At 38.8% G+C, this 72,089-nt stretch overlaps 2 protein-coding genes and 1 long non-coding RNA gene across 3 annotated transcripts; all 3 read left to right on the top strand.

Annotated features, from left to right (window-relative positions):
- The first annotated feature begins 11,925 nt into the window (after positions 1–11,925).
- LOC121322165 (frizzled-7-A-like) lies at positions 11,926–15,700 on the top strand. The gene has a single exon (XM_041261738.1). It carries the CDS (start codon positions 12,804–12,806, stop codon positions 14,484–14,486), a length of 1,683 nt encoding a protein of 560 aa, XP_041117672.1. The 5' UTR covers positions 11,926–12,803; the 3' UTR covers positions 14,487–15,700.
- Positions 15,701–16,468: 768 nt separating this feature from the next.
- Positions 16,469–21,793, top strand: LOC121321570. The gene is made up of 3 exons (XR_005950953.1): positions 16,469–16,643; positions 18,817–18,898; positions 21,724–21,793. It is a non-coding gene; the product is annotated as an uncharacterized LOC121321570 (long non-coding RNA).
- A 6,030-nt stretch (positions 21,794–27,823) lies between these two features.
- Positions 27,824–70,502, top strand: LOC121321936 (uncharacterized protein KIAA2012-like). The gene is made up of 24 exons (XM_041261326.1): positions 27,824–28,068; positions 28,915–29,235; positions 31,999–32,301; positions 37,260–37,410; positions 39,205–39,378; positions 40,444–40,640; positions 40,925–41,108; positions 41,628–41,764; positions 42,124–42,301; positions 42,955–43,167; positions 46,528–46,704; positions 46,823–46,954; positions 47,775–47,843; positions 55,910–56,001; positions 58,419–58,493; positions 58,794–58,863; positions 59,773–59,998; positions 61,316–61,496; positions 63,276–63,411; positions 63,823–64,247; positions 66,258–66,460; positions 68,203–68,489; positions 69,310–69,529; positions 69,914–70,502. The coding sequence occupies exons 2-24, from the start codon at positions 29,131–29,133 to the stop codon at positions 70,083–70,085; spliced, it is 4,107 nt and encodes a 1,368-aa protein (XP_041117260.1). The 5' UTR covers positions 27,824–28,068; positions 28,915–29,130; the 3' UTR covers positions 70,086–70,502.
- Positions 70,503–72,089: the final 1,587 nt, after the last annotated feature.

The raw sequence follows: 72,089 nt of genomic DNA, 5'->3' as shown, positions 1-72,089 counted from the left end.
GAAATTGCACAGTATTGCTGGAATGGGATTAAATTAGTGCGTGTTGTAGGAGGTATTCTGGTTTAGTTTACAGGCCTTTTATCTTACATTTCAGTGTATTATTAACTTACCCCAGACTGATATCCAGTTTATAGAAGAAGTGTAAGACGCTTAAGCCCAAGGAGAACTTCAAAGCCTATTGATCTAGCAGATGAAATTGCCTGACAATGATGAATACCATTAGGGACACTATGTTAGATCTGACCTCATTCGCTTCCCCATGTACTACGTAAACACTTTAGACCAACACCAAAACAGTATTTGCCTGAGTTACCAAGAGGGGTAATGCAGCAGGATAGCAAAGGCATTATCGGTTGATTTTGTGTCAGGAGAGCTACAAGCCTCCCAAACTTACAAACCCCCCCTTGCTAGAAGGGTCTGGACTGCGTAAGACCACAGGCTATTCCTTATCACAGCCTATCTATTGTGCTCTGATGTGAAGCAGGCATTTTCATGAGAACCAGCTGACTAGGGAACACTTGGAGGCTTTTTTTTTTTTTCTTTGTTAGAAAGAAACATACCTTGAAGATAACTTTAAATCATCATTTGGGTACCTCAGAAAGCAACAGCCTTTATATAACGCATTGTTTTTAAACTGAGTGATTTCATCTTTAAAACAAGATGAATCTTGCAATGACCATTAATGCCCTTTCTGAGTAAGCTTTTGTTCTGATTTAGTTTGATTTTATCTGATTTTTCTTTTTTTTTTTTTTTTTTTTTTACCCAAGCCCTGTTTTTTTAAGATTAAAGCAAATAAAACTGGCTTCTGATTGTATCAGTCAGTTTCAACTACTTAGCAAAAAACTTTGTGGTACTAATATAATTATCTATAGAGTGGATTATGATGAATACCATCATTCATTAAGAATAACAACATGTTGGTTTGTGAGATAAGGCAATCCCACTCATGAGCTAATTAATCTTCGTGAACCAACAATATTTCACAGCACATTAGAAGGGGCTCTGTATTTAAAAAAAAAAATCAGCTGAAAAAATCTTCCAAATGTCATGATTTAACTTGAACAAACTTAGCGGTGATTTTTTTTTTTTCAATTATTTTTTTTTTCAATTTGATTTTGGGATTCAATTTACACATTTGGGTGCCAGTATCAAATTCGTTCCCATATTTACATAGCACAAATTTACTCAAGTATGTTTAAATACCCTGTCATTTTCAGAAACAGGGAAAAAAACAAAACAACAAAAAAAGCACACGCAATTCCACATGCTGTCAGCATTAAGATACTGTCGCCATACATACTGTATATTTGTGTACTATAAATCATTCTTTCTTCACTTTTTCCTATACTTCAGTTTTTGGAATTGAATTTGGGATGCTGGTCTGGAGCTCAAGAGCGTACTGTTAGTTATTTTACCGATGACAGAAACTCAACAGCTGTATTCCTTCACCCTTTCACAGCAATCCCCCTTTTGATGGTTCAGTACTTTCCTTCAGCACACCCAACACTGACTCTTTTTATTTGACTGCATACATACCAAGCACTAGTTATCATATGTGCGTCTATATATACTGAGTGAAGGTAGGACTCCTGGGTTTTAACTTGTATCTGCATATTCAATACCAACCACTGAGTGTATTTCACTTAAGCTGTTGGACTCTTATCCTCAGGCAACAACTGTGCAGTATTTCCACAGATGAATGGAGGACCATAGACTTAAAGAGTAGGTAGAGCAGTTCCAAAAAATATAGCGTTATACATCCCCACGTGTTGCTACAACTGTTTAAATGATGTACCTGTCATTTTCCTTTTCATTGTTTCTTTTTCAACTCTTTTACAGTGGAACCCCACTACTTACTCTTTAAGGATGGTGCCAGGCCAAATGTTTAATTTATTATACATAGTTTATATAGTTTTTCATATTTCAAACAGTGGTGTACTTTAATACCACCACCCTAAAATGTATAACCCTGCTGTTTCATGGACCTAATAAACACCAGGAGGATTGGTATAAGTTATAGCAGCTGTAGTTAGAGAATTGACATGGTTACGATGTGGTGTTGGTAGTAATCATGCAACTCAAACTATTTTAGTATATCCATCTATCTATCGATCTATTTATCTATCTATCTATCTATCTATCTATCTATCTATCTATCTATCTATCTATCTATCTATCTAGAGATATATATATATATATATATATATATATATATATATATATATATAATATATATATATATATATATATATGTACTGACTTAACTGCAGTGCACCACGAAAGACATTTTTAAATTTCCTCTCTAGCTACTTGGATCCATAAAGTAGAACATATTCTATATTGCCCTAAAGGGAAAACTAAATGATGACAGTAAAGGTTTCTCAAGGTTATCAGAACACTGAAAAGTAGTTAGCACAACAACTGCCATTTACACTCACCAAGGTTTCAGCTATTGCAGAAATCAAACACTATAAAGAAAGTCAAATTCATAGCTATATAACAACAGAACTTTTATTTATTTATTTTTTTTTTGTCAAGACTTTACTTAAAAAAGCATTTGCTACTGTATGTCAGTCAGAAAACCAAAAGATTTCCAGCTAAAGTATGGTACAAATGCAGTGAAAGGAAAAACATTTTGTTATGTAGCTGCCTTGTTTAGTTATGTAGCTGCCTTGGATATAATGCTGGTATATACAGCAGTACAGTTACAGTAACAATATAGTAAAATTGCTGTAATTTTTACATTTTACTGCAGTTCCAATGGACTTTATCAACATTTCAAACAGTTACCAACATTTGAATATGTCTAATAAAAGACAGTATTCTTTCGGCTGACATACCAACTCATTTATAGTAAATAAGTTACTGACAGCTGAGCAACTTATAATAGCTGTAATCCAATTTCTAATTCTACCATTCCCTCAGACAGTGGTTCCATTATTTCCAAAGGCCACAAACCTTGTGTGCAGTATCCCTACTCTTCTGTACCATCCATTTGTACAAATGCTCTGATCCCATGGTTTGCTCAACTGTTCTCCTAAAATGTTTTTTGGCTCTGTTTCTGTTTAGGTTGGTGGCAGTCGATACATGTTTACATTGTAGCGCAGCAGAGAAAACAAAGTTAATTACAGGGTGATCAGAAGTACTTTAGTTTGATGTATAGCTATAGGATACTGGAATGAGGCATCTTACGTATACAGAGAAATGCACTGAATATAGATAGGAGATAAATAGAAATAAATGGAAAAGGCAGATTTTTAAAAGCACTAGCAGCGGAGATGGCAACATTTTACAAACCAAAAGAGATCTGTTGAAAAATACAAAACAATGTAAGAAGAATATCCCCTACAATTACTTCAGAATTAAATTTTAACCCGCAAATGTTGTGAAGGAAACCAGTGAAAGCATTTCCCAGCACTGAAGTCTTTCTTTAGACAGAGACTACTGAAATGGTTAAACAGAGAACCAGTTTGTAAAAAAATCAATTTCCTATTTATGCATTCTTTTCCCCAGTTTGGAACATGGGTCTGAAAAGCTGGTATAAATGAGTACCCTGCTGTGAAAGCTCACTGCTGCTCGGCTCCTCGGGTTCTTTCACTGAGGGTTCCCTGCAGGCATGAGAAATGGCTTAGTCCCGAGATACCACAAGTTTAATTTGAATACTCCAATTCATATCTGGGAAGTCTCAGCCTGCTGGGATGTGGGGGAATTCCCGGGTGTGCAGTGATCGGCTTTACACATGCCTAAAACATACCAGCTGCACCAGATACAACAACAGCAGACCCTTTTCCGTGCACATCATGCACCTGTGGACATGTGCAAGACGCCAAAGATCTGCTCTGCCATTAGTGCTTGTTTTGGTAGCTCCTGTGCAGAAAGGCGGCACACTTTTTAAAATCTAGATTGGAACGGATCCTCTTTCCCTTGACAGTTATCCTTTATGCAATATTTCCGTTTATCATTTGTAACTGCCCCAGGTCACGTATTCTGTGCTGTTCCCCATTATTACCTACAGTACAATAATTTACTTGTGGGAAGACTGGGACTAGCTTCCCACTAGTCAGGCTTGTAAATACTTCCTTTAGGACCATGATAGTGCACTGGCTTGATCTATGTATCTGTTCTTTTAACCAGCTATGCAAACTGCAACCTAGGGGCCACCATAAAACATTTCATTTTTACTTTTTGTTTTTCACCTTTAAGCATCATTTTTGAAAATTTCAGCAGTATCATTAAGTACTGTATGACTGGTGCAAGGTTAGACAGGTTGGAAAACTAAAAGCAGGAATAATGGTTATAAAACATCTGTTTTAAATGAAGAAAAATATATCTATTTTAATTACCGAAGCATAAGAACAGATTGACCAGTGCTTCACTTTCCTTTCTTCAGTGAAAAAATATACTACTGAAGTCATGATCACTTCCAGCCAAAGTTCACACTAATTATTTTTGATACAATCAACAGCCAGCATTCTTTCAACAGACATATTGCCTGTCTAATACCCGGCATGAACTGCAGGGAATATGCTTCATACAACCACTAGACCACTGAGAGGCATTTGCTGGGTCCTTAACACTGGATTACTGCACTGTGGCTGTGGGTTAATTAAGAAATGTTTCTCTTTGCCTGGTTCTGTCTGACCAGCAGATCAATGCTTAGCAGTGACGGTAGAGGAGAACTCATTATCCCCTCCCCCAGGGGAAATCAGCTTAAAGGAACCAGGAGCCAAATGAATACGGCTTATTAAGTAAATCCTCATCGACGCTATCAGACAATCGATAAAGACCATATAAAGATATCGGCACTGTCGTCTATTAAAAAGAAGACTGATTAAACAGATGGTCGCCGTGGTGTTTTGCTTTTTTAAATGTCTGCTTTCTTTCCGATGACAGGAAAATTACATTTGCAGGCCACGGCGCACTGGGATCGTGTTTGATTACACTATGGGTTGTATGCATTTTAGCAATATGCTCATTATATGTTTCTTAGTAAGACACTATAAATATAGGAAGTTGCTTAAATGTAATAAGACGCAGTTACAAATGAAATGCTAAATAAAAATTATGCTATTCGATTGATTGAAATGGAGGTGGATCAAAGTACTGACACTGTTAAGATAGCTGAAGTAGAGCCTTTTGTGTATCAAGGTACAGATTTTTGGTGGTAAACTGATTATATATAATGGTTGTATGCCTTATTTCACTTCTGAAGACAACAGTTGATGTGGTAAGGTATTTTCACATGTGTAGTTTTGGATATAAGGAGGGAGAACCTGCAGACCAGCTGAGTAAACCTCACACCTTATGCCTTTGCAAGAACTGTACTCAGCTAGCTGAATCTTACAGGGATAAAGTGTATAGAGTGAGGCTCTCTCTATTGAAGTTCTCTGTGTTCACAGTTTGTGTTTTTAAAGATGTGCAATGGTTATGTACAGTTATTATGCAGAAGAGAGATAAGACCAAAGGGACCACATTCTTTGTTTCAGTTTGGAAGGAACTTATGTTGCTTTTTTTGTTTGTTTTCAAGTCAGCTTCCTCTCGTCAGTTTTTATTTATTTATTTATTTTTTTATATAGCCTATGGAAAAGTATGTACTGTAAAAATGAGATATAATGGGTTCCTATGGGATCCCATATTCATGTATTAATCTCACCACATGTGAGGGAAAACCTTATACATTTTGAATGGTCTCCCTTGTAAACTGTATTCCGTGGTATCTTGACTGGCACAGATTAGCTATTCTGTTTAAATCACTTTGGATAAAAAGGAGCACAGGTGGTGGTTGTGCATTAACATAAACCCCACAAGAGACACAGACACATTTGGGCAACACACTGCATCTCCTATACTTGATACAGAGTGCACTACAAGTGATGGGGCAGGAAATAAGAAAAGACTGCCATTTTGTAGAACTAACTTATGCAACCCTTGCAGTCACATTGTCATAATGAATCAGTGCGTCATCTTTGGTTGTATATATGAACCTTGTTTACCCCCTAGACCCAGAGGAGGGGGCAAATAATTACTACATTCCTTTGAGAAGAAACCAATCGAGTCGGAACATAAACAAAACCAGTAACTTGATGTTTGATGTTCTTGTTTTAACATAACTCACTTTGGACAGTACGTATCTGGTGATTTGGGAGTCAAACACTTTGTAGTTACATAGTATTTATTCGTTTCCTCTTTTTACCTCAAAACCAATCCACATGTTGTTCTCCACAGTTAAGTTAAATGCACAGCTGTTTCAAATAAAACAGTCATAGACATCAATGCACCCCTAGTCGATTCGCTAGCTATTTCACACATTGACACTATATTTCTTTGGGTGCATGACATACTAGTATGTAAAACAATATTGACGAGTGCATTATTACATGAAAGGCAATGAAGACCAAATTTGCCAAGCTCTGAAATATTAGGCTTTAGTCAAAAAATAAAATCACTGTTTTAAAAAAAAAAAAAAAAAAAGGTATTTTGGTAAAATAATATACATTTTCCTTATTTCTAAAGTCTTTCTTGACTGTTTATTGTAATGTTTAAAAAAATTATATTACCTTAGAGCAGTGAATCTCAAATTTGGGGGGGAGATGGGGGGGGGGGGGGGGGGGTCGGCAATGTTTAACCAGGGCAAAAAAAATAATCTGGGAATTACTCTTTTGTACAAAAAAAACTAAACAAAATCAAGAACACATATATTTAATGCACAGAAACAAGTTTTTTCATTGCTGTGTCATGTGACAAGTCTGGTGATACACATGAATTAAACATTTACTGTCACTGCAGTGCGGCTTTTCTTTCTTGTGTGCGATTTGCCTTTTTCATATTTTTTTTTTTAAGTTTGAGAACATCCGCCCCTTATACAAGTTTCCCCATAGTAAAAGCATAGCAAAGTGTATTAAATCATAGTGGAAGCCTGGTAAAACATAGGTAAGAAAACAAAGAGAGGTATGGGAAAGCATATAAAAAAACATGGCACACCATGATAGACTGTGGTTAAAGCACAGTAAAACCATGAGAAAAGCATGGGAAAATTTCACAATTACTGTGCAAATATACTATGGTAACATTATATGGGGCCATAAAAACATTCACAAACAGCTTTTAAAAAAAAAAAAAAAAAAAAGCTTGAGTTTCACTTTTGTGAGTAAGGAGTTTATATTGTTTTTGCGGTGTTTTTGGGGGCCATTATGGCAAGTAACCACCCCTTCTTTTGCTTCCTATCCCTGTTAGACTGGGTTAGAAACTGGAGAGGACTAAATAAAATAGAAGCCAGACATGAGCATTGGTTAATAGGGATGTATCTCAGCCCTGTTAATTATACTCTGCCATGAGGAATCAAAGCACAAGCAACTGCAAAATCCCTGTAATTGTCAATTGAAAAAAAAACCCATCACTTTACAAATCTTTTGCTTAACATATTGATCACACTGCATTGCAGATCACATGCAGTTTTTATATATATATATATATATATATATATATATATATATATATATATATATATATATATACATACAGTACACACACACACACACACACAAAAAACGTTATTTTTGGAATTGAAACATAATTACTTGATCAAGGGCATTAAAGAGCTCTCTGCAAGCCTTTCCAATGAATTCCATCAAGAAAGGGTTTATTCGGTACGCTGAAACTGCATAGGTCAGGTTTGCGTTATCTGGCAGAATAAATATATAAAAAAATGTACAACCCTTGTGGAGTGTTCAGAATTACGTACAGCATTAGGGGTGCTGACATTTAGGCTTCAAAATCACATAGTAAAGCTGCAAAGTCTCTCACAGAAAATCATGTTTAATTGTAAAACCTTTTATACTAAAACCCTCTGCTTTATCAGAAAGTGCACCTTGTTGATACCCTAGTTTGTTTACATCCTTGTGGGTAGTTTAAATGTAAGGACACAAAAATCATGCCTTGGAACCTGCTTGTCACAATCTTTGAGCCACAGGAATTCTCCTGCTACTTATACAAGTGGCAGGCTACAAAGGACATCTTCTAACAGAATCTGCAGGTGGGCTGTTGTGTGTAATAAAACAGCAGCATTATTTTGGCAGAGGTCACTAGTTGTGCCTATAAATGTAACGTAAATGTTAACAATAGTTTCAGAAACAATGAGGTCTATTTAAATGGTTAAATCGTGCCTGATTTTAATACTGCAATAACATTGAATGCTGCCTTCTTCATAGAGACTACACATTTCTTCCTCACTCACCACTCTGAACGGGTGATTCCAGAAGCCTGCCTCAATCACTTACTGACCATTTGAACGTAGCTATGATGACTTCCCAGTGCTTGGGATGTCCATTAACGCATGGCTAAATTATGAGCTGGCCACGGTAAAGGGAAATTCCTGTTTTTACAATTATTTGGGATGGAAGTTCGGTCTAGTGGTTACAACAGCTAAATAGTAAGATCTGAGAGCATCAGTCCATCCCATCTTGCTGGAAAATAAGTGTAAACAAGATGCAGCTGAGAATCCTGCGTAAATGATTACTAAAGACACAGTTTCCCACAGTCAAGTTCAGCTTTAAAATATAATTCCTGGGTGTCTACCACATTCTTTCATGGTTTAGTGTTATGTGCACTCTAATATAACAGAAAGTATACCTGGTATAGTTTATTTAAATTCGCCCAAATGCAGTTTTAGATATAGTGTCACCCTCTGTTACTTGCCACAATCTGTGAACCAAAAAAGACAAGCATCTGTTGCTACTTACAGCAGGGGTTACATATTTATATTGATTCTACATTGATTATATCAAAAACTTATAAAGATTACAATTTTCCAAAACATAGAGAAAGAATTTTACACCAAATGTACACCAAAGTTTTGTCAAAAGACATGCAAGTATGATGCAGCTTTGACTGGCGGGGGTGGGGGTTCAAATTCACAACCACTGACTTGTTACACGATAAAAAATATATTTCCTACACCATTACATTACAATCTTTATTCAAGGGAAGTCTAAATGTGAACAAAATGGATGCTTCAGGAAACGTAAACAATTTAGGGTTGTTTTTTTGTTTTTTTTCTCAACTACCTTTTTTCTGGCTGATTTTAAAGATAACTTTTAGATTTTAGACAGGCAACACCGTGCAATCTGAAATGCATGAGAGGTCTAGCGCTGAAAAAGAAAACTTATTTCTATCATAAAAGGCAGCAGGGAAAGTCTCACTCAGGCGGATGAGCGCATACAGTACAATTATTGTTAAAAGCAGTTGAACCGATGACCCTGAGCTGATTCAAAACAACATCCTCTGATTACTATGCAAGGGGAACTCACCAGTGCTGTTTCTCCTCTAACCCACTATCGCCATCAAAACTAATCCAGTCTGGAGTCTGGAAATAAAACACAAAACCTACAGTTATTATTGTAACAGTTTATTAAAAAAAATCAACAACAACTTTAAATTCCCAGTGTAAAACATTTGCTTGTGTTAAATGGTTTAATGTTACTTAGCATTGCTACTACAAATGGAACTGTTGCTCTGTTAATACAGAAATGCCGCCATGTTAGGTGCCTGGCAATGCATCATGTGGAACTGTGATCAGATTTCAAGGCAAAATTAAAGGACCCTCAATCTTACTGTAGAGACACAGGGCCATGTTCTCCAAGCGTTTAACACTATGTTAATTGTGCACCATTTTTGTAAAATGAAAAACAAACTGTGAATGTTACTGAACTAGCAAGAAACAAGGAACTTTTAATGACCCTTCTCAGGTATTTTTTAAGATACTCACATATGCTTTATGAGTATGGCAACCTATATTTGGGTATAATTTAATATTCCAAGCTATGGCAATGGGCAATGTTTGCACTATTTCAGGGGGGGGGGGGGGGGGGGGGGCAGTTAGTAACCATTAAAAGTGAGTGACACTAGTCTTTTGGTATGACTCTATGAGTTTCCCTAACACTTCTCAGTCATAATCGAGACCTAATATAATCCTGCTTTTCAATCCTGCGCCTTGAACACATAAAAGAACAACAGTGCCAAATTTGTGCCCAGTTCTTCTCTGTGACATGGAGTACACTGTCCAAAATAGGGCTAAATTAAGACCAGTCAGCTCATTCCACTTGTATGTAAGGTAAGCCTGAATCAAAGTGGTGAAATGCTAATGTTTTAACTCACTGCGCCACCTAGTCCCCTGACTCATGTTACAAAAAGTACAGCTGTTCGTTTTCAAAACTTTAAATTAATACCTTCAGTTTTTTTCTAGTTTTGAACTATTTAGGAGGGAAAGCGTACAAACTTATTACTGTAACAAAACTTGGTACCCACAGAATTGTAAAAGCTGCATACTTTCCAGTTTTTATTAAACTAAGAATTACTCTAAGACCTGCATGGTATAAAAAAATACCAAAGTGTAGTAATGGTACAGCATAGGCAAGAATGCTGAGATACTACAAGTATATTTTAAAAACGCATGATAAATGCAGTTTAACATATAGCAAAATAGTACAAACTTGCCATAAAGATTTGCTATAAAAGCCTTTTTCGTATTTGCGGGCAAACTTAGTGAAACCATTTATTTGAAATCTAATTTATTAATTTATTATAACTAATAATAATAATAATAATAATAATAATAATAATAATGTGTACCCAACACGTTATCGGAGATTGTGAGACTTCAAACAGGAAACAGCTGATTGATTGTACCTCGTTAATCAAGTTAGTTAAACTTCCGATTCATTTGAAGTATCACGGGCCATACGACTAATTCGTAATAAACATTCATCTATTTTTTTCACACCAGTCAGACGCAAACATTTAATTAACCTGCCCTTCAATGCATTTTAGGGATGTGTTGCAGACTGCTAGATTCAAATTGTGTTTGGTGATGCTGGTATCAGTTTCCTCACGCGATAAATCTCTTCAGTTTTGTAACTTCTCTTAAGGTCTTTGTGAGGCTGCTTCTGGTACAAGGGACGTGTGCACACGCTTACACCCCCCCAAAAAAAAAAGTTCCTTGTGGTGCTCGCCTAATTGCCCCCCCCCCCCCCCATTAAATTTAAGCGCGAGAGACAAGCAAAAATTAATTTTGTGGCAATAAAAATTTAGCAATAAAAGGCCGTAACACTTTATCGTAATGATACAACGCACTTTAGTAATTGGAGGACAAGGTTGGATTCATGTTTGATTTCGTTTGAAAAAAGTTTGGAATTTGTAGATATTCGTTTATGGCGTACAGTGTAAAAAAATGAATACATGTTTATTATAACACCCTAAGTCTTCTGTAAACCCATGCAAATGTATTGTGTTTATACTTTACGCCCAGAAGTAAATATAACTCAAGAAAAGCTAAAAAAAAAACCCTATTCGCATTCGATGATATGCGTGGCTCGTCCTAAATGTTACTCAATTAGCTAATGATTATATAATGCAAATTCCACCATTTTATGTTCCTTTAAACAATCTGTCCCACGATCCTATCATATTTTGATAATACTGAACCGTGGAAACACGTGTCATTAACACAATTTTTTTTTTTTTTTTGTGCATGTCTTTCTCACTAATATAAATGTGACTAGTAATGCCCTTCTATTTGATGAAGATGCATAAGTGGCTTTGTCTTCAAAAGAGAAATATATAACGCAAATCACCAAAAATTGTAAAATAGGTAAACTGAGATATAAAAAGGTATACATTTTACAGAGGCGAGTGAATCGCCTTTACATTACCATGAATGCGCATTTCAATCGCTTTCTCTTGTGATCTGTCCAAGCAGTCAGTTTATCATATTGCGTTTTGTGAAAGTCAAAAAAAAGTCAGGAATACAAAAAAAAAAAAGTTTCAAAAAACATCAATTGACCCCACCCTCTTCGTCTTACTCCGGTATCCAATCATCAGTGACTTGTTAAGGAAAACAAACTTAGTGATTGGTCAGGGTGTTGGTTTCCAGGCTCCCCGCGGGGAGGTTTCTAGCTTGTGAATGAGGGGTACCTGGAAACCGATGTAACATTTATTGTGTGTTTGTTACTCAGCGTTCCAGATTTTAAAGCCGGTTGTGTTGAGAGTTGTTTGTGCCGAACAAAAAGAAGGGTTTACATTTAACTACAGGATTGCAACTCCGGAGAAATGAAATTCCAGTACGAGAACATGCAGTGCAACCTGAAGCATTAATCAAAGAACCGCAAACGAGCAGGTCGCATTTGCCTGCCTGCTGCTGGAAAATTATTTTTAAAGGGCTTGAGTTGAACCGAAGAGCCAGAACGAACAGAGCGGGGGGATAAAACACATGCTTTTGCTTAACTTGCAGAAAAAAAAACAAATTCTCGGCTCAGAAACCTGGAAGAAGCGCGGCACCATTTCTTCAGAAAAAAGTGGGATTCTGAGAGAACACGGACGGAACAGTGCCAGCTAAGTGACTTTTTAACAACAGAACTTACTAAAGGATAGAAAGTTTGAACAAAAAAAGTTTACTTTTAGCTAATGTTTCGATGAAGATTTAAACTTAAATCTGGAGGAACTTGCTTTTTTAAAGAAGAATATTTAAAATAAAAACGGCAAGTCAAGAGCTGCTGAACCCAGATAATGAATATTCTGCAGAGATGAGCCTTAGTGAGGGAATGCAATAAAGGTTGTTGTTTTTGTTTTGTTTGGTTTTTTTTTTAACGCACTTGCGTCCAAGGACATTAAAACAACCGTGTTGACTTTTAATTTGTTTCAGTAGCTACATTTAATTGAAAAAATAGTTTTGTCTTTATTTTTTTATAACCCGGACTTTTTTTTTTTTTTTTCTTTTACGGTTTGAACAAAAAAAAATACCCTGACTAAATATGGCAATGTTTAAGAAAGATAATTGCTTTTCCTGGACTGTTTGTGTGTTGGCTCTGTGTGCCTTGTTGAGCCCGCAGAAGACGACTGGACAGTATCACGGAGAGAAGGGCATTTCAATTCCTGAGCACGGGTTTTGCCAGCCGATCTCAATTCCGCTGTGTACGGACATTGCTTACAATCAGACCATCATGCCCAATTTGCTGGGTCACACGAACCAAGAGGACGCCGGGCTGGAGGTGCATCAGTTTTACCCTCTGGTGAAGGTCCAGTGCTCTCCCGATCTCAAGTTTTTCCTGTGTTCCATGTATGCCCCGGTCTGCACTGTTTTGGAACAAGCCATCCCGCCTTGCAGGTCTCTCTGTGACCGAGCCAGGCAGGGCTGCGAAGCGCTGATGAACAAATTCGGATTTCAGTGGCCGGAAAGACTGAGATGCGAGAATTTCCCAGTGCACGGCGCCGGCGAGATCTGTGTCGGACAGAACACCTCAGATACCGGCAGCCCGACTCCTTACCCGTCCCCCTACATTCCGGACCTGATCACGCTGCCGCCCAACACTGGCGCCCGCCCAAGTCAGCCTTTCTCGTGTCCAAGGCAGCTCAAAGTCCCCACATACCTGAACTATCACTTCTTGGGGGAGAAGGACTGTGGCGCCCCCTGTGAACCAACTAAACAGAACGGGCTTATGTACTTCAGAGAAGAGGAAGTGAAGTTTGGCAGGTTGTGGGTTGGTATCTGGTCCATCCTGTGCTGCGTCTCCACACTGTTCACTGTGCTCACCTACCTGGTTGACATGAGGCGCTTCAGATACCCGGAAAGGCCCATCATTTTCCTGTCCGGCTGCTATTTCATGGTGGCAGTGGCCTATGCCGCTGGCTTCTTCTTGGAGGACAAGGTGGTCTGCATTGACAAGTTTGCTGATGATGGCTACAAAACAGTGGCACAGGGGACCAAGAAGGAAGGCTGCACCATTCTATTCATGATCCTCTACTTTTTTGGCATGGCAAGCTCCATTTGGTGGGTCATCCTATCTCTTACCTGGTTCCTCTCAGCTGGAATGAAATGGGGCCATGAAGCCATTGAAGCCAACTCCCAGTACTTCCACCTGGCAGCCTGGGCAGTGCCAGCCGTCAAGACCATCACCATCTTGGCTATGGGGCAGGTGGACGGGGACCTCCTGACTGGGGTGTGCTATGTTGGCATCTACAACGTGGACTCCCTCCGTGGCTTTGTCCTGGCGCCCCTGTTTGTCTACCTCTTCATCGGTACCTCTTTCCTCCTCGCCGGCTTCGTCTCCCTCTTCAGGATCAGGACAATAATGAAGCACGACGGCACCAAGACGGAGAAGCTGGAGAAGCTGATGGTTCGGATCGGAGTCTTCAGCGTCCTCTACACTGTGCCGGCCACCATCGTCATTGCGTGCTACTTCTATGAGCAGGCTTTCAGGGAGCAGTGGGAGAAGACCTGGCACAAGCAGACCTGCAAAAGCTTTGCAGTCCCCTGCCCTGGCAACGACTTCGCCCCCATGACTCCAGACTTCACAGTTTTCATGATCAAGTACTTGATGACCATGATTGTGGGGATCACTTCCGGGTTCTGGATATGGTCTGGGAAAACCTTGCAGTCCTGGCGCAGGTTTTACAGCAGACTCAGCAACAGCAACCAAGGCGAGACCACTGTATGAACTCGGCAATCTCGGTTGGCAAACCAGAACAGTACTGCAGCTACTGCTAACTGAGACAAGGCCAAGCCTAGGTTTTTGTATCAGAAAACTACCACCATAGTAGTAATAATCATGGCCTTACCATCCCAAGTTATGTAACAAGTTTTAAACTGTTTAATCACAGTATGGCATTGTAATTTTGTGGACTGTTGTCAGCCAGTCAGTATTTGATCAGCAGTGGTTGAAATGTGGTGTTTTTGGGAACAGGTGGTCTAAGACAGCAAACAAAACAAAAAAACTGAAGTGACCAAGTTCCAAATTTGAGGAGCAAATTTGTGTTTTGGGGGGGGGGGGGGGGGGGGTTGTTTTTTTTTTAGTGTGAAACTGGCATTTTCCTCTTATTGTGCCAAGAAATGTAATGCCTATATCTGCTGCCAATTTCGAGCGAATTGTTGTACACATCCAGTCACTGCATAATATATATTGGGGGGGGGGGGGGCTTTATAGCAAAGTATTAAGTTTAACTGAACAGTAAGAATTTCCTTAATTCTTCTAGGAATTCCGCTGTTTCCAGAGCTGCACATTTTTTGTTTTTTGTTTTTTTTCCCCCCACAGTTCTCTCAAGCAGAGGGGTGAGGGGTCCAGAACAAAGTAGGTAGTATTAATTAGTGTACACTTTTTTTTTTCCTTTTAGAAAGCAAATGTATTTTAACACAAAGCTAAAACCCTTATTTTGGATTCCAAGTGCTGATTTATAGACCCTGTATCTTTATGCAGTGATCACAGTCAAAATTAATATTAATATTCTCATCCTTTTTATATGAAGTTTCTATAACCCAGCTTATACTGCAGTTTTCTCACAATGAATACAGTTCATTTAATAAGAACTGTTTCTTCTCCGAAAAGATTTGATTTGGTAATCAGTCATCTTCTTGCCAGTAACTTGTGAGAGCTTAGAAAGTCGGTTATCTTTTTAAGTTGGAACATTTAAAATATATGGCAACTTTTGCAAGAAAGATAATCCTTATCCTGTAGCACAAACTGATGGCCATTTTAAGGTGTTTTTTTTTTTTTTTGGTGGTACCAGTTTTTTATACATGTGTATAGCTGTAAAAATATGCAAGCGACTGCAGTGTAAATATTGCTTCACTTTTTTTTTTTCTAAAAGAATATATATGTATTTATAAAGTAATTTTGCTGGTTTTTATTTGACTTTTTTAATACAGTAAGACCTCATTTTTATTGTACTTGTACAGTTTCACTGAATAAAATGATTAGATTTTTAATCTCTTGCAAGTCTTTTTTTTCTGTTGGAATTGAATGTGTTCATACATTTTAGTTTATCTGACTATGGAAGTTTCATCACAGGTAAAATATCTTGCCTTTGGCAGTACCTCAGAATATTTTAAAATGGTGGTTTGCCTATTTCATAGTTAATGTTTAGTAAAGGATAATATACATTCAGATTGGGTACATGCACATTTAAGTTGAATGTTTTACCTTTTTGTTTTAGTTTAACAATTAAGTTTGCTTTAACCAACTACAGGGCATACACTTTGATGTGGCGTGACACTAAATAACTTTTGAAGCCTGCCTTTTATTATTTATGTATTTTACTTATTAAGCAACCTAGTGTGACTCTTTTTTTGGGGGGGGAAATCAGACAGTTTGGGGTGTGCTATTAAACACATTTTTACTGGATGTGTTTCGGTTTCAAATGCTGTTGCCTAATGCCCAGATCAAAGGACTTCCTATGGTATGGTGGGGAGAGACTGACTCTACAGAGAGGCAATCAATCAGTCTGATCGTTTCAAAATATTTATCTAAAAATGTAAAACGGATGAAAACCAAGAATTATAATGAATGACTATACACATGGATTCAGCTGTGTTGTTGAAATGTACAATTAACATAAAGAAAGGATACCTAAGCTTCCATGTCAAGTTAATTAAAAGCTAGTGCTAATTTGCAAAAACCTAAAAATCATCTGACTTTTTTTTTTTTTTTTTCTTTCGTTCGTGGCTTCGCGCACATGTCTCGGGCTGCCATGAAGTTTAGGAACAAATTAAGAACAAAGTGAAACATTAATACAAGTGACAGCCTCTATAGCTAAGCAACAGAAAAGTTTTCAACGCTTCAGTATTTGAAAGTCCCTGCCAAACACCCGAAGGAGAGGCGGTAGGTTTACATTGCAGAAATACCTCTTTTAAAATGTGACGTTTGCAATACATTGTGTGTTAACTGTGTATCCTATTAAAACAGCCACTGTGTGTATATCGGAACATCCTGTATGCTTTTTGGTTTTAAATGTGAGGGGAGGGGGGCGAAATCTAGTGTATTCACTACTTGGGTCTAAACAAATGTTTTGAATGATTGTACCAGAAGGATTTTGATGCTCGAGCCGTGATAAAAATGCTTCAAACACCGGAGGGGGGTGTACCGTGAGGCGTACGTATTTACTTTACACCTCAGGACCTCGATTATGGAACCGCTGTATACAATAAAAAAGCAATTTTGTAGGTGAAAGAGTTGTTTACCGTAACTACAGTTTAGAATTATCAACCATTACATGCGATTGGGTGGACTGTTATGTTACACATTTATTATTATTATTTCGTGGTTTGAGAAATGATGGTTGGATTAAAAGGAAAACAGTACAGTACGTGATTAATTTTGTACAGACATCTGTTAGCCCCCAAAAGGAAAAAAAACAAAAAAAACAGTTCAAGCTCCGGCCTACAGGGAATGTATGTTCCATCATAACGATACAGAACATTTTCAGCATAATATAACGTGGCCAGTCATTACATATCTATGTGTGTCAGCTGTATCTGGTCCTGCACTGCAGGGTGTGTATATTTGATTCAGGTCTGGCGTCCCCCTTGCAGTTTACATTGTGTAAATAGCATATGGTATCGTTTTACTATTTACATCTAGTCTGTCTAAAAAACACAATATTTTTCAACAGTCTACTAAAGTTTTCTAAAAGCTATATTATTTCGTGCTGCAATTAAGCCTGTAATTCCAAAATTGCAAGCACCCCGTAGCAGCGGGTAGCCGAGTGTTTGGGGTTGTCCAGTCTATCAAGTTGCTTTACACGCTCGCTACCATCTTCATATCTGCAGACGAGTTGCGATTGAAGAACGCACGGAATGTTCTTGAAAAGGGTGCTTTACTTTCCAGGGAAAAACATACCAATTACAATTTGGCGACTACAACGACATTACTGGAAAACCTAAAACATTCATGACATGTCATCTCTTGGGAAGTATACAAGAATAATAAAACACCCTAGCCTTCTGTTTAGGCTAGTATGTGCACTTTAACACTGTTCCTGTAACTGCAGTAGACTGGCTACAGAATGCACTTTCCTGGCGCCCGCATCAATACACCCCGTTCACGTTCCTAAAAGTAGGGGAGGGTCAGTATTTAAGATACATTAGTGAAGCTATAATAAATAACTTAATAATAACAGAAACTTCATTTAAGGTTTATTTATTTATTTATTTACCTGCTTTAAAGTACAGGTACCCTCTCCCCCGGTATACACTGAATACGTGTTCATTTTAGATTTGTAATCCTGTGAGTAATTTCTTAGCTGTAGGATACTACTTGAAATGGGTAGTCTATGGAATCCTCATCGAGGAGGAATGTGAACCCTGTGGGAATCTGGTGGGACAGTTAGCACTGACCTGTAATAATAGTGTTACATGTGTAGCTGCGTCAATGGTTACTTGCTCATTGCATTTGGGTTCGTATCTGATTTTTTACAATGATATTAAAACGTGCTTGATTTGGACAGGTCGGCCCATCTACAGCCGTTTTCACTTTGCGCTGCATGCAATTTAATTTAACAGGTCGTTTTTTTTTTTTTTTAAAAGCATAAACTATTTTTGAAACCGTGGGCCCACTGCAGATTTCGTTTCATTGTTACATGGTATAACGTGCGCTCAATCTTGGATGTTTTTTTTTAAAGGCGTTCTTCCACTTTGACCACCCTTTTATTTGTTTAAATGCCTTATAGCGTATTTGCGATTAGAAACAAATACCACAACAAAAAAGAAAATGGGAAGGAAGCTGTGCTCAAACATTCATTCAAAAAAAAAAAAAAAAAAACATTTGACGTTTCAAGATATCTGAAATTAGTTTTACAGTCTTTGAACTCGTCGAGATAGAGGCATACCTGCTTCAAAGTAAAGGAAATATAATTTTCCAAAGTCACAGTGTATACTTTTTTTTTTTCAATTGATCTTTCATGAAATGCATTGCTGTGGGTTTGGATTATCCCATCTGAGAAATGATTTTGGCAGGTCTTCTGCTCCACGTGATGGAATTTCACTTTCGTTGCCAGGTTGCTTTTAGAGATTTCCTGTCTGCTGCCGCCACCTTGAGGATTCAAATGGAATGGATTCAGCGCTTTCCCTGATTCCGAGGTCTGATGGTTCTTGTCATGTTGATTAAGGGGAAAAAAAAAAACATTACGTGGATGTGGATTACGTAACGGTGGTGTTTTTATTCGTTTTCGTTGCACTTTAAAGACACAGTTTACTCAGGTTCTGCGTTTGCAACACTAAACGCAACACTTTAGTTGTTGTAAGCACACAGATTAGCTAAGTAGTAATTCACAGTATGTCACTGTATTGGGTTCACTGCTGTGTTTTTGACTTCTTTCAGACAACAAAAAAAAAAAAAAACTGCTTTAAGAAATCACACCTCTATTTGTACAAAAATAAGGAAAATGACCGAACACCAAAAAATAACATAAAAACTCACTGGAAGAGAAGAAGGAACGTCCACCATAGTACTGATTAATAACAATACAGCAATGTTTTTACTGTACCGACTGTAAATGAATGGAACTTCCTTTCCAGTAGCAGAGGCACACTGATTGAAAACACTACAAATCTGTCTACCTGAGACCTGTGTGCATGTACAGTATATGAGTCTACTACTGTCTACCATGTGTTTATGTATATCTGGCTACAGTCGAACCTGGGAAGCATATTTCTCTGAAACACGCACACCACTGTTCCTCTGTCTTTACCAGTTCATACGTCTTAAAGGCAATTACGAGAAAGAGTATCGCCCCACCCCTACTAAAAACGAACCATTTTAAAAGACAGTGCTGACGTCGGTTTAAATTTGCAAAACCGAATGAGCAGGCAATGTAAAATATATGATAATTGCGTTATATAGTCCTTAGAGGAAATACCCATGCCGCGGCTCCAGTGTTAGACTGGGGGGTGGCCGCTGTCGCCACTCAGTGTTTTGGATGGGTAGACAGAGTCCATCCACTATTTTTGGTGAAACCCCATTTTTTACACTCCATCTACATTGGTATTTATCTTGAATAAGTAGCATGTTATTTCTCCCCAATACTTCACCGTTGAATATTCCCGACGCAACGTTTGCTTTTATTGAGTCTTCGTGTGCACGCTAACGAAACAGCAATATGAGAATTGAATCACAAAATAACGTGTTGATTCAGTTCAACATTTCTAAAATAAACTAAGTGAAAATGAGTAAAACGGCGGATCCATTTCCCCCTTCCAAAAATGACAAACACTATCCAAACAGATTCGATGAAAAATAACAAAAAATAGCAAAGTTTTTTTTTTCGGTGCTTTGATATTAAGTTATTTTTCGATTTTTATTTTTGGTGTACTTCTACGGTGTTTGTTTTTTTTTTTTAATTTTTTTTGATGATTTGCTAAAAGCGTTTATTTTCGAAAATTAAAAAGAAACAGCACTCAAATACAGTAGGCTACAGTAACTTTCGGTTTCTATTAAATAAAAGCATGTAGACTCTAGCTAAACGCATAAACCTTCAATATATTACATGTAGGTTTAATGTCAGACTAATACATATAATGTCATTAATAGTAGATGTCTTGTGCCCGTTTAAGATTTAGATAATGCAGAAGTGTAGTCCGTTTCCATTTAGACTATAGACAGAGCCCTTCTTGCGGCAGCAGATGGTGATTGAGGAGCTGAGTCAGTGCTGAATCTTGCTGTCGAGAAGCATGATGTGAGAAAGCTGGCTGCCCTTCACGTCACGGATTTATTTAATTTGTGTTTTTTTGTTATGTTTAGAAAGGCATTAGGTATTGTTGTAGTGAGTGTTGTTGAGACGGGTGATTTTGTTTGTTTTAAACCTTTGTACACATTTTGCTCTTTTTACGTTTTAGGCAGTGTTGTTTAAATTGAATGATTAAAACATTGAATTTTAAGGCAAAAAACCCCTCGATTTTTTATCAGTTAAAATTCTTATATACATTCTGATAGTATTAACATGTTTCCAACCGTCCTGCTCTGATCCTCGTTAAACATGTTCATCATGTTTTATTTTGTGTTTTAAATATTTTGTTATTATATATTAGAATATTGAACATTTTGGAGAAGATTATATCTGGCTTGGCACATAGTAATAATATTTCATCACTTGGATGTATGCTGTTAGTGTTTAGGGTATATTGTGTTCATTTTGAGGACTTGAAAGAACTGATTGCCTTTGCTATTGTATTGTGCTTGACTGTGGGTGTAACACTGACAGTAACAGTGTGCCATCCTGAGATGTCCTGCAGTGTGATGATGCCATACTTTCTATTTTGTGGATGAAATGTCTATTGTCTAATCCTAAAAAAATGTAAACATTATACCAGACATTTAGTGTATGCAAAATACAATTTATTTTAAACGTTTAAACTTTTTTTGAGGGGACAAGAAGAATAGTCAGATTATTTTCCCAAATGGTTTCATGTAGTGGGTACACCCTGCATTAACATTTTTTTAATATGTAGTGTTGCACCAATAGCTATGCAGCCAAATAATGTTTGGGAACCTTCCACAGAACATCTATCCAACAGTGACAGCATACGTTCCATTATTAATTCTAATTATTATACTGATTATTGGTAGCCTAAAACTTAGTTCCAATCGCCATATAATATAATTATTTAAATGCAAATAAAGATTTTCCCATTCAACTAACAGTATGATTTTTCATGGACCTGGCTCCCCAAATAATATCTATAGATCAATGGCTTCATCTTTTTAGGTGTAAAATTGACTTCACTGGCACTGTAAATGTGAAAAGTTCCCCAGGGGCTTTGTCCCCGGACCCCACTTCAGCCTGGGGTAACAAAGCCCCTTGAGGGTAGGAAAATGTGCACCATTGCTCAACATCTGTTAAACCTGCAGAGTTCACTCACTATTTTCTGTAGGAGTCTAACCATGACATCATCTTTTAATCCTCCAGTATATTCATTCTACAACTCAACTGAGACAGGACCACGAACAGATCCACAGCACCCAATTCCAAGTCTTTCAGATGAGCGCAGTCATTTGCATGGAAAATAATACCTTCATTCCATCAAGGAGATCTAAAAGAGAAATAAAGCTTTTTTTTATGATTCCTCATGTTTAACTTTTACATTTTGATTCAAAAGACAATTTGTTACGTAGTAGACATAGCTGTATTGGTTTTCTACATAATAGTGATGTGCCATGTTGATTACATTTCATTTAGATTTAAATGTTTTTAAGTGACAACTGAAAGTGTGAGTTGGTTATCACTAACTCAACACTTTTAATTGTTTATCCCCAATATCCTGTTTCCTGTTGTTGTGTCTTTTGTGCTCTTCATATTAATAAAACACACACACACAAGGTTGTGTGTAAGATGCTGCCATTCAATTTATTTAACTGCGAGCTCAGGCCGTTAACACAGAACAGACATGACGTCATTAACTAACCCCGGAAACTATCACTATATTATGGGAATACACTGCTGTGGGGATGTTTGTCTCTGGAACTGAATACTTTCTATTACCTCAACAGGAAATTACAAAAACCTGTTCTGTTTTTTAAAATGTTAAATATTTTAAACATACTATTTAAAGAAAACTGGAGAAATGAAACCAAATAAGGACTTTTTTTTTTGTTAGGTCTCATCTGAAAACAGCCTTTTTAGAAGCATAAAAATCTGTTGCTGGGCAACGTGTAGTCATCATTGGGCCAGCCTCGAAACTCTAGACATTCCAAGTGCTGGGTTGCATATTTAATTTACTGGCATGAGCAAGATTGCACTGAGAAAGATTTAGACTGCACTTTGTAGCACTGTGCCCACAGGCTGCAAGTTATGGTGCATTTAGAGGGCACTCAGTTCATTAAGTTTTGAGAAAAATAAATAACAGGCTTATTTGCCTTTTGGGGCTAATTTTACATCAAATTAATGCAGCAGTTTGCATATCTTAGATGTTGCATTAAATTTAATTGCACTTGTAGCAAGGCCTGTAAAGTAGGAATTTAGATAGGCTGTAAAATATTAATGTTTTATTATGGAAAATTATGCCACAAACAGTAATAACCTTGTTATTTGTTTATTTGCAAAAACGTGTTTGGCGATTTGTAAGGATAAGAACTTTTTTTTGTGTGTGTTTTCCAGTGCTTACCCAATTGACCGCTGCAATATGATATTTAAATGTGACTTTGGGAACCAGTTTCTGACAGAGAGGCACCTTCATCTTACCTGATAAGCCTTGCTCTTTGTTTGTCTTCAGTTTACCTTTGTAAACTTGCTATTTTCTATTAAATGGTACAATAATATACTGTAAATGACTGCTTGGTAATAGTCCAGGTTTGGGTACTCTTTAGCCACATTAGTAATAAAAAATTAAATTGTCACCATTAGCAACAAAATTTAAGGAAATTGGGAAATTCTGTATAGCTGGATGTTGCTTGAGGACCAGATCAGTACTTGAACTGTTAGTAGCTGTTAGACAGGCACCAATAAAGAATGCCTTTCCAGTTTAAGCACTGATACCCGTCAAAGTGTGAGTGCTCTAGCCGGGTGTTAATCAATCAATCTTTATTTTATATAGTGCCTTTCATTGTGGACCACCATCACAAAGCTCTTTTCAAGATACAATAAAAAACAATGCATAATACATTAAGTACAGAGAAAAACAATGCATAATACATTAAATACAGAGAAAAACAATGGATAATACATTAAATACAAGGGTAGGATGTGAGAACATTGTGGATGCATTAAAAAAATAGCAACACAACAGCTAATAACAAATATCAGGCTAAAAGAGCATGGAAAGCAAGAGAGAACAGGTGGGTCTTGAGAGTTGATTTAAAGCGAACGACGGTGGGAGCATCACGAAGCCATGAAGCTAAATGAGCATTCTCCAAGTGTAGTGCACTTTTGCTTGGGGATAACAAGCAGGCCAGAATTGGATGATTCATTTTTTGTTTTATTTTTTTATAATTTGCTGAAATGCTCGCATTAAGCAAGCAGTGCAGGATTTAGAGTCCAAAATCCAAAGTCAGCACTACTGAAGACCACTGCAATCGTAAAAATGTGCCTTGGTGTTAAAACTTTATTGCATTGATTTCTGAGGTAAGTTGAATTTTATATACAGTACCAGTCAAAAGTTTGAATACACCTGCTTGAAACAAGGTTTTTCATAATTATCAATGCTTTTAACTGCATAAACTTGTCTATAAACACTTAATATTTCATTATTTAATACGTGTACTTATATAAGCTGATAATCATAAGTGAATTGCATTCAAAAATTTTATTTTTAAATGAAAATGTAAATAATGTCAATTTCAATGAAATGGCCACCCAAAGGAAGGGGATTTCAGTCTGAAACAAGGTTTTTCATAATTATCAATGCTTTTAACTGCATAAACTTGTCTATAAACACTTAATATTTCATTATTTGATACATGTACTTATATAAGCTGATAATCATAAGTGAATTGCATTCAAAAATTTTATTTTCATTTAAACACGGTATAACATGGTGTTAGAACACTGGCCTAAGTATAAAAGTGTCTTTGTTAGATGTTCTCTGAGTTAACTAGCATGTTACCTAATTAACCTTTTGTCACCAATTATTGTTAACAGGTGAGGGTCCATGATTACTATAAATATAGGTAGCATAGGCACAAGTTTGTCATTCCTGAATGTAAGGGAGCAGAAAATGGCAAAATACTCTCAGTTAAGCAAAGAAAAAAGACAGTCTGTAATAACTTTAAGAAATGAAGGTCACTTTAAGACAAATCGCAAGAACTTTGCAAGTGTCTGTAACTGCTGTGGCCAAGACCATCAAACGATTTGAGGAAACTGGCACTCATGAGGACCGAACAAGGTCAGGCAGGACGAGGGTGACCTCAGAATCAGAGAACAAGTTAATTCGAGTCACAAGTCTGCGAAACCAGCGATTAACTGCCCCTAAAATACAAGCTCAGCTAAATGCTACTAGAAGTACAGATGTTTCAACATCAACTGTTCAGAGGAGATTGAGTGAAGCTGGCTTAACTGGAAGAATTGCTATAAATAAACCATTGTTAAGAGTGCAGAATAAGAGGAAGAGACTTGCCTGGACTTGCCTTGCCAAAAAACACAGAAACTGGACGTTTGAGGAGTGGAAGTCAGTCTTATGGACCGAGGAGTCAAAATTTGAAATATTTAGGTCCAACCGCTGAGTATTTGTAAGATGCAGAGAGGGTGAGCGCATGAGTTCTGCATGTGTGGTTCCCACTGTCAAGCATGGAGGAGGCAGTGTCATGGTCTGGGGTTGCTTTGCTGGTGACAGGGTTGGGGATCTTTACCAAGTCCATGGCAAGCTCAACCAGCATGGCTATCATAGCATACTTCAGAGGCATGCCATTCCATCAGGATTACGGCTAGTTGGGCAGTCCTTCATTCTTCAGCGAGATAATGACCCGAAACACACCTCAAAGTTGTGCAACTATCTGGCAAAGATGGAAAGTGAAGGACAACTCAATCTAATGACCTGGCCTGCCCACTCCAGACCTCAATCCCATAGAACTTGTATGGGATGAACTAGATAGAAAAGTCAAAGCAAAGCTACCCACAAGTGCCCTACATCTCTGGGAACTGCTGCAGAAGAGCTGGGAAGACATGTCGGGTGATTTCCTGTTGAAACTTGTTAACCGAATGCCCCGTGTTTGTGAGGCTGTTATTAAGACAAAAGGTGGCTATTTTGAGGAATCCAAGACTTAGAGACAATTTTCAATTTTCTTGAACATTGGTTTGATACTCCTTATGTTTTGTTTTGTATATTGTAACATGCGTTTTCATTTTCAAGTATTTATAGAAACGTATACGACGTAAAACATTGTCAATTATGAAAAAAAAAATAGATTCCAGCAAGTGTACTCAAACTTTTGACTGGTACTGTGTGTGTGTGTGTGTATATATATATATGTATGTATGTATGTATCCCTTGAAACCTTTCTTCTATAAAAAATCGTTATAGAGAATATCAGAGACACCAGACGGGGAGGGGATGATTGTTAACTTTGGGTTACTCATATAACTGTGTTGCCTACGGTGCCTAGAGGAAGTATTCACCCCCCTTGGGCATTTTCACAGTTTGTTGTGTTACAACCTGAAATCTTGATGCATTTAAATGGGATTTTTTTTTTATTTACACAACCTACTCAACACTTTCAATGTGTGAAAAAATAAAAACCTGAAAAGTCTTCATTAGATAAGTATTCACCCCCTTTGCTAAGACACTCCTAAATAAGCTCATGTACAACCAACTGCCTTCAGAATCCACACAATAAGTTAAATGGAGTCCATCTGGGTGTAATAAAAATGGTTCACATAATTTCAGATTAAATGCACCTCTCTCTGTAAGGTCCCACAGTTGGGTAGTGCATTCAAAGTAAAGATACTACCATGAAGACCAAGGAGCTTTCAAAACAACTCCAGGATAAAGTTGTGGAAAGGCACAGAGCAGGGGAGGGGTATAAAAAGATTTCAAAGCCATTGACTATCCCTTGGAGCACAGTCAAGTTGATTATTAAGAAGTTGAAGGTAAGCAGCACCACCCAGAATCTGCTTTTTTAGAGCAGTCCGTCCTCCCAAACTGAGCAGCCAGGTAAGAAGGTCATTGGTCAGAGAAACCACCAAAAGACCAATGACAACCCTGAAAGACCTACAACATCCAATGGTTGAGATGGGAGAAACTGTCCATGTGTCAACAATAGCTGAGGTACTCCACAAAACTGGCCAGTATGGAAGAGTGGCAAGAAGGAAGCCAGTTCTGAAAAAAGCCCATGTAAAATCCTGCTTGGAATTTGCAAAAAGGCAAGGGGGAGACTCTGAAAAGATGTGACAAAAGATTCTGTGGTCCGATGAAATAAAAATTGAACTATTTGGCCTTAATGCAAAGTGTTATGTCTGGCGCAAACCCAACACAGCACATCACCCAGGTAACACCATCCCTACTGTGAAGCATGATGGTGGGAGCATCATGCTATGGGGATGCTTTTCATCGACAGGTACTGGGAAGCTTGTCAGGGTAGAGGGTAAAATGGATGGAGCTAAATACAGGCAAATCCTTGAGGAATACCTGCATCACTCTGCAAAAGACCTACGACTGGGACAGAGATTCACCTTTCAGCAGGACAATGACCCCAAGCAACACTGGAGTGGCTTAAAAACAAGAAAGTGAATGTCCTAGACTGACCCAGTCAAAGCCCGGACTTGAATCCAATTGAGAAACTGCGGCAAGACTTGAAGATTGCTGTCCACCAACAATCCCCATCCAACTTGACAGAGCTTGAACAATTGTGCCAAGAATGATGGGCAAATATTGCACGATCCAGATGTGCAAACCTGGTAGAGACTTACTCCAAAAGACTCACAGCTGTAATTGCTGTCAAATGCATCAAGATTTCAGGTTGTAACAACAAACTGAAAATGTCCAAGGGGGGAGAATACTTACTATAGGCACAGTATATGGGGAATGGTCAGCATTGCTGAGGGGGTGTGACCAAGGCTGATTCCAAGGTTTTTTTATGTCAACACAGATATGACACTTTAATCAACTTTTCTAGTGCTGGTATACATTTTCATTTATGGCCTTGTATAATTTTCTGTACAGTTTTAGAACAACAGACAGCGACTGAGTCTCTGTACCTGAAGACCGGGTTTCTATCCTCAGTGTTAAGAATTCTGACGTGCCTTTCCCAGCAGTTTCTTACACTGTGTATGATTGCAACACTTACAGTTGCTACCTACCTAATCACCGGCTGTAAACTGCAACAAGAGTTCTGGCAACAGCACAGCAATTTGAGATAATAATGATGGAGCAATCAGGTTGCCAATGAAATAAAGAACATTGAGTAGAAAGGATGGTAGTTGTGCTCACAGGAGGTCTACGTTTATTGGTGACTTGAATCAGAAGTTGAAATTTGAGCTCCTTTCTTTGGGTATTTTGAAGACATTGTTTCTGTGTCTGCATTTTGGGGGAAGGAGGGAGTGGGGAGGGGGGGTAATTTCTTTCTCGCTGCCATGGCAACAGAAAAACACTTTCAGCACAATAGGGGAAGCATACTGGTGCTCCTAGGCGCTAAGAGCTGGCAACAACATAAACAACAATGTAGGAGCAAAAGCAAAATGACTGGACCACAGGACATTTGAAAAAACAAGGAGAATTTAGTACAAAATTCCTACTAAGACAGTTGGGTTTCTTACTGCGAGTTTCATTACAGGTGATCTGCATTTACTGGGGACTATACCAACCTGCGCTTGAGTGGAATGAGGGTAAGACAAGTGTGCTTTCCTTCATGTGTTGTAGTTTGCTGTTGCAGCCCCAAGCTACAGGACTAGAAATGGCAGCTAAATTATTTAATGTTACGTTGAAATTTTGTTTATTGCCATTTATAGTATACGTTTGTAGGTATGTGTGTCTGTTTGCTACAATTGCCTTTATCAACTACCTATGAACACAGTCCTGTGAAAATTATTTTCTTTTATAGTATAAAACTTATTACAAATAAAGTAGAGCAAGTTTAGGATTTTGAAATTCTCATCAGTGGTTAAGTTTAAAGCATCCTAATGTCATCCAGTACAAAAGTAAACATATTAAAAATATATATCGTTCTACAAAAAATGTATAGTTGATAATAGCAGTAATACCCTCTGAAGCTATACCTGCAAGATAACTGACCTGGTCTTATAATTAGTGCGTTCGTCGCTGGCCTGAATTGCTTACTGAAATAATGGTTAATTAACTAGATGAGGCAATGCCCTTACAACTACATTCAGCAGTATGTGAGTGTTGACTACCTTCTATTGAATGGAAAGAAGCCGGAGTTCCTTGTTTAAAGATGTTACCTACATTTGTCACACACTACTGTGGAGGAAAAGCTTTATAGTGTCGTAAAAATAAAGTGTTAAAAACGTGTTACTTTATTTATTTATTTAATTGTTTTGTTTTTGTTCAAAGGCCTGTATAAAAATTTATGGCTGCCTGGTTAGACGACATTTCCATTTAGAACCGCTAGGCCTTTTTTTAATGTTTGAGTGACAGTATTACTGATGCAACTCATCACACCAAAACCGCCTCGCTTCAGACCCTTTATGTTTTGATCACTTTGATTCTTTCAGATTTGAGAGCAGATTGGGGGAGGCGTTCGCAACTGAGTTCAGAACTCATTCCAGGTAACCTTGTCAACCATCTGCCGGTCAGGATCCATGCAACGGAGCTGAAGGAAGAGACCGAGGAGTCAGAAAGAATCAAAACGGTTGATATTTGTAGTCCCGTCGAAGGGCTTCCAGCACATAAAGAGCATGCAAAGGTGAAGGACAAGCCTGGAGAGCAAAATGAAAGAGCCCACGCTATCACTCCTCAGCCGTGGATGTGCTCAAGTTGTAAAGACTGAGGTTCACAATGACCAGGGGAAATTGGAGGTTTATTTTGAACCAGAGGTAAGGAATACCAAAGCAGAATGGCATAACCACATTACAGTCAAACCCGCTTAACCCATTCATATATTTTTCTTTGAAAAAATCAGAGCACAAGCTGTATTTATCTAATTTGATACATGCCATTTATACTTTGCTTTTGCAGTTAACAGAATTAGAGTAAGCTCTGTATGAGATCTTCCTATTGGTAACCAATCAAGACCACAGCTGGTTAATGCATTTCTTTATTTACTGAAAAGCATACATGTTCTGTCTCTAAGCTTCATTAATTGCTGCTAAATGGGTGTGATTTTAACATAGACCTTGCTATGCTATATAAATCGCATGGTTCTGTGGCTGGGTACTTCCGCCCCTGTGCGTATTTTGTGTTTTATGTGGTGTGTTGTTTGTATGTATGTATTGGTGCACAGGGTATGGTTTGGGTTAAGTAGCACAGGTGATTTAAAATGTGTATTTGTACACTACCGGTCAAAAGTTTTAGAACACCTCTATTTTCCCAGTTTTTATTGAAATGTACTCAGTTTAATGTCTCAATGTACTCTGAAATTAAAGCATAGAACAAATAAACAATTGGAGATAAAAAAAGAAATCATGGAATTGTTTTGTTTAACAAAATTTAATCTAAATTTTTGACTCATCAAAGCAGCCACCTTTTGCAGATATATAACAGCCAAACAAACTCGTGGCATTCTTTCTACAATGGAAATCAAATATTGTTCGGAAAGCTCTTCCCAACACTGCTGCAGAAGTTCCCCCAAATGTGTTGCACTTGTAGGTTGCTTTGCTTTCACCCTTCTGTCCAGTTCATCCCAAACCATCTCGATGGGGTTTAAGTCTGGAGACTGGGCTGGCCATTCCATGATTTGAAGCCTACCATCTTGTTCTTTTCTTCTAAGGTAGTTCTGACATAGCCTGGAGGTATGTTTTGGGTCATTATCTTGCTGTAGGATGAACTCCTGACCAACTAGGCGTATACCAGAGGGTATTGCATGGCGCTGCAAAATGCTGTGGTAGCCGTTTTGGTTCAGGGTGCCACTCACTCTGTGCAAGTCGCCGACTCTGGATCCAGCAAAAGAGCCCCAGACCATCACGCTTCCTCCTCCATGTTTGACATTTGGTGTCACACACCAAGGAACCATCCTTTTGCCTACTCGACGGCGTACAAAAACCCTGCGTGATGAACCGAAGATTTCAAATTTTAACTCATCGGTCCATAATACCTTCTTTCAGTCTTCAGTAGTCCACTGGCGGTGCTTCATGGCCCCAGCAAGCCTCTTTTTCTTATTTTGCCATCTTAGCAATGGCTTTCTTACTGCCACTTGACCTGTCAAACCTGCAGCTCGAAGTCTTCTCTTCACAGTTGAAACTGAGACTTGCTTACTTCAACCAGTGTTAAGCTGTGCTTGAAGCTGTTGTCCTGTGAGCCGCCTATCATGCAAGCTGTTGACTTTCAGAAACTTGTCTTCTGATTCTGTTATGACTTTGGGTCTGCCAGACCTCTTCCTGTCAAAGTTTCCTCCAGTTTCCAAGTGCCTTTTGATGGTGTAGGAAACTGTACTCACTGAGACCTTGGCTTTCTTTGCAATTTCTCTAAAGGAAAGACCTACACTTTTAAGGGTTATAATGGTCTGTCTGTCTTCCTTTGTTAATTGCCTTTTTCTTGCCATTATGATAGCAATATACTACTTCCTGCAGTACAATACTGTCCAAATAATGCTTAAGAGGGTGTAGTAACACAGTCTGTTCCAACACTGCTTTTATACAGACAGAGGGTTTGTAAGTAATCAACAAAAGTTGGGACACCTGTAGGAACTGTTAGCATCAACTTTCAAGGCTTAATTTACTTCCATTGTTGCAGAACAGCTTTAAGTTGTTAACCCATTACTTGTTCCCCAAAAAAGGCCTTTTTGTATAACTCTGAAATGTACATTATTTTTTTGTTTTTGGTAACCTAAATGATTTTTTTTACCCTCTGGCAGTTTACCGCTTACCTTTGTACCATTTCAGGTTATTCACTGAACTTGAACTGCTTAAATTTCAATAAAAACTGGTAAAATGGTGGTGTTCTAAAACTTTTGACCGGTAGTGTATGTGGGCACAGGGATTGCATAAATTAGTTTATGTGCAGCTCCATAAAAGCAGGCACAAATCACTCACTTGAGGTTGGTGTTCAGAGTGGAGAATAGGAGAGAGGAGGAAGAACTTTAAAAGTATAAAATAATTGCTACTAGTGTTGGATTTCAGCCAGCGCGATGTTTGTTTGTTCACTGAGTTTAGTGTATTTTTTGGCCATCAGGTCATTTTGTTTTGTTTAAATATTTTATTTATTATTAAACGCGCAGCAGCGCTTTCAAAGCCCAGTCCTGAGTGTCTTCTTCCTGGTCTGACGTCAACTGCAAGCCATCTTACCACAGACCCCCATTTCCATTTACAGTAACTTTTCTTTTTTCTGTTACAGTGTGCATTTAAATCGTAATACAAACATATGTGCCAGTCAGCAACAGGAATAACCCTTAGGGTTAGGGTTAGGGTTAGGTTTAGGGTTCTTTTAGTCCCATGTCTCATAATGTGCCCAGTTTGCACTTTCTGTTTCTAGGAAATAAATACTGGAATCTTGCCTTGTGTTGGATTGTATGTTCTTTTAATAATAAATAAAAGAAAACCACAAAAGTTTTTGAATTCTGTGGTTTTGTTTCTGACTTTTCACAGTTTGATTCCTTTCCACAAAAATAATTGTACAATATTTTATGTATTTATTTTTTGTAGGATTATTTCAATTGGAAATCCCAGCAAGATTATATCCGGTTACCCCAAATTGTAAACCGGCGTGATTTATTTAATCCAGAGTGTTACGTGCCTGAACCAGCACCCCCTAAAACATACAGCACGAGGAAAGGGCCTCTTATCCTGTACTCGGAGGACTTGGCCCTGTCATCATGGCATCCTGGAGGGCAAGGCAGGAAGAGGAAAGGCCTGCATGGCCATGGGCGGTATGGACGAGATATGGAACTGCAGCTTCATACCCTAAGGGACCTGACGGGAGCCATCTTGGCATATGGGAACAAACAGGTTGGTCAGTAACAGGAACAACCCTTATGAAAGTTTACTGCAGTACAAAAGCATAGTAAATTGTGAAAGCACATGAAGTAAATGATAGATAACTATAGTATGTTAAAACACACAGTAAATATCTATTGCATTCCAATACTGGTAGGGTTTATATTATGAAAACAGATATTTTTGGTCCCAAGCTGGTATTGGTTCATTGTAAAAGAAATACCAATGTGTGTACCTGTTGAAAACCTCTGTGTTAGGGAAATAATTGTGGTCAAGACATATAAAACAAATTATCAAATGAGCTGTGGTGTTGTTATTTTCTGTATAACATGGTTGTTTAGGCAACAACATGGTTGTATAGAAACATTTTAAGCCTACTGTAATGCTTAACATTGGTAACCATAGAGACCAGGCCAACTTGGGCAATCAACCAACTGGGCAGCAAATTAGGTAGAAGAATAGGTCAATAAATGAGCCAAACTGGACAAAGGCTTACACACTGAGGAACAATTGAGATGCCAGGAAAGAAGGTGGGCTGAATCTGTTTGTGTCGTTGGATTAAAGACTTTCTCTTATTGAACAGTCACTGTGGCTCTAAATCCCCAGGATCTTATACAGAAGCCAGCCAGGAAGAATACATTTACTTTCTGTACCTAACAGTTAAACATATTGGGCAGGTTGTGGATTCTTCCAGTGAAGAATGCTGACAGAACATCCAGCTTTGAAAAATACAACGTGTACCATCCAGGGCTTCCACTGTGTAGGATGGGATTCGGGTCTGTTTTTTTTTTTTTTTTTCTAAACCTATATTTTACTTGCCTTTGTGTAAGCTCTGCATCTGCGTAGCATAGTGGTGTAATGTGGAACAGTGTGATTCACCTGGTCATCCTGTCACGGGATATGAATGAATGCAAGATAGATTCAAAATGACATCCAGTAATAAAAATATTCACTCAGGATCACTGAATATAATTACTGTATATTTCAGTGGCCTTAAATATCGATACTAATAATAATAATAATAATAATAATAATAATAATAATAATAATAATAATAATAACACTTAAGATAAATTGCTGTATATGCCACAAATATCTGTCCAGTAGTCTGGATGTGGTTATTGTGGTATTGCAAATGTAGTTGGCATTGCCAGCTTTAAATCTTTAAAGCATGCAAATGTGTGTCCCATACAATAAAGAAGTGCCAAGTCTCCCAGGCTATGACATCTGCCGACAGGAATTGTGATCATAAACTATATCTGACGGTGCATTCTGACTTTTGAGTCGTAGCAGGAAAGTTTTCACATGAGGGTCGCTGAGACTTGCATTGATGAGATTTTGTTTGTTGGTGTTTTTGTTGGATAATTTCTTATTTCTTTTTTCACAACTCAGAAAAATCTTTTGTAATTGAACAGAATTGTTACATGTACCACCTAATTCAATGCCCAGAGTACTTAACGCAATGCAACCCCCCCCCCCCCCCCCCCCCCCCCCCAATCCAACCCCCCCCCCCCCCCCCCCCCGAGATGACTTCATTGCTGTCCCCTGCCCCCCCCCTCACACCCCCCCCCTCCCCCACCCACCCACCCCCCCCCCAAGGCGCCCCCCCCCCCCACAGCCCACCCCGACCCACCGACCCCACGCCCCCCACCAGAAGCGAGACTAATAAATGACCACCGTATTAGAAAGCTACAGAGTAAAACAAACACATCTAGCAGTTTACAATCCCAGAAGATGGGAACTTTTGATCTGCAAGATAAGGCATCGGTGTACCATAAACTCTTTTGCTTGCACAGGCTTGTCTTAATGATCATATCAATATTTTCTCAAAGACTTTATCACACTGAAGGGAAGGCCACAAATTGTGTCTTGAATGTTTCTTTATGTTCATATCACCATGAGATCACCCTTAAAGCCCTTTTGGTGTTCTTTGGAAGGTTTCAAGAAAAAGGTGCTCATTCACTTAGTTTATGTAGTAAACAGAGCTCTCTGGAGTTTCAAACGAAGCTCTACTTCAGCTCCCATGGTGTTTGCCAGTTTTATAATTGAAACATAACATATTTCATAATGTCTTACCTGTAACCAGATTAATGCTGTGAGTTAGTTAATTTTCTATGAATGAGGCAAACATACTCACAAAGGACATACTCAGTATAGTTCATTGTGTGATATACCTGGGTTCCAATTGTCATTAGTGATCTTATTTTTTTGTCATTGTCCCTTTGCCTTTTTATGATGTTAATTCTGAATGGTTTTTATTTTAGTGAATCACAGGTAAGCAGGGTAAAGCACAGACAAAAGCAAGGCATATTTTGTATCTATAAAAAATGCCTTCACCTGCTCTCCCTGTCTGGCTATGAAGATTGTAGTCTGATAAAGACAAGGAAGAATGGCCATGATCTGGTGCTGCGTGCAGGAAGGCTCATCTCGATTTAGATTTCAGCTGTGGAACCTTCCAAGAAGCATGATCTGCTGGCTTCAGAATGTAAACACATCATTCCTTAATTAAATCATTCTTAGAGGATGAAGCCTTTTCAATTCCATGCAATCACTGTGTGGTCCTGGCCACAGGTAACAGTACACTGGTGCATTGTTCTGGTTTCTGAAAGAATAGGATGCACTCCAAAAGACTGGTCTGTTGATGGAACCTGTGTCTGGGATGTAATTTCATGCAAGAGGAACCGGCAACAATAACAAGATGTTGAGATTACCTAGACAACAGAATCAATTATAAACGATTCAAATGTAGGCGTGAGGAATTAGAGAGGAGGTCAAACCAAAAAAATAAACAGGTAATCTTAGAAAGCGAAGATAATAAGGTTGAACTTTTTTCCAAATGGAAAAAAAAATGGTTTTGCATTAGGCTTTCACAACAAGTGTGTCTGTAATTTTCTAAAACACGATAAAAAAAAATAAAAAAAACATTTGTTTTTTGTTTTTCTTGTGAAGTGCTAGCAAATGACTCCAAATATTTCAATTTAGTATGTAAAGCGGTAGACATAACCAAAAACAAATCCAAAGTCACCTAATTTCTTGCTCTGTATTTATTTTATTTGTTTTCTTTTTCACTGTGGACTAGCTAAACCATTCCACAGTTACATGCTTAACTTTAAACTAGAATGATCTCCAGTACATGAGCACACTTTTATTACTACTGTACCACTTGTTTCAAGTCCTTAAAAGGTGAAGGGCTTTAATACAAATGTTTTATTAAATGGGATCAGAAACAGTACTCTACTTGACTTAGTGGGGGCAATTTGATCAACCTCTGAAATCTAGTACTGTAACACTCTATAAAAAAAAAAACAGGTTGTGACTTATCATGACGTTTATTTTCCTAATGTAATAGGATAATGATATAGATTTAAATTCCCAAATCCACTATTGTCTATTGTTATTGCTTTGCAAGTACCCTACAAAATTCAACAAGCAGCCTTTAAACTGCCCAAGCCAGTGTGTGATGGATTTCATCTTTAGGAATATATTACTTAAAGGACATATAGCTATGAGTGCCATTTAAATCGTCACCCTTTTTATGATGTTAGTATGATGTCAATGTTAGAATGTTATTTTTTAGATATGTCATTCTCACTAGTTGCTGTACATATTGTTGCCAATTTCTTCTTTTTTTAAAACTGTTCATTAGAGATCTGTGTCCACACCTACTTCCTACTGTCCAAACAAGACACTTGCAAATAAAAAGCCCTCTCAACTGCCACTATTACCAAAATACAGAAAACAGCAACTTGGTTAAGAGAGACATTCATTTACACACAAGTGGTGTTCAGCATGTCGTTCCGCAGATTTAATAGAGGTGTGCAGAAAAGAGAAAAGACTTTGGCAGCAATCCCCACCCAAATACCAAACAATGCGTACTGGCTTTTAAAAATGTATTTGCAATGGGAGGCAGCAGGAGTAAGCAGTGAGAATGAGTCAAGGAGTGTTCATTAGGGCCTGTAAGGGACATACGCACAAGGAGATGAAGTTACTCTCCCCAGGGGTCATATGAGAGGAACCTTCAGAGCTGAAATTTAAAAGCCAGATCTTCAGGAATCCAACAGGCAGCCTCACTGCCGCAACACTATAAATATGTGTCTATAAGAGAATGAAACATCTTGCTATGTGTCTGTTTGAGGCAGTGGGTGTTGGACAGACACAGACAAGGGGAGATGAAACTGTAGAACCGTCCATGGGCCTGATGTCCCAAGCCAGATCACCATTCTGGCAGCTCCCTCCAGCTGTGATTCAAATACCAAAACTGTGACAGGATTACAACTCGCTGTCAACTCAGCAAATAGAAATGAACAGAAGTATTGATCTTTCTATGAGACCTTCGTCATAGTTTTTCGATAAAATATATTTATTCAGATTTTTAACCAATAAATACTGATAAAACACCCCAAAACCTGAATTCAACGGTTAAATCACTTCTCAGGTGGTATTAAAAAAAAAACCCGAGTGGCCCATCTGGTAGAAGCACAGCCTCGTGGTGCGCAGGGTGAGTCATACAGCACAAGTAGGCCAATCTTCGTTGCACGATGTGTCTGCAGTGTGAAAAAAAGTGGTCGGCTGACGGCACATGCTTCAGAAGACAGCATGTGCCCGTCTTCGCCACTTCCGAGTCAGCGCAGGGGTGATAGCGGTGAGCAGAGCCTAAAAATAATTGGATATGCCAAATTGGGAGAAAATAATAAAATAATTGGCAGTTACTAAAAAAAAATTTAAAAATGTTAAATAATATCAACACTCAGTGGTGAATATGTTGATTTACTATAAGTCCTGGACAAATGTTTCTACTAGAATGGGAAAAACTTCAAGCCTAAATGTTTGTCAGCTTTGCTACATTTCTTTTAGAAATACTATACAATATGGTGTTTTCATTTCAGTATAAACCTCTTAGTAGTACACAGCTTTGATAAGTAAAGGCCTGTATGGTAATGCCTAGGTTTGTTTATCTTTGTTCCTGGTAGGAACGTCAGCACGAGGTCCAGCCTTTCCTCCACTTCCTTAGTGAGGAGCCGGGGGACAGGCAAATCCGCCCAGGCTACTCTACCAAGAGGTACCTGGCCTTCCTCTCCCAGACCTGGGACCCCAACACCATGCACAAGCTCGGAGACACAGGTAAGTCCCCGTCACAAGGGCACTGCTGCCGCCATCTTTGCTGATTGTTAGAACAGTGGCCTTACAGTCTTTCAGAAAATAACTGGGAAAGAAAGACGCTTTAAGTTTTTAAAACACAACACATCACATACCCTAAGTTTCTGCTTTGTTGTGCGTATTCATGCAATACCTTTTTCAACATAAAGTCATGCATATTTATTAACCTGTTCCCGCCCTTCTGACCCTGTGCCAGAGTGAGCAGGTAGGATCCTGGCAAAGATGACTGACAGATGAACCAATCCAAATTTGTGAAAGAAGTTGTGGAAACAAATTAAATGTTTCTGATTGAACAGGTTGGAGTCAAGCAGCCGATGTTGTGAATTTAGAAGATGTTTTTACAGGAAGACTCTATGTATAACCGATATAAAACGGATTTATGACCAGGGATATGTTAATAAAAATATAAAAACAATCGCAATTATGTTGAAAATGATACGTGCAAGAATACATACAACAAAGCAGGAAAATAATGCACTGTGTTTTAAACCCTGCAGTCTGTTCAGTAACATTTCAGCGCAGCATCATGGGAAATGAACCACTATGTTTCTAATTGTGAAACTGCTGCATTGTGTCCAGATAGCCAAGAAAGTGTTTTTGACTAGATTTTGCAACAACATGATTTGTATAATTGGACATTCAATAAGTTCAGATAAGAGAGCAGTTTGGATAAAGATGTTCTACTGTATTAAGCCATTTTAGACAGTAAGTATAATAATCAAGAAATATGTTCTGGTGAGTGTATGATATTACAGTTAAAATTCGGGATCCATCAAAATCATCCATTCAGAGTAAAACCTGTTTTCTGGAAACAGAACAATGCACAGGTGTAATGTTACTTGGGGGCCATGCCTCGGACTGTGATCGATACAACAGACTGTCTCACTCTTTGCCTTTCTTACCCTCCTCTTCTTTAAACTGTTTCAATAGCCTTATGTAATCTAGGTGCTCCATTCTTTTCCCCTACCCAACCTCTCTCAGTCCACCAGAACAAGCATTGCCTTATGGACAGGAGGCCGATCTGTTGACCTTTAGGCCAGGATGTGTATGGGGTCGTTCCCCTGTTTGATGGCCCGTTCTAACAATTACAGCATCTTTAGTCAAGCATACCGTGTGCTAGAAAGAATAAAAAGACAACTGTGGTACTCTTCCTAAGGGGGATGCAGAAAATTGGTTGACAGAAAATTCAAATTGGCTTTTCCTTTACTATATTTATTGCAGTACATGTACATTTACAAACGTGTGTCCACTAGGTGCGTGTTATACAAAAATCTCCATTGGAAGTACTTTAAAACAATATTAAGCTACTCTACCTACTGGAATATATTGTGCTTCTGTATCTCTAATTTTGACCTTTCTTCACCTTAAAAGCGTCAGCTGTGTAGAACAACAAATCATGTCAAATAAATTACATTCCTTAAACTCTTTCAATCATTCAGTTATCGTTTGCCAAAAAAGGCGTCGCAACAGAAGAAGAAAAACAAAGCTTCAAGGCGTTGACGCAAAGAGGTAAACAGAGACTGTGAGCGCTGTCTTTCATGTTCACTGGAAATTGATTGCAGATTGAAACCTAATATTAAGAGCCGCCTTTTGAACACTTCATTGTAAAAGTCCATTGGTGTCGGATTTGGTCAGCCCTGAATGTATTTGCAAGCCGTTCTTTTCAGAGCTCCAGGTGCTCTGTGTAATTTATGCTTTGCTGAATCCCAATAGAGACACCCCATTCAATGTTTTTTGTTATCTTTTTGTTTTTCGCAGGAAGTATCCGTGACCCCTTCTCCTATCCAGAGAACTCAGGAAACTACAATTACCAGTATGAGCTCTCCACTGCTCCCAGGCCCTATAAAGCACTCCCAGGATGCCTACCAACCCTTGAGACAGTTCATGAGGGTTATCCATGCTGGCAAGACAGTGAGGGTCTGCCTAAACCTGGTATTATGATTTATAATGACTTCATCACTAGATTACAGCTCTCCACGCAGCAAGTTTATGAACTTTGAATGCTTCTTTCTCTGATAAGCAGACTTGCTAGCATTCGTATTGATTGGTCAATCATACTGCATTGCTAGCACAGATACTGCCTTGCTGATTTGACTTAAGTTCTGCCATCCACTGTCGAGAAGATAAATAAACAAATAATAGTGTTATGGGTTTGTTATATAAAGCTTCCACATTACCAAACACTCTGCGGGATGCTTGAGATTTATTCTGTCGACAGCTTATTGTTTTAATGCCCGTATGAACTTTAAATCAAATTGATGAAGGCTGTAATAAACACAAATGAAGACATTTGCAGAAATGAAACAGCGACTGTCTCCGTTACCTTCCAAGTGGGATTGTATAGGGCCACACCCTGTATCTGAATACTGTCCCAAAGCTAGTCGGAGAGTGCTGTATATTGATTTTGACATGCATTGGCTGGTTATGAGGGATAAGAAAAGTGAATGGGTCTCTGTTGTTCTGAACAGCTTATTCAGTTCCACAGGTACATCACTTCCATGTCTTAAGACTTGAGTATTTTATTACCTGTTAATTGAATACACCTCTGCATTGTCCTTCGTTACCTTGGTACGCAGCGATAAACTATAACTGTTGTTACCTGATAAACAAGTTAAACCGCTAGTTACATAGCTAATTAAAACATGTATTGATTTATTTATATATTAAGAAAAACATGTTTGAGTAACTTATACATTAGGATGTGATTTCATTAAACTTTTCTCTGTTGAAATGTGAGTATTTTTCTCTGGGGCTTGGAGTCATGTGTTTTGATTATTTATAAGGAGATTAGTCTTCTGTGTCACATCTCCCTTTGTTTTAGCAATTAAGCCATGAAGCTGCACCCATCTTTTCTGTGCACTTCCAATTTTAAAGGGTTGAACAGTAGATGGAGGCAACACAACCCGTAGTGTTGTGCCTGTGCTAGTTGTCTGACAGAAGATGTGGCTCTGTTTAAAGAACCTTGAATCAATATCATTTGTTGTTTTCAATTTCGAGGGCAAACCAAGCCTCTGCCAAAATCCAGAAGAAATAAAGGCATGCTTTTGGAAGAGCAGAAGATGGAAAATCTGCCGAAGAGGAGAGAGAACAGTCTTCTGATCCCGGGGCCCCGCATAGGGATGAGCCCTGTCCCCGAGAGTGAGACCGAACCCACAAACCAGGAAGAGAGAGCCCACAATGCTAATGAGAATCAGGTACTGGAGATTACCACTGCAGTGCGCTTGCGTTTCAGTCAGTGTACTGAATGTTCAGTAGTTAACTTTCTGTGCAAGACAGTATTTGGAGCATTTTGTTTAAGGGTTAAAGTAAAAAAAAAAATAAATACATTGCTTTATAACACAATCTGAATTACGAGTATTCTTGCTTTTCAATCCCCAGTTGAGTATGCACAGCTTGTGTCTTGCAGGAATGTGTCTTGTTTTCGTTGACTCTTCACAGCTGGCTGTTTCGTTTTTTCACTGCTGGCTCTTTATTTCAGGCTTCTGGTGTCCAGGTTTCTCAGGCCAAGGTATTTGAATGGAACCCAGTGAGTCAGAAGCTCTACAAGGACAGCCAGGCCTCTCTGAGGCAGACTAGCATTGACTCCTCCTGGCTCCACTGTGAGAGATCACACGCCACCTATTATGGGGGCACTTTGGTTGGCGGGAGGAAAAGCACCAGCAGTGAGTACAGTAAGATCGATATATAATAGGGTAGATACCACAGTGCACAGTGAAGTGCCACTTTAAGTTACTTTTGCGTTGGCATCTAACACAATCACTGTAGTACATGGGTGGTAGTGTTAAAATGCATTATACTACTACTCTCTCTGCTAATCACTTCCATTCATATTCCAATCTTGTTGTCCTGCAGAAATATGAAACCCTACAAGTCCATTAACAACATAGCAGCCTTCGCTGAACTGAATGACTGATTCGGTTTGAGGTCAAATTCAGAGTGGAAGCTGCACTTAACTGACCTTAAAATAAGTTAGACCAAAGGACTTGTCATATAATAGCTATAACTTAAGGATGCATCAAGTGTGCCTGGAGACAAAATTAATCTCTGAATTTATCTATGTGTTTTTCATTCTGTCACACTTTACTTTTCAGAGCACTTTTATTGGTTTATTAACTGAAACATCTAGGTGGCATACATGTTACTTATTTTGTGTTAATAACCTCACTGTTACACCTTTGCAGCAAAACCAGGCCGGTCTGAGCAGAAAGAAGGAAAAGAGACGACTCTTCACGACTCTTGCTATGCCGAAGTACATCTCCCACCTGTTCCATCGGGCATGCTGTTTGGACTTGGCCCAGACAAGGAGACAGCAGAAGAGGTGGGTAGTCATCACTCATGTTTTATTACCGTTAAAGTGCTTATATTGGCTTCCTTTTGTCTAGTTAGCCAAGAACCCTTTTTTCTGTTGCACTTTGTAAGGTGGCAGAGAATGGTATTTGACCACCATGGCTCATGTTCACATGTGGACCACTCTCTGAGCTTAATTGGGTTTTGCCACTTGTAATGGTTTCCCTCTAGCACTGACATAAGAATAAGACTTTTGACTGGAGAGCTAGCTTCTCAGTTGAATCTTTTTTTTTTTTGCATTCAGTACCTGTTTTTCTATTTGATTCAATGGGCTGTCATGCTAACACACAGAGTCCCAACCTTAAGCCTTGTTCATCTCTATACTTTCAGACAGATCCACTGAAGGAATCCGTACCTGAGATACTGAACCTGCCGTCCCTAGTTGAGGCTGCCGGGGCTCACAGGCCACCAAGAAAGAAACAGCATGAGACAGAGCTTCCCAAAGAGCTTCTCATCCTTCCCTTACTGCTGCAAAGGAACGACAGACAGAGAATACACTTCAATCCAGGTATGTAACATGTGCCCAACACAGAAGCAGAGGACCTTTCATTAAATTACTTATAATGACTATATTTTACCTGTCTCTTATCACTTGTTCTGAATAGTGGTGCGCACACTAGCGACCCCTGTAGTCTGGCCAGGTGCCCGCAGGCTTGCCTGTAAGCTGCCCAGAGCTATGTTGTCCTCTGATGCTGCTGCTCTGAGGTGGCTGCATGGTAAGTCTGCAGTGTGAAAAGAAGCAGTTGGCTGACGGCACGTGCTTTGGAGGACAGCGTGTGTTCGTCTTCGCCCTCCCGAGTTAGCGCAGGGGTGGCAGCAATGAAAAGCCTAAAAATAATTGGATATTCTAAATTGGGAGAAAATAATAAAAAAAATAATTGGTGACTACGAAATTTTTTGAAAAAAAAAAAATATATATATATAGAACAGGGTTGTCCTGGCTGCCTTCTCTTGAGCATCCAGAACTACAACAGATGGCATCTCTTATATCTCTTATACAGAAAGAGACACCCTACATACCACGAACTGACTTATAAATTAGAACATTTTGTTTTTCAGGGTGTTAGGGTGTACTCTGTCCCCCACAGCACACACAGAGTTGGTTCCTGTCTAGAGTAGTTAAGGAAAAGTGTAAGTCACTGATATTTGAATCATTTGCAGGTGTTTTGGATCATGAGAATAACAGAGAGACAGAACCAGCTGACCCTTCTAGAAACTATGAAAAGGAAATGGAGGCGAGAGCTGAGGGCCCAGCAGCAGAGAAGGCAACCAGGACAACCCTGTTTCCTGTGCTGAGACCCAAAGAGATAGGCCTGGAGTGGAGTGGGATGGGAACCACAGAGAACATGGACACAGAAGTCAGTCATGATCACGGTAACTTGCTGTGGTTGCAGATAATCTCACAAGAAATATCCACCACACAGATTTCTTCGATGGAGCTTTCTCATCTCCAATTGCTTAACATCGTCACGCTGCTGTGGAGTGCTGCCATCTTAGGAACAAATAACATTACCACATGTAAGATAATGGTGAACAGGCATTTTGTCATTTTCTTCCCAATGGTGGTGCACAATGGCAGCTGGCATCACACTTATTTGGTCAGTTGTTATGGGTTCCATATTATTAAAGTGTATTTTTGTCAGAAGATATCGAACATAACATGACAAACAATATATAATCTCATTTTCTTCTTATTTTAACATTTTACTAACTTGTACAGGGAGAATACAGTTACAACCGGCACAATTCAGAAATCATTAAATCATACCTTTAAACATTTAATGTGGAACAGAACAAGAAATGTTGTATCCGAGAATACCGAGCAAAACTTTTTTCTTAGGTTATTATGGCTTTGTTTGATTTAAAAGATAAGTCGATTAATCGCACAAGTTAGCAGCAGCTGCATTGAAGATGGTGTATTTCACATTTTGTATAGTTCCCAGTGGTGACTGCATTACCTCATATAAAGAGCCCTCTCGAGTTTCATGCCCATGTTTTTGCATGAAGTTTATATATATTTAAAACACCTTTTCAACAATGAACACATAGTTTTCTTTACAGCTGTTACTAAACATGACAAGAAGGATTAGTTCCTGTTCTCAAAGGATATGGCAACATTAGGTGAAATATATACTGTTAACATGCTTCTCTTTTTATATGAAATTTGATACCAAGCTTTTAAAAACCCTATACTACCAAAGCGTTGTCTTTCAGTCTTTCACTGTGAAAGATCTATTGATTGAAGTTTAGAATGAAGTATTTTAACCAGCACTGTTAAACTGAAACATGATACTGGATTTAAAAAACATGGGAATTGAACAAGATAGATAGAAAGATCGATAGATAGTTTCAATTCTAACCACCAAAATGCCAATGAACTACCATTTAGTTAAGATAGCACCACCCTGCACCTATGTCTGTTAACACATTTATCATTCATTCATCATTTTAATCTATAATTTGGCAGAACCCTCTTGAAAAGTGAGATGAATATATCAAGGGTTCTATCCTGGTTAAATAAATACATTTGAAATTTGAATAAATGTGATGACAGAAGCATTATGTTATAGCTTGTTTAGATGAGAAATAACTACTCTGAAAATCCTAAGGCCAGTTTCGCATCTCATCTGCAGTCTACAATTTACAATCCAATCTGCAACCAGATATTACCCAAAAGTCAAATATTAGCTGATAACAGGGCTGGCCTTAGGCACATGCAGAACACACAACTGCATGGGGCATCAGGCTAAAGGGGGCACCACACTGGATGGGTGACCAGACTCCATCCAGTAGTGCAGGTTGCTGTGAGCTTGTTTGTTTGAAAAAGCATCACTGTCTTGCATTTCTAAATTTATTTAATTCATCATAATTTTTCCAACAACTGCACTACCATCTATAACAACATTTTCCCTGGCAACCGTCAGTCACCCGGCTTCAGTACTAGTGCTACTGATAAGCAGCTACCGAGCTTCGTAGTTTGCGAGTTTCTTTGGATTTGAATTTCTGAGGCCGTTTTCAAGTCATGTTTGAATATCATGACATAATGCAGCAGCGGTTTTATCTGTTTGCATTTTGCAATGTGAAACTCCATTCCTGCTGGAGCCTAAACAGCCACCTTTCATCATTGTGTCCTGTCACATCAGTTCAGCCCAAAACATTAGCATTAATTACACAACACTGACCTGAAGGTTAGGGTTTCGGTGCAGGGAGAGGATTATTCATTGTTTTATTAACAATAATACGATAGCTGATCAGAGTGCAGTGTCCTCACAGGAGCATTGCGTGTTAACTTTGTAAGGACAGCTTGAAAGACGAGCTTTGAGACTTTCCAACGATGTCCTATTCATGTATTTTCGGTATTTGAGCCTCGGCAGAACCCTGTAAATACAAGTGTTTTTAAAATGTTATTGCTGGGCTGTATGACCTACTTCAGTGTAGTAAGCTCACATGTTCAGATAACAGTTAGCTGTTGGGGTTAGTCATGGTAGTCTCTTGAATGGCTTTGAAGCCATAATGAATAGTTCCGTCTTGCACCACATGATCGTGGTCTCTGGCACGATGCATATATAGTATATATATATATATATATATATATATATATATATATATATATATATATATATATATTTTTAATTATATATGGCCATAATTATTTTTTCTATTTTTTTTACTTTTGGTCCCTTTTGTATATATGGCCATAACTCCTTTATTTATTACCCAATTTGTTCAAATTCTTTATTTATTTTTACATGTTCCCTCCTTTTCAAAGTTTTATTGTACACTGTCAGATTTGGACTGGCCATGCACTGCACGTTTATAAGAATCACATCCGTCCCGGATGATTTGATTCTTATAAGCGGTTGATTCTTAAAAGCAGACCGATATGATTACAATTAGCAAAAGTGTGCCTCCACGCATCAGCAGTCTAAATACATTATACAAATGTCAGTGGTGCTCAATCACTGAGAACAATACATCAAAACAATCAACACAGGTCCTTGTATGTAATTAACTTGACATATGATCCCGATTATGTTTACTCAAGGCTACAGAATCCTATTTCACTACAGTATACTTGAGAATTGATCGTCTTGTGAGGGCACCTAGTTTAACTGCCCTGTGGTGTTACATGTATATATATATATAATATATATATATATATATATATATATATATATATATATATATATATATATATATATATATAATAGCTATTATGATGACGTAAACGTAGAGTAACGATTGGGGGCATTAATTTTGTAAAAACTTTCTTTTTCAAGATCATTCAAAGTAAAAAAATTAAGTGGGGCATTATAACCTACTCTTGCTTGGGGCACCAGAAGCTCTAAGGCCAGCCTCGCCTGATAATAGCTATTTATAATTAATTCACCAGCCTCCAATATTTCTTTGATAGTATAATGTATTCACAGCCTTGTTCAGCTTGCTTTTCCCCCTGCAGTCCAAGATTTAAAACCTGCACCTCCTACTCTTTGCATTGGAGGCTCATTAGGTAACTTCTACCATCATTGTTAGTTGGAGAGATTAGTTGGATGAGTTAGTTCTGCCAGCCCGCAGTCCTAACTGAGACTGAAAAGTCTCAATTGATCTACATCTGTTGCTGATGGAAATGAGCGAGTCTGATTTCAAAAAACTTTCAGAACAATCCCAGTGGCAAGTAGAAACAGTGCTTTAGTGTTTGCAACGTGCCAATTTTTTTTACCTGTTCTTTGCCAGCAGAAGAGAACCTCGCTTGCCTGGCTGGTGGTCCCATGTTGGGGCTTCTGCCTCCTATCATTGGTAGGAAGGGTCCTGGTCACCAGAGCAGCATGGCCTGTTTCAAAGCAAACAGCAAAGACTCCAAAGATATCCCCACAGGCGTCATTAGGGGTAGTTTACCAGAGGAGCTGAGAGGTGAGAACTTTTTATTTTATTAGGCCTGTGTTACTGTACCTGCTGGTTTTTATTTAAAAAGAAATTCCATATATTTCTGATAACATGATTTCATGGCTATTTTTCATTTACTATGAAGAATGCTACAAAGGCAGTTCAGTGGGCAGCCTCATCATGGGTCCTGATGGGCAAATCATCCGTTTATCTCTTCTGGGACACATTCCAGATTACGGCGTAGGACTACACCTTGATGACATCACTCAAAATGGAGGTTTGAACATTTATATCATTTTAAAAGTCTAAACTGGTAAACCTGTGCAATTCACAGAAGGGTTTTAAATGTAATTAAATCACTATGATGTTTTTTACTATGCCTTACTACATTTTGCAATGTTTTTACTGTAGTATAACTTGGGGAAACTTTTATAAGGGAAAGAGGTCAGTGAGTAAAATATAGATTGTGCTTCGTACATTCATATATATGTTTAGATCTAGGTGCTAGTTACTGATATAGCAATTACCTAACACTGTTAGGTAACATTCAAAATAGGACATTCCCCAGACAACAGGTTGGGAATTCTTATAGAAATTAATGCATACGTGAAGTCCAGGGTGCTTATGTAGTTCATCCATAACTTTAAAACACTGAACTGTAAAATGTTCGGTACCAAAAAATAAAAAATACATATATAAAATTAAGGTAGACCAACATTTCACCTTTAACATCCGTCCAGCCTTAATTATTTTTTAGGGTGCCTATTGTAAATTGTCTTTTAATTATAACATTAAACTATCCTTATATAATCTCAAAATACCTCATCGTGATTAGGAATAGGATTAACCAGTTTGTCAAAAGTTGGACGTAATTGTTCAACGTTTGAAACCATGACAGCTTTGAACATGATATGACTGACAATGACCTTCGACCCACTGGGGAACCACAAGGCCCTCGGAGGGCAGCTGGGAGAGAGGGAGGCAGAGGGGTGCGCCCTGCTGCTCCTGTCTGAGAGATTACTGATTGGTATGGGTCAAAAAAGAGAACAAAGAGGAAAGGCATGTATCCCTCATTAGGTTTGCCTGCCTCCTTTCAGGGCTCGGAACCCTGGGCCCTGGTGTCAGCATGGAGCAGCCGTGGACAAGATTCCTACAACAAGACGGAGGTCAGTCATTCGCAAAGAGTTTCATAATTTGACCATTCATTTAATGCTGCTTTCACAGACAAGGTTTTTTTTTTCAATGGGACATCCCTTTAATTCATTCAGAAATTGTCTTTGATGGCAGCGCTTGGTCGTGGCAATGCAACGGTTCTGTACTTAGGGGCAAGCCATTGGTAGATACCACAGTGGGAACATTTTTCATCATTTCAATGGTATTGACAAATAAACCTTGGTACCATACTGGTACTATTGTGCTACACTATCAGGCCTACAGTGTAATATGTGCTCCAAATTTGTTGCGTTGCCATTCCTGGTAATGATTTGTTTTTCTGACTGTGTCATGTTACTTCAAGACACCCCCAGCCTGCAAGAGAAAATGAATGACCTTCCTTCCAACATTTTCCCTTGTTTCACCCCCACACTAGGTCACCTTTGTGCTCAAGTCAATGTACTTTCAAGTCTGTTCAGCCAGTAAAAGGGTTAAGTGGCTTATGAGCGACTCAAATGTGAAAGTGCAATCTGGAAGCATCGAAATATCTGCTGCGAATTCAGCATTATTCTTCATGTGATTTATAGGCCCCCTGTTGATCATTTTCTTAACTCTAGTTAACACTCACAGAAGCCCTGCTGTTGCTTGTGCACACACTAACAACTCAATTACAAACATGACATCCCAATACCAGAATAGACCTAAAATTTCCCAAAGCACAATATTTCCTGGAATTAGTGAAGCCACAGGCTATTTCCTACAGACACACTTCTACCCTAATTGGGGTTCAACCTAAAAAAATGAATTAGAGCCTGTTCTTTTTGAAGATTTCTAATATTAAGAAACTGCATTGTTTATTTATTCAGTCTGGGAATGTACTTGTATTACTGGAATGGGGGCAGGGGAGTCCATAGGAACAAAAGCGTTCAGTGCGCTTCACAAACCCAAGGGGCAATCAATCCTTCACACTTTACGAGCACAATTCTTTTTACAAATATATCTTCTTTATATACATTTTCAAAGTAGGATACATTTATATCATTTTTAAAATACTGATAGCAGCTTTTTATATGTGTTTCTCCAGAGATCACTATTATAGTTTATGTACTGTCAACTGCTTTGTCAGTTTCCGTTGTACCATATGAGTTCAATGGCTTTTTGTTTCTTGAATTTGAAATGATGTAACTGAACTGAGTCTACAGAAGGCAACTATGTTTAATAGCTAGAACTGTCTGCTTTTTGAACCCACCCCCCCTTGTCTTTTTGAATCCTCAACATCTGTTTCTGTTTTCACTTAGTGAGGTATCCCTAACAGTGAAATCTGATCTCCCCGGCTAGGCCCTAATCCAAGGCCTTGAGTTTTTGACTGACAGGCCCTGTGTTTTCTCAACCTTGCTGCCTGTTTCCTTTATCCTGTCACTAGTCAGAAACCTGACCCCCTTCCTCCTAACCACCCTTTTCGGGGCCTCATCAGAAACTGACACTTTCTAAATAAAGATTCTTCAGGCAGATGAGCATATCCAACTTTATTCCTCCGTCCTTGCAGGGAATATCCCTGACAGCTGGGTTTAAACCTAACCGGATCTCTTCAATATATACAGCTCTGGAAAAAATTAAGAGACCACTGCAAATTTATCAGTTTCTCTGGTTTTACTATTTATAGGTATGTGTTTGGGTAAAATGAACATTTTTGCTTTATATAATATCTATAAACTACTGACAACATTTCTCCCAAATTCCAAATAAAAATATTGTCATTTAGAGCATTTATTTGCAGAAAATGATAACTGGTCAAAATAACAAAAAAAAATAAGTTCATATTCATTTTTAAACAGCACAATACTAATGTTTTAACTGAGGAAGAGTTTAGAAATCAATATTTGGTGGAATAACCCTGATTTTCAATCACAGCTTTCATGCGTCTTGGCATGCTCTCCACCAGTCTTTCACATTGATGTTGGGCCACTTTATGCCACTCCTGGTGCAAAAATTCAAGCAGCTTTGCTTTGTTTGATGGCTTGTGACCATCCATCTTCCTCTTGATCACATTCCAGAGGTTTTCAATGGGGTTCAGGTCTGGAGATTGGGTTGGCCATGACAGGGTCTTGATCTGGTGGTCCTCCATCCACACCTTGATTGACCTGGATGTGTGGCATGGAGCATTGTCTTGCTGGAAAAACCAATCCTCAGAGTTGGGGAACATTGTCAGAGCAAAAGGAAGCAAGTTTTCTACCAGGACAACCTTGTACTTGGCTTGATTCATGCGTCCTTCACAAAGACAAATCTGCCCAATTCCAGCCTTGCTGAAGCACCCCCAGATCATCACTGATCCTCCACCACATTTCACAGTGGGTGCGAGACACTGTGGCTTGTAGGCCTCTCCAGGTCTCCGTCTAACCATTAGACGACCAGGTGTTGGGCAAAGCTGAAAATTGGACTCATCAGAGAAGATGACCTTACTCCAGTCCTCTATGGTCCAATCCTTATGGTCTTTTGCAAACCTCAACCTAGCTCTTCTTTGCTTCTCATTGATGAAGGGCTTTTTTCTAGCTTTGCACGACGTCAGCCCTGCCCCTAGGAGCCTGTTTCGAACTGTCCTCGCCGCGCACTTCACCCCAGCTGCCGTTTGCCATTCTTTTTGTAGGTCACTTGATGTCATCCTACGGTTGCTGAGTGACATTCGAATGAGTCGGCGGTCATCCCGATCAGTGGAGAGTCGTTTTCGCCCTCTGCCGGTCTGTAGCTTTGTTGTCCCCAATGTGTGCTGCTTGACCTTGTTCTTATGAACCGCCGTCTTTGAAATTTTAAGGATGGAAGCAACCTGACGCTCACTGTATCCCTCTACCAGTAAAGCCAGACTTGAACCCTTCTTTTCCTCACTCAAAACTTCCCTTTTCAACTCTTTGGGCATGGTCGGTAGTTATTTTTTTATTCCAATTACTTTTGAGGTACTACTAGCACTGTTTTGCCATCCAGCCGGTCCTATTGCAAGAGGATAGTGATGACCACAGGAGTGGTTTTTATACTTTTCCTCGTTAAATAAGATTTGGTTCAGGTGATCCCCTAATCAGTACCTCATTCAGTAGAATGAGGTGTGCCTGTGTTGGAATTCAACAGACACTAGAATGGAATGGCTGCCATACATGTAGAGATGCTGATTTAAGAAAAAATTGCAGTGGTGTTGTGGCAGAGCAAAGCTCTGCCCTTTAAATTGGCAGGGATGGGGTTAATTTCCCCTACCTGCCTGGGTTTATTATGTTCAGGTGGCTGGGGTTGATTAGTTGATTAGGTTGATTAACGATCAATCAGCGCCCAGCCACCTGATATAAAAGGAGGCCTCTGCTTCTCATTTGGAGAGAGGGAGCTGAGGAAGCAGGTTGGTTTTTTTTGGTTGTTTGGAAAGTTTGAATCCAGTGAAGGCATTGCCCAGCCTGGAAATTGTTATTTTTGTAAATTTTGCTTTTTGTCTTTCTTTGTGTTTAAATTGTTTTGTTTTGGCCCTTGTGCCCTTTCATTTTTGTGTTTATTTATAATAAAATAGTTATTTTTTTGAACTGCAGTCTGTCTCTGGGCCTCTATCCACTCGCCAGCCTGCCACAGGTGTCTTAATTTTTTCCAGAGCTGTATATATATGCGCTCATCAAAATTGAAAATGTACCTTTTTTAGTAATGCTTGGCTTTGGCTGTTTTAATCAAAGGTTGTTGTTGTTCTTGTTGTTGGTTTGCACTGAAGGATCTATAACATACAAAATTAGCATACTCTTGAGATGCATAGCCAACTAGTGTACATAACTGAAGACTGTCTTGGCATCATTGGTTGAAATGGTTAATAAAAATCCCTTTATATAAGTTTGACATGTATGAAAACTTAAAAAAAATAATTAAAAAAAATAAATATATATATATATATATATATATATATATATATATATATATATATATATATATATATATATATCCAAAATAGCCAGCAGTATGTTCTTAATAATTTCCAAGATCATCTATGGACCTACATTTGTGATTAGTCATTTGTGAATGCCTCACATGCATCTCAGCACTTTTTATTCTGCATGCTCCTGCAGTTGGTGTTCCAGCTTCTTTCTTAGCTTGCACATTTTATTTTTTTTAATAATTCAAGCCCTATAAACATGTGTGGAAAACACCTGGATATCAGATTCACTGCAACTACTGGGTAGATCCACGATGAAACAGGTTAAACAGTGCCCTGACTTATTTATAGAAAGTGAAATAAACTCTACACTGGTTAAACAGCAAAGGATTTAGCTAATCATATTGCTGTACCTCCTTTAAACAATTTTGGGAGCTGCTAACAGGTCTCCTGTGACCGAACACTCTAATAGAGACAGACTCTAGGCTGATGACGTCACGGTGTGTGGAATGCACTGCTGATGACATCACGGTGTGTAGAATGCACTTCTGATGACATTACGGTGTGTGGAATGCACTTCTGATGACATCACGGTGTGTGGAATGCACTTCTGATGGAAAGCACATGCAGCCAAAAAAAGAACACATTGGCACCTCGGAAACTCTTTATTAGTGATCTGGAACGTTTAGACATACTGCTGTATTCCAGGACCCCAACAGGTTCTTTTTCTGGTGAAATAATAAAGATTATTTAAGCTTTCTTGTGGGAAGTTGCATTCCATTTTCAACTTATAAAGCTATTTACCAGTTTACACAGTAGGAAGGTTAAAGAAATCCTGCAAGGAAATCTGTATTATGTCTTAGTGTGAAAAACTAGTATGCCTTAGTTGTATAATATTAGTCCCTATTCACAAACCTTTATCTACCGTTTTTTGATTGGTGTACAGTTTCAGATTCATAAAACTGGTCTAGACTGTTGTTATTAAAGCCTAAAAATTATTGAATAGTTTCAGAAATATCACATTTCAGTTTTATTCATTAATACAGACTTTAATAAGTGCCCACCAACAGGTTTAGCTATAAACTGTGCAAATTTCACGTAGGACTTTAGATTTGTAAATCTAGCCCAGTGTTCAAAAGAATAAAAAGATCACCTGACTGCTCTAGTTAAAGATGGGGTCTGAAGCCTCCTAATCAACTTCAGTACAAAATGAATTACTGACTGCTTTGTTGGGTTACTTATTCTTCACTTCTGTAGCAGTTTAGGTTTTGTATTGATTGGCTGTAGAAAGTTCAGTTTTCTACCTGTTTTCTCTGTGGTGCACATGGGTATCACTTCCAACTTTTATTATTATTATTATTATTATTATTTATTTTTTAGCAGACGGCATTATCTAGGGCAACCTACAATTGTTGCAAGATATCAGTTATCACATTATAAAACTTCTGGTGAGGAGGGCTTACGCAGGTTGTCAGATTCCCAGGCTATTAAAAGAATAATAATCAAGGCTTTAAAATATCGATCCCCTGAACATTCTACTACAGGTTACCACAACCATAAAAACGTTTTTAGTTTGACCTCACCTGACCTGGAGACTGACCTGCATCACAGGAAATGACAATCTACCAGGAAACAGCAGAGTAAAGTAAATGTGTAGTGTGGAACTTTATAATGTTGCTAATGCTAATAAGTTGTAGATTTTAAAGCCTTGGTTAACACTCTATAACTGTAGCATTCACTAAACAGGCTATTTTCCGCATCAAGAAAAGATTGTGTTGTTGAATCTATATTTGTGACGATTGCTCTCTCTAGTGGTGACTGGTTGTCATGACTGACTTTATTATCAACGTTTCTGTTTTACCCAACTGTGACCCCGTTTTATATACACCCTGTACCCTGTATTTTTGCCTTTGAATCCCAGCTCAGTTCATAAAGCTAAATGTAACCCGCAGCTGCTCACAGTCTCCAGGGCTCTTTCCAACACAGCAGGGGAGTTGCTTTTATTATTTAAATTTGTTTACACTGGAAAGAGACGCCTCATCATCATCACTCCAACACAAGTCCTCTGTCGGCAGCAGTCAGCAGCCCTGAACAGTTGGGCATTACAGTCAAGCAGGTTAAATAGGAGTGTGCAGAGGTCTCACACAATCAGCCATGCATTTCCCAAAGAATTTCAGACAAAGTTCACATCAAATCTCCTGGGGGGCGTTTTATTTTATAACCAGAACTTAAAAGCAAGGAGGTTTTGTTTTCTGTTTTTCAACCAAAAGATCAAAGCATACTGGAGACAGTTAAAACAGAGGTTTTAATCATTTTAATGAATGCAGTACAAAATTAATTGGAAGTATAAGTATACAACAGCACACCGTCCAAGCAATGTTTCTGTCCTGCTCTAATTTGTCATTACTTGTATGTGTTAGTTTACACAGGGTTTGGACAAAATGGAAACGTTTTGGCATACACTTTGGTGTAAAAGATGTCTCCATCACATTGATTATTAGTTTGTCAAGCAAATGCAGACCCTGAAATGTGTTGTGCAATATATGAGATGTGCATCTTCCTGTTGAAAGTCAGTTTCAGTCACAATGGGCAAGACAGCAGCTCTGACAGATTGAGGGCAGCGCTAGATTTGTAGGTGCTTTCTTATTTCTCAGAAGTGATGACTGTAAATAGACTATGGCTATCCACCCCAAAAAAAAGTCCAGGCAAAGTTTAATCAATTTCAGTTGCCAAGACATAGCTATCAATAGCTCAACCAATCAGCGCCATGAAAAAAACAATCATTAGCATTACCAACATGCACATTATGAGGAATAACATAACCCATGTCCATGCAAAGATTCAATAGAATTTTCATAACATACTATAGGTGGAAAGCTTCAGTTCAATAAAGTAATTGTGTGAAATGTACTTCTTATAAATTGCTAGCATCTATTTTCTATAGTTAATGTAAAACTAACAGAAACTAGCATATCAAATCCTACGTTTTTTCTTATTGTTCCAGACATCCTGTAACATTTGTAGTCTATAGTTGAACTCAGCCGTGAACATGTCATCCTGGCAGTAACAGTATTAAAATAACCTCTTACCCCTGAGTGGGTTGAGAAGGCCTTTCCTCTCCTGGGAGTTGTCAGCTTTGGCTCGAATGGGCGATGCAGGAGCGGTGTCTGTGCCAAAACCTACAGGGTTAGCAAAATAAGTCCTGGGGAGCAGAGGTCAAGCAGGGATGCTGCGGTTTCTGCTGAAATGTCACGTATGGATGTCCTTGCAATTCCCTGAGATCGTTCTCAGTAGCATTTGACAGTGTCAGCTGTGTGATCTAGCGACAGGGTGAGCAGACATGAACAAGCCTCTGGGGTTTAGCCCTGGAGGCAGCCTGGCTAAATGCTTCATCACCTGTCCTCCCATGCCGACCGGGCTCCCCTGGCTATCACCGACTGACCTCTGCTGATTGAGCTGGATTTATTTTCAAAGCTTGATAACTTGTGTTAGAATTACAGCTAACCCATTTCTGAAAGTAAAAAGGCAAATTACATTTTCCGCACGTTTACATACACAACACAACTCAACTGAGCCAAGCATAACACACTATTAAATTGAAATACAAAAGCAAAGCTGATTTACACTTTTTTGAAAACGAAACCATTGAGTAGGTTTCATTCACACCTTGTACCAAACGTCTATTTAAGTACAGCTTTTTCCAACTCACCTGTGTAGCCCTGGAACTTAATAGAGTCTCTTCAAATACCAGGACAGGGTACTTTATGTGGTGTCTCTCACAATACATGGATGTTCAAGAGCAGTTCTTCATGAGCCTTCTGTTTAATACTGTCACATTAGCTTGGAGGGATGCTGCTTTATGCTTCATGTTTCATTGTAATAACTAGATAAGTAACAATCCCAGCTCTTACTTGGTAGCTACTGTGCAATTACATGGAAATGGATTAATTACATTTGTTACCTGATGTACTTCATGTTGATACCACGGCAAAGGTCATTTCTGCGGGGCTGATTGAGAGCATGAAAATAAAACACAAATTTGTTATGTTGAGGCCTTGGCATTTATCTTGTGTATCCTGTAATGAGTCACTGTACATTTCCAGTTATTACTATGTTATAGAAGGTTGTATACCCTGTAATTTTAAGTGATATATTTTCAGCTTTGTTTAGCTCTGCTCTTACACCTTTCAGGGATGCCTGGTTTTGGAGAGAAAGCCATGGATAGTGACACAGATCCTAACCTGGCCCATCTGAACTCCACACACATGGGCCTGAACAGCAAGGTACAGTACACAGCTCCAGATTTCCTGAGCTATTGCCACAGTAAAGTTTTCTGTAAGGAAAGTAAATTGCTGATGTTACAGCACCAACAATAAACAACTTCGGTACACAGAGAAGTTTATTTGTAGTTTAAAAACTGTATATTTCTTTGGAGCAAAAGCTTGGTAAATCATTTTGTGCATAAACATTCATCTTTCTTGTTAAAATGCTGCACCCTGAAGTAAGCACTTCAGCTTTTTTAGGGTCCAACCACCATTTCATTCTCTATGGTAAAAAATATTGAGTGCTGTTACAAAAAAATAAGAACTCACAATATTATATAAAGTTTAAAGTAAAAATAAATGCATATTTTACATTGTGGATGGTTTGTAATTTAGAGTGGTAGATTGTTTATTGTGCACTATTCACAATGCTTTAAACTGTTCTAGACATTTTTTCTTCTTTTACAATGGTCTAGGCACTTTTCTTGAGTGGGTTTTGAAAAGATTTTGAAACAGGCTTTCTCATGGAAAATATATAATTTCTTATAAATAGCAAATGTGGAGTGATTCCTTATTGGATTCAGCTGAAAGATTTTAACATTTTTATTTCTCTTAAAAGGGCCCACACACAGACACCCATCCCCCTAACACACTGTTGCCTAATGCATTTTGCAAAGCCAGGCTTTATGAGGTTTCACTAAATAAAGATTAGTAAATGTTTAATGATAATTGATTGCAGTTTTAAACGGGCAGCTTCTCCTGATATAGATCACGTTCACTCAGGAGTCGTTTTTCTTCACAACCTTTCCGTGCCTCAGCGCTTTCTAAAGAGCTACTTTGTGAGCATGACTGAGAGCTGTCAGCATGGAATTAGAATTGACCTTAAATAGAGCATACACTGTTCTTTCAGAATACATTTTTTTCTTTAATTAACTCCTATTTGTTTTAGTTTTTAAAAGCAACAAATACTTTTAATTTTAGAAAACTAAAACCAAGCAACTAATTATAATATAATTCAAGGTCTCTCAAGCACTCTCAATCTGATAGTTTTGTAACATTAATATGAATGTTATTTCCTTTAAAATAAATAGGATTTGGAACATAAGAAAAGTTTGGGAACGAAAAAACGCCATTCAGCCCATCAAGGCTCTTCCCTTCTCTGCACACCATTCTTCCTAACTGGGGGGATCAAATTGAAAAGCACATAATCCAGTCTTTTAAAAAATGTTCCTAGTGTTTTAGATCCTACTACATCACCTGGTAGCATTTATGCATTTATAACTCAGTGTAAAAAAGTCTGTCCTACCTTGTTCTAAACTTACTTTTACTCAGCTTCCATGTATACCCTTCTTTATTAACTTTCAAGTCGTGTCTTCAGGTAACTTTATGTATTAACTTAATGATTTTCTACACTTCAATCAAGCCCTGTCGAGCCTTTCTTTCTTTTAGCCTGATTTAGACTGAATTCTTTGAACCTTTCTTCAGAGCTAATGTCATTAAGTCCTGAGATCAGCCTAGTTGCCCTTCTCTGTATAAGTGTTAATTAAAGAGCTTAGAAAACATGCTACTTGATTGACTGGTTAATTTACATTTTCTTTTCTCTTTGCATTTTTACATTTCTCGCGTTATTCTTTCAGCTGGGGGTTGTCATTTACTATTTAGTTAACACAAATAGCGCATGATTAGCAACTGTATCCCCCTGACCCCCATTCGTCATTTCTATTTTTTGTCAGGATGTCATTTCTCTTTTTCACAGAATCCGTTTCTACCTCACTTGTTTATTTTATAAATATGAATCTGCAGATCAAGTCAAAGGCACATCATTGAACCTTTCACACTTTCAAAGATTTGCCACAACCTGTTAGCAGTCCGTAATATTGACAGCTGACCACCTACACAACTACCTGTAATTGCTACCAAGGCTGCATTTAATTGTCCTTAATAAGGGAACTTTAATATTGTTATTGAATGAGGTAATGCGTAGACAGTGAAGAAAACGTATACTATAGAACCCTATGCTTGCGTGAATTCTTTGCACAGCTTTCACACAGTATGTATATTTGTCTTTTTCTGATCTGTGTTGAGTTTTACATTTCATACGGTATTTAAATATTGTTTTTACACTGTAACCTTGTAACACCTGTAAATCGCCTTGGATAAAGGTGTCTGCCAAATAATAATCTTTATTTTCCCTACTTAACAGAATGGCCCCTGTGGGTGGTCTAAACACACTCTTCAGTCACACGAAGGCCTGTTGAGTTCCACGACCTGTTAGAAAAAATCATTTAATTGAGAAGCCCTTGTTGGAACAGCAGTTGTAATATCAGTATACCAAATAGTCAAATATTTATTTTGAGACATATTTTCCGAATAGCTGTCAAAGTTGACCATGAAGCTGTGAATAATGTTTTTAACGTTCCTTTTTCTTTTTACAACAGAAGAATAAAATAATAAATGGGGGCCAAAACAAAACAGGTTTCAAGTCTGATGCTGGCAGCTCTGATTCAGAATTAGTAAGTATTGGTCCGTGTGCTCGCTGAATACAGAAATGTTAGAGACAACATGGACTTAATGGGCCTGTATTTTGAACTGTATCATTTTCAGTAAATTGTAGTGAGGTCTCGCTGAACAAAATATAAATGGATCATCATGAGTTCTTCTTGTCCCCAAGCTAGATTCAAGCCCATTTTCATAATTCACTATTGTACGTATAACAAAACATTGTTTAGTGTTTTTTTAATCTTTTTTTTTTCAAATATAGCCTATATTGTGCTTGATTGCATGTCTTTCTATTTATTCACTACCTTCTGTAGGACTCAAGCCTGGAGCAGGGAGGTAGAAATGAGGCTGATCATCTGGATGCTGATAAAAGCAAGCGCAAAGGTACAGTTAAGTTTCACTGTGAACCATGCAGTGAATCCGAGAGACACTGTGAACCATGCTGTGAATCTGAGAGTCAATGTGAACCATGCAGTGAATCCAAGAGTCACTGTGAACCATGGAGTGAGTCAGAGAGTAACTGTGAACCAATCAGTGAATCCGACAGTCACTGTGAACCATGCAGCGAATCCGAGAGTCACTTTGAACCATGCAGTGAATCAAAGAGTCACTGTGAACCATGCAGTGAATCCGAGAGTCACTGTGAACCATGCAGTGAATCAGAGAGTCATTGTGAACCATGCAGTGAATCCGAGAGTCACTGTGAACCACGGAGTGAATCCGAGAGTCAGTTTGAACCATGCAGTGAATCCGAGAGTCACTGTGAACCATGCAGTGAATCCGAGAGTCAATGTGAACCATGCAGTGAATCAGAGAGTCACTGTGAACCATGCAGTGAATCAAAGAGTCAATGTGAACCATGCAGTGAATCAGAGAGTCAATGTGAACCATGCAGTGAATCTGAGAGTCAATGTGAACCATGCAGTGAATCAGAGAGTCACTGTGAACCATGCAGTGAATCAGAGAGTCACTGTGAACCATGCAGTGAATCCGAGAGTCAATGTGAACCATGCAGTGAATCAGAGAGTCACTGTGAACCATGCAGTGAATCAGAGAGTCACTGTGAACCATGCAGAGAGTCTGAGAGCTTTGTTGCATGTTTGTAGGGTTAAACTTATTCACCTCTCTAACTACCAACCAGGTCAAGCCTGTTTAGTTTACTGAGAACTTACCAATCTCCAAGGTGGTATGACTGCAGATCATTGAAAAACAAGAGCTTACATTTACTACAGGATAACTGAGTGACAAACCACAGTTTGGTTTGACAGGTCGCTTTTCTCTGTTGTTCTTCAGCCTCAAAGCGAGCACTGAGAAGAGGCACATTACCTGACAGCAAGGATGAAGAATACCAACGCCACCTCCAGGGCACAGCCACCACAGCGGGGACCTCCAGTACCCATCCACTCCGAAGTTGCTCCCCATCCACAGGCAGAGGGAGGACAGGGCCTGGCACTTCACCATTAGAAAGCTGGAGACATCTGGAGTCCAGCACCACAGCTGGATCTCCTCCACAAAGAAGGCAAGTGGCATCAGATGATGCGGGTGCAGTAGGTAGGCTGAGGCGGGTGCAGTAGGTACGGTGAGGCGGGTGCAGTAGGTAGGCTGAGGCGGGTGCAGTAGGTACGGTGAGGCGGGTGCAGTAGGTAGGGCACATTGTAAACTAGTGGTGGAGGGTCTGTTTGGATTTTGTTTGGTTCATCTGCTGAACATTGAGCTACTAAGAAAAAGAAAATTAAACACGTATATTTTAATGCTTTTAGACTTTTTTCCGAGGTAGAGGGGATGTAGCCTGCCAAGAATAGTATGTTAACTAAGCCAAAAAGCCACAAGGGTTTCATTCTCTTTTGGCAAAACTAGTTCAACTTCTTATTCACTTCTACTGAGACTCCAATGCACTGTTAAGATGTTGTATGTCATACTGGAACACATTTTGCAAGAAACCTTAAGCCTTATGCCAAGACTTTGTAGTACAGTAAACATACCATCACAAAAGTGTTGTCTGTGTGTTTTTCTCAGCTCTTTATTTTACTGTATTTGCAGCATCACTGTCAATATATCCTTTAACATTATACTAACAAAATACAAAACTGAATTGCAAATACAACAGAGTAAACAAGCAAAGGGATAGCCAACATTTTTTGTTTGTGATTGTTCGGATGCTGCTACCTTCCTGGCCCACTCATTACACTAAGTATAAAAACCTGTTTTATATAAAAATCTGCTTTTATCTTGTTTGCACGTAAAGCGTCATTTAAACTCAGTGATCAAAAGCATTCCTGCCCCCATACGGGATGGGTTAAGACAATCTTAAAAACATCCACCGCATTCACTACTGTGATTTTCATAAATATTATGCCACTGACAGGCTAATATGTACATATATACCCTTGGGTAATTTCCCAGAAATAAAACGATATTAAATCAAGATTCTGTCAGCACACACCTATAAACTGAATTTAGTCCATGAACCTATACCCACTGGGATAAGGCACAGATGGATTTTTAGAGCATTTTTACAGCATTGCAGTTACCTTGGATTGCCTCATCCACCTTGGTTATCCTGAGATTACCACTAAAAATAAGTGGCAAATGCAATCAAGATATCCATGTACTGTAAAATGCACTCAAAATATAGGTTGACAACATCAACCTTTTAGCAATTTACAAAAATGAAGAATATACTAGTCCTGAATACACCTGCTTGAATACACTTTTTCAAAATGAACAGAGACTTTTTAAACAAATTTCCACTCAGGGTCCATCAAGCTAGGTTTATAAAAAAAAAAATTGAATATTTCATCTCAATACAAGAATGTTGTTTCTATTTTCTTTTAAGGAAAAACAGCAAATCTAAGAAGAAGATTTCGTCTCAGAGCAAAGACAGGCTCTCCAATGAAGCAGCAGGAGCAAAAGCTTCTGGGAAGGAGCAGATGACTGAGGAGGAGGAGGAGGAGGAGGAGAGATTCTTGAGTAAGCAGGCAGCAGGGCTCTACACTGGGAACGCTGGGAGTAGTACGGTAGGTTTCCATCTCACCACTGTCGAATGTAGTTCAGCTGAACTGGTTTTATAGATCTTCTTGGATAAACAGTCACAGATGTGGCTAGCACATTACAGCCCTCATAAAAGATTTTCCATTACTTTAAATATCTTTAGACAAAACTGTCTGTTTCAGGGGCTCCCGAGTTGTGCATCCAGTAAAAGCGCTCCACGTGGAGTGCAGGATATGCCCTATAGTCTGGGGATCGCAGGTTCGAGTCTAGGCTATGTCACAGCCGACCGTGACCAGGAGTTTCTAGGGGGTGGCGCACAATTGGCCTAGCTCTGCCCGGGTAGGGAGGGTTTAGGTCGGCTGGGGAATCCATCAGCGACCCCTGTCGCCGATAGGGAGCCTGTAGTTCTGCAGTGGAGCTGCCAGATCTGTGTTGTATAGGTCATAGGTCTGGTGGCCTCGCTGTGGATCCGCAGTGCGAAAAATGACAGATTGGCAGGAGCACGTTTCGGAGGACGCGTGTTCCAGCCTCCGTTCCCCGAGTTGGGGGGGGGGGTTTCGAGCAGTGAGCCAAGGATACAGATAACACTAAATTGGGGAGAAAACCGGGGTAAAAAATTGAAGACAAATAAATTTATAAAAAAAAAAAAAAAACTGTCTGTTTCAATATTGTTTGTCAAAATGTGTGTTTATGTAGTTTATGTAGTAATGTGTGTATTGCAGTACACCTGTACAATAAATCCAAGAGAATGCGTGGTATAAAAAAAATGTGATATGGCAGAGCATAATATGGTAAAGCACAGGAAATGCATAGCAAAAACATAGAAAAGCCATGGTAAACTGAATGACTGGAAATAACATACATTTTCACATGATTTGCTTGGAAATCTACAGTAAACTAAACTGAACCAGGGCAGTTTAATTTGCCAGTTGAAATGAAACATCTTCTGTCATCTTATGCGCCAATGCAACTAATTATTATCACAATTCATGATGTATATAAATAGGGTACATAAACTTGGGAGTGATGTTAAACACACATTTGCACAACAGCAGCCCAGTATTTAGTGGAGTAATGTGTTCCCCACCTGGTAAAGTCACTACTGAGAGGAGTGCCGGGGGAGTCATTGGGAGCTGACTGGTTGACAGTTTGTGCAAGCTGATTATCTTATCTGAGGGTCCAAAGGGAGCGTTGCATTGGCTTTTACAGTCCGTCAGGCAAGTGGGGGAAATCATTTGGGGAAACAGTGACCCCTACTGATCATCTTGGCATCATCCATTGCTCAGGCTTGGCAGGTGAAAAGACAGGATTGGCTTTACAGAGGGAATGAAGGTAGTATATCTTCACTCCAAAATCAGTTAGTGGGTTCCGAAAGAAAGAAAGTCTTAAAGTCTGCTGAAATTATGAATCCTCCACTGGTCTTTACGGTGATGTTTTGAAAAGTAAAAAAAAAAGTAGAAGGCGCTATCTGGGTTCTGAAGTGATTTGGAGCAATGAAACAGTGGCATTTCTGTGGTATCTTGTATATTTTGGATTGAAACTAGTCCGGAAACTTCCTTAGTCCTATTTACAACTGGCATCATTCAGCTGTCAAAATGAACGATTTCCAAACAGAAGATCCGTGGCCTTGTTTCGTGACATTTTACATTCTTGAATTCTGTGCTTAGCATCTTTCAATGAGGCAAGGCATGAAAATAAATAAGAGTGATATGGGCCTCAGTAGGCCTCAAGCTAAAGAGAACCAGGCTGATGATTAAACAAGGGTCTAATGAGTTTTCTTTTGTTTTTATTTTTATTTTTTTTAGAAAACAAGGGGAGGTAAAGGAGACAAAGGAAAGAAGAAACTGAAAAAGGGCTCTGAAAATGAAACTGGGGCTTCTTTAAAAAAGAACAAAAAATCTAAAGGAAGTGGGCTGGAGGGCCGTGCTGAGTTTGTCGTGGGTAAGGAATTTGATGATAATGTGGTTTGGGGAAAACTAAAACGAACGAAAAGTAGTGCAGCCAACTGTTTGTAAAGCCGAGGACAACTGGGGATTTTGTGTTGAAATCCCAGAACAGCCACTGATATATGTTGTAAACTTAGAAAGCACAGTGGCTCCGTTTTATTAAAATAATAAAGGGATAAGAATTAGGAGATGGAGAAAGCAGAATATATATATATATATATATATATATATATATATATATATATATATATATATATATATATATAAAAACAAAGCACTATAACCAAAGAGAATTGGACAAACTAATCCATTAAATTATTTTTTTTACAAACTTTTCCAAAAAAGCACACATGTTTATTTTGTTATTCTAAATCATTAACTTCATATGTCATCTTGATCTCTCCAGGGAAACCTCGAGAGAAACGAGCTGAAGGAAAAAGTGGCACAGCTTCCATCCTGAAAAAGAAACATCCAGACATGGTTCCGAACATCGTCATAGAGGAAGAGTCGGATGAGGAGTGTCTGTCTGAAGATGGGGTGGCGGGTGGGAAAAAGAGTCAAAGAAATGCTGGGAAAAAGAGCAGAAAAGCTGGTGAAGAGTATGCAGCAGAACATGGTGCAGATGTGGAATATGAAGAGGGGTTGTTTAGCTCAGAAGAACGGGGGTCCCATGAGAGGGACACTCCATCCAGCGAGAGAGGCACTCCAGTCTGCCATCTCTCTCAGCCCACTGGGGGCATGGCCACCTCCAAAACCTCCGTCATCATTCGGGTTGCCACAGGAATGGAACGCTGTGGGACAACAGATGTCTCAGACATGAATAGTGCGGTTGTAAGTAGAAAATAACTTGGTTGACTTCGGTTCTAGGATAAATCCCTACTGCAGCTCATTGAAGGTCAGTCAGCGTCCTCTGATCAAAGTCAATTTTTGACAAAGCTACCAGCTTTGAGATCACAGGGTGCCTGGCCAGTAGGGTCCACTGTAATACAGTAGCACAGAGCAAAGATTTTACTTCCCTAACCCGTGGAACCTCCAGAGCTAATGTGGTGCTACCTGTGGAATCCCCAGCGAAGATCGATAACTTTGCACAGCCACAGAGCAAATCTGTGCTCCCGACTGTATGACTCACCCTGTTGAACTATACAACTCCCAGCCATGCCTTTACCAGTACCCCTCGGGAACCCATATTAAATATATAACATTAGAGAATAATTTCTTTCGACCTTTGGACAGTTTAGACATTAACTGCAAAAAAGGGTTTACCAGAAAATCGAAAGAATGAGTGACTGCTCGTGTAACAAGAACCCTGGAACAACTTAAATAATGTTGGGGGGGCCTGAGGTTTGAGCTCATACAAAGTTTGTTTGTTTTCATGTTGGACACACTCTACATTTGCACTGTAAGGAATCTCAGTTTGACTTATGGGAAGTTTAGCTGTTGACATGATAGGATTTGACTCAAAAGTCGCTATTTGTAACTGATCCTAAATTCCAGAGACAACATTGATCCCTAGATTGCTGCTTACAGCTCTTTGGCTAATTGCATTAAATCTCAGTTCGGTTTTTCAAAGGCATTGTTGGGCCATCAAAGCAAGACACCAGGGCTCTGTGCCCCTTTATCTAAAACTCTCACAAGCACACATGGCATACTGTTTATTTCCATTAGTATTTCATATTAATGCTAAAGACACATTACTTGGTAAACATTTCATCTGCTGTATTGCCTTTATCCCATTTAAATGTTATTATATTAAAAGATGAAGTCCCTCATAAATTACATACTTTAAATAAAAAATCTCCTAAAGATTTTATTTAAATGTGTGTTTATGATAGTGATTGATTTCTCCACATCGCACTTTTACAGATGCTATTGACTGGGAGCCCAGTGAGCTCAGGCAGACACGTCCTGGCCTGGATTTTGTCCTCCAGAGTGTAAAAGGCAATTGTCTTGGTCGTGGGATCACAGAACCCCCACTGATATTCAGTTTTCTTGAGCTGTTGAGCTGAATTTCTGCAGTGAAGGAGGGTAATATGACATTCTAAAATGGGGAGAAAAACAGGAGCACACAACATTTACTATTTTAAAAAAGCAAGCCATTTTTAAGGGAGTTAAATTTATACTTCTCCACATTAACTGCCTTGTAAAATTTCCCAGGCTAACCTGTCACATATTTACGATTCAAAAATGTTATTTTTTTATCCTTACCTGACCAGCAATTGAACAAGGCAGAATAACCTTTTTTTTAATTTAGAATGACCAATTATTTTTGTATTTATTTTCCCCCAATTTGTAATGTCCAGTTATGTTTTGTCCCCTCACCGCAGCGAGACCCCACACAGCACAGATGTTCTGAGGGCGTATGATCAGCCTCTGATCTCACAAGCCTAAAGCCAGCATCGCTTTTATGTCAAGCAATCCAGAGCAGAGGTTGGCGTGCTGCCGATCCCGGAGAACAGAGATCAGTCCTGATTTTTATCCACTCTGAATATGCTCGGTCTGGCCAGTAGGGTTCTCTGTTGCGCGATGAGTTAAAAGAGTCCTTGCTGGTTTCCCATCCCCCACCCTGGGAGCGTCCCAGCCAATGTGACGCCCTCCTCTGGGTCCACAGCAAAGTTCAGTGTCTTTGCACAGCCTGGACGCAAACTGGCGCCATCCAAGCAGTATGACTCATCCTGCACTCCCCTCAGCAGTGCTTTAACTGCACGAGCCACTCGGGACACCACCATTTTCCGTTCTGTCAAAAAAATAGTATAAATAATGACACAAACCCCCTTGGCTTTTATTTTCTTATAATGGACTCCCGAGTCCTGTGTGACGGCTGTCTGATGATGTCGCTTGCAGGGCAGCAGTGAGACTGGGTCTTCAGTGCGCTCAGCCCGGGACCAGCTCCAAGCAGAGCGGGCAGAGAACCGACGACAGGGAGTGGACCGGAAGAGACGGGAGCGAGAGGAGCAGAAGAAGAGGGAGCAGGAGCAGCAGGAGAGGGAGGAGATGATGAGACAGGAGCTGGAGGAGGAGCAGCAGTGCAGAGCCCAGGAGATCAAGTAGGGCAGGCAGGCAGGCACCACAAATACAATCAATTACTGCAGCAAACTGTATTAAAACATTTTTTTAGTCTGGTACACAAACGTTATTGTTCGTGTGGTTTTAACTTCTCTTTTCTTTATCTTTATCTATATATTCTTGCCTAGCTTTTACCATGGAATGCCACAGTAAAGTTTAGAAAATCTGATTTTTTTAAAAAAGACAATTAGGCAAAAAATAAATAAATTTATGCCTGCCAGTGTAGATAAACATCTGTTATATGAACCCCTTTACCTGGTCCCTTTAAACCTGCTCATGCCAGGCATTCAGTAGTGCAGTTTGTATATGACATTGTTTAGGCTCACTGGATTTTGCCAACTTCACAGTTTACATGGTGGCTCTGTTTTTCCCTCCACAATGTTGCTCAGCATATTTTTCTGTTTATTGTAACACAAGCAATTTTTTTCTGTTATATAAATAAGGATATGCCATGACTTTTTTGAAAAGCAGTGAGTCGCTGACCCTAGGTTTTTTTGGCAAACATTTCCCGCTTAGATTTATATTTATAAATGTGGATTTAAAAATTCTGTGGCAGTTCTTACATACAGTATGTTGACTGTGGTGCTGTCCTGCCGTGCTACTTAAGTTCATTTGAAATATGTGCGAACAGCGCCTTCTGGTGGTGGTACTGTATTCTCCTGTGTGAGGCCAAAAGTTCATGTCCCAGTCTCCACAGACACATAAAATATGTGCCCAAAGAGCCCTGTAAATGGCAGAGATCTAAAAGCACCAGTTTAGAGGCCCACATTCCACAGCAACTTGCACAGCATTACTTTGACAAGTTAATCCTATTAGTGCTACTGGAATCTGAAGGGAAGGGAATGGGGATTATATGAAGTGTTAAAATTATTGCTCAGTTCCTATAAGTAGCACCATTTTTTGGTCTCTATCCTTCACCAGATAATTCAACTGCCAGTGTATTTTTGTTTAAGGACCCATATGCACTGATCATGTCTGTCTGTCTGTATGTCTCACTTTGCATTGATAAACTGCTGATTTTATACAAATTTAACAAATATTTACAATACCTGATTATGAGGACCACCCGTACTTATGTATACTGATGAACAAAAGAAACGCAACACTCCGGTCTAATGGATTTAATCAAATATTTTAAACATAGATATCAAACAGAATCACAGAAAATGTGAACAAAAATACAGATCAGAGAATCATGACAAGATTTCATTATGAAACTTGACACACTGTCAAAATAAAAACATTGCAAAGTTAGTATCAAGTGTGACCTCCCTGAGCATTAACACAATCCACAATTGGATCAGGAGAAAAGGCTGGTCCTGGGTAGACCTATTTATACAGATTCTTAATCAACTCATTTTGGCAATTAGAACTCAACTCATATACCAAACAATGAGCACCTGGCGTTTTTTTTTAAATCACATGACTTGAACTTAGTATTTTGTTATCCCAAGGAACAATACTACTCAAACAATCAACAAACCTCTCTGCTCACTATTTAAAATGTAAATAACATTATGCATGTACCCAATGAGCTATTGATGTAGAACTTAGACTGTTGCGTTTTCATTGTGCATCAGTATATTTGCTAGTTACACATCTCATAAGGTTCTTCTATTTCTAGGCAGAAAATGTCAGCTAATTTTTCTCATATTTAGTTTTGTGTCCTGAGTTCTAAAGCTGTATATAATCTATAAGGAGATCAATGATGACAAACGTACAGTTTCTATAGAAGCAACAATGAATCAATTAGGAAGTCTATCATTTTCCATCCCCAGTTTGAGCCTGTAGGTGGCTCGGAGCTGACACAGTGCTGTTCGTTGTGGTTGGTGTGCAGGTTGAAGAAGCAGCAGCAGGAAGAGGAGAGGCGGCAGCAGGAGGAGGAGGAGAGGAGCAGGCTGAAGAGAGAGCAGGCAGAGCGGGAGAGACAGCGCAAGCAGCAGGAGGACTACCGCAGGAAACTGCAGCAGCTGCAGAGGAACCGACAACAGATAGAGGCTGAGAGAGCAGGTACCCACGCTGACAGGGGCACTGGAACTAGGGTTGCTGGGGGTGAGGCAGCCTTCGTCATATACAGGGGTTCCAGCACCTCTACACGCTGACCAGCAGAGGGCAGCAGGAAAAGGCCATTAGAAAGTCTCATGAGCTTTGGCTCTTAACCAGTCTTCAATGGCAATGCATTGGTTCTGCACTTAAGGGACAGAAAGAGGGCAGCCACAGTGGTATTACCTATTGGTGGAATGGTCATATTTTAATGTACCAACAAGATCAAAGTGGTACAAACTAATACAAAATGATCATCAGTTGCAGTAATCTATCAAATACATTGTGAACATGATTTTGAAATTAAACAAGCACACTTGGCTGCTGCCTTCTTCAGAGTAATGGTACTTGCAGATACTATTAATATTTTTTTTAGTGGATCTTTCAAAGAAATACATACTGTAGTTCATCTGTTACTTCAAAAACTTCATCATAACTTCAGAGTTAAAACTATATGTCAAATAGACAAACATTTGGGCTAATTAATTAATCTGAAGAAGGATTTGGCATTTGAATTCTAGTCTTCAACCATAACTTCAAACCACTCAATCAAAAGGTACTTAAACGTTTGGTTTCCCAGATCCCGATTCGTACCACCAAATGTTACTGTAGGTAAAGTGGTCCAACATTAGTGCTCATCGAGGTCAGTGGAACGAGCTGATAAGAAGACAAAGGTTTCAGCCTGTGCCTTGATCTGTGTCCACTGATAAAAGCAGTAGCCAAAATTGTTGTCTGTTTGACTTGCCTCTGAGTTTCTAGTGAGTGTTGTGAATGCTGTATTGCGCAGCGGAGACTGAGCGTAGGCAAAGAGAGGAGGAGCAGAGGCAGGTGGAGGAGCAGAGGCTGCTGCTGGAGATGGACGAGAGCGAGAGGCAGGAGTACCTGAGGCGCAAGAAGGAGGAAGAGCAGCAGAAGAGGCAGGAGATGGAGGAGAGGCAGAGGCAAGCCGAGAATCAGGCCAGGAGGGGGCTGACCGAGGCTCGGTGGCAGGCAGAGCTGTTCACCAGGTAAAACTAACATACTGAGTTAGCAATGAGGCCATTACTATTACTTTTCTGCATTCAATGTGTGTGCAATCAGATACAGTCAAGCAGGACTTGGTGGATTGTGCACCATCTAGTGGTAGGAAAAAGTAAATGTAATACATAGCACTGTAAGCATGGGAGCTGTTCAGATATAGGAACGCACGTGTCAACAAAACCTAATTGGAGTCAATAAAGTACGTTCTACTGAAATTGACAAATACAGCTGTAAAGCTGTTCAAACGCATGCAAACATTGTACAATTGTAACGTAGTATTTAAGGCAACAACGTTCAGCCAAGACTCTTTGATAACCAAGGATTTGAGTCTGCAATGCCAAGAATAACGGGCTGTTGTTTGTTTGTGACAGGGAGAGGGCTATCCTGGAGCAGAACCTCCGCTTTCAAAGAGGCCTGCTGAGCGAGGCAGAGGGGCTGGAGAGGATGCAGGACCTCTCCCGGCCCTGGGTCTACTCCTACTTCCAGCTACTGGAGATGCTGGGGCTGCAGGCCACCCCAGAGGGAGTGCCGGAGGAGGCATGAACCTGGACCAGCATCCTGCTGCGATACCATATACCAAAACTGGGGCAGCAGAGTGGTCTCACTGATCTGCATCTCTTGTCTGGTTTAAACCTGTCTTCTACTTAGTTATTCTGGAGGAAGCAGTTTAATTCCCTCCAACATGCACACATTTTTGTGTTACAATTTCTAGTACGGTTACAAAGTACAGTTCCAAAATATTTATTCAGATTTAGTAACCCAGATATGCTAAATGATCATATTTTAATTGCTATTTATTGTCAGAGGCACTGGGAATGTACTTTGTTTGGGACAGACTTCTTTTTTTATTAAAAAGGAAACTATATTTTGCAGACCTCTGTATTATTGCCTTTGCTACATACAGTTGTAATTAAAAGTTTACATACCCCAATAGAAATTTATAATTTTTAGCAATTTCTAAAAAACTAATTATTTTAGGGCAAATCTTTTGTGGATGAGGTTAAAAAAAAGTTACAAGAAATAGAATAATCTACGATTATTTGAGCAATTTTTTTGCAAAACTCCAAAAATTCTAATTCAAAAGTATTCATACCCGTTCACGCTATGATAGTATTGTCTACAAGGTGCTAGAAATTTTAATATGATAATGCAGAAGTTAATTCTAAAAAAGGTCTAGAAAATGCTGGATTGTAGGTGAACATTCTTAAGAGTATAAAAGGGTTAGGCATAGGATGATTGCTGTCATTACCAATAAGTCAATATGGGGAAAAAGTAAAGAGGTTTTGTGGAGTGATGAAACAAAAAATCAAGCTATTTGGTCACACTGACAGTCAAGTTTGGAGAAAGTCTAGTAAGGCGTACAAAGAAAAGAACACCATATCCACTGTCGAGCATTGATTGTGGTGGTAATATCCTTCTATGGGGCTGTTTTTGCTCTAATGGCACAGGAAATTTAGGTCCAATAATGGTAAAATAGATTCCACCAGCATACCAAAAGATATTAGCTTAGCTAGTAATTTCACTGTCCTTGTCAGGGTATGAATAATTTTGAATTAGCATGTTTTGAGTTTTAAAAGAAAATTGCTGAAATACATAATTGTAGGCATCTATTTCTTGCAACTTTTTTTCCTCATCCACAAAAGCAAAATTTTTGCTACAAAAGATTTTTCCTATAATTTGTTTGATAAATTACTAGAAATTATAAATTTCCATTGGGGTAGGTAAACTTTTGAATACAATTGTATGTAAGGCTATATTAATTCACCAAAATCACACATTACATTTTTTATCCAAGCATTCTATATTCTAGCTGCATTTACAGAGCTTAAATAAAACATTTTTAATTTAATTTCCTTCTGTTTTATTTTATAAAAAAAAAGCTTTACCACAAGCTATAGAGAGTAATAGAATCTACTATATGAAGACAGCTGTCCATCTGTGGGGGAGGAATTCAACAAATAAAACATGTTTTGTCAATGGTTTTATTTAAAAAAAAAAAAAAAAAAAAAAAAAAATTACAGGCTGAAACCATCAGAAGCGATTCCTCACGTTTTGAAATTTAAGATCTGCAACAACAAATGTACAACAGGAGCTCCCATACATGAATTGAAATACATGTTTGTCAATTTCATTTAGCTAGAACACACAAACACATAAGTCAGATGCTCAACATTACCTATACAAGAAATCTATGAAAATTAAAGAAGTAGTTCAGCTATTTAAAAACCCTGAAGCATACTGTAAAATGATCATGGGTCAGGCTTAATTTTTAAAAAAAATTCACACATCAGAGCACATAACATTCTGATATATTTTCAGATATTTATCAACTGTTAAGCAAAATACTAATTTAAGAAATAGTGCATTATCCGGGTGTCTTGGACTACTGGATAGCTAGGAAAATATTTTAAAACCCATTGTTCCTGTGCCATTCTAGTGTTATACCAATATTTTTGTATAGTTGATACATATGGATTACAAAATCCTTTTTGGTTTAAATCCCATGTAGTTTTTAAAAGGGACTATTGGCACTTGTCCGTTTTGTAT

Source organism: Polyodon spathula, chromosome 10 (genome assembly GCF_017654505.1).
Source record: "Polyodon spathula isolate WHYD16114869_AA chromosome 10, ASM1765450v1, whole genome shotgun sequence".
Classification (NCBI taxonomy): Eukaryota; Metazoa; Chordata; class Actinopteri; order Acipenseriformes; family Polyodontidae; genus Polyodon; species Polyodon spathula.
Note: the sequence above shows the minus strand (reverse complement) of the source record. Positions and strands in the feature narration are given on the sequence as shown.

Coding starts and splice junctions, on each gene's coding strand:
- LOC121322165 (XM_041261738.1), top strand. CDS start 12,804: ATGGCAATGTTTAAGAAAGATAATTGCTTTTCCTGGACTGTTTGTGTG.
- LOC121321936 (XM_041261326.1), top strand. CDS start 29,131: ATGAAAGAGCCCACGCTATCACTCCTCAGCCGTGGATGTGCTCAAGTT. Junction 47,844..55,909: donor ATTCCTACAACAAGACGGAG/GTCAGTCATTCG, acceptor TACACCTTTCAG/GGATGCCTGGTTTTGGAGAG. Junction 61,497..63,275: donor GGAACGCTGGGAGTAGTACG/GTAGGTTTCCAT, acceptor TATTTTTTTTAG/AAAACAAGGGGAGGTAAAGG.